Source organism: Myotis nattereri (genome assembly GCF_964212035.1).
Source record: "Myotis nattereri genome assembly, chromosome: 7".
Lineage (NCBI taxonomy): Eukaryota > Metazoa > Chordata > Mammalia > Chiroptera > Vespertilionidae > Myotis > Myotis nattereri.
Window position 1 is genome coordinate 8,374,860 of NC_138082.1, and position 72,089 is coordinate 8,446,948.

The 72,089-nt window shown below is 43.1% G+C and overlaps 1 protein-coding gene across 1 annotated transcript; it reads right to left on the minus strand.

Moving 5' to 3' along the window:
- Positions 1–22,857: 22,857 nt before the first annotated feature.
- On the minus strand, positions 22,858–56,681 carry FTCDNL1 (formiminotransferase cyclodeaminase N-terminal like). The gene is made up of 6 exons (XM_081095485.1): positions 56,590–56,681; positions 54,432–54,557; positions 51,749–51,844; positions 50,161–50,313; positions 32,629–32,814; positions 22,858–24,241 (listed from the first exon to the last, which is right to left on the minus strand). The coding sequence occupies exons 2-6, from the start codon at positions 54,544–54,546 to the stop codon at positions 23,805–23,807; spliced, it is 987 nt and encodes a 328-aa protein (XP_080951611.1). The 5' UTR covers positions 54,547–54,557; positions 56,590–56,681; the 3' UTR covers positions 22,858–23,804.
- Positions 56,682–72,089: the final 15,408 nt, after the last annotated feature.

Sequence of the window (72,089 nt, forward strand, 5' to 3'; positions counted from 1 at the left end):
ATTTTTTCTGGGGGGGGGGGGGTTGACAGGGGCAGGGAACGCCTGCCCTCAGCTTCCTTGATTCCTTTTCATTGAGATGAAGAGGCTCCTTTGCTGAGATTAGCTTGCTGTGTTCGAGTAAGCGTCTTCATGGCTCTAAGGGGGTGACGTTTGCTGACCACCACTGCAACCTTGCACCCTGCAAGGTGGGCCGGCCGGCTGGAGGCCCGGGGAGAGGTGGATGCTGCAGATCACGGCGGAGGGTGGTCTGCTGGCAGGATTCCTTTTTCAAGGGACGTCAGTCTTTTTCTAGTAAAGCCTTCAACTGATTGGACGAGGCCCACCCACCCCCAGTATGGAAGGTCGTCCGATGTACTCAAAGTCTACTGGCTTACATTTTAACTTAATTTGTAAAATGCCCTTATAAACCATTTGGAATAATTTTGGCAAATGATCTGGATACTGTGGCCTAGCCAAGTTGACACAAAAAATTAACTGTCGCACTCGCACGATGGAGCTCTCTGGAGAGAGCACGGCGGCTCCAAAGTGGATCCAAACATGGTGTAAGGGTGTTTGGAAAAGGGACCGGCTTGGAGTTTTATGGGGCGCGGGGCTGGGGCAGGGTGAGGGTTCCCACACACCTGCAGGGCTTTGCATGGTTTGAACCTCCCTCCAGCACCAGAGAACTTCCTTTCTTTTCTTTTTTTTTAAATATATTTTATTGATTTTTTACAGAGAGGAAGGGAGAGAGATAGAGAGTTAGAAACATCGATGAGAGAGAAACATCGATCAGCTGCCTCCTGCACACCTCCCACTGGGGATGTGCCCACAACCCAGGTACATGCCCTTGACCGGAATCAAATCTGGGACCCCTCAGTCCGCAGGCCGACACTCTATCCACTGAGCCAAACTGGTCAGGGCGAGAACTTCCTTTCTTATCCTGGGTGCCTAGATGTGGGGTGCGAGGGGAAGGAGGGGGCTGGGGCTTAAAAGATGACAGCAGTTTTACATCAAAAAACCAGTCAGGTTCTGTTACAGAGGAGATGCAGATTTTACTCAGTTTAACGGTTAAGAAAATATAACGATAGAGGCAGTGAACCGAGAGAAAGAAATATTAACTGAAGCCGGTTGAAATCCTACTGGATTCAAACCGCAGGCACTCGCCGCTTAAACAGGAAGTCCACTGAAGCCCTCACCACACACAGTGGAGAGGAACTGGGACACAGCCACAGGGGGCAGGGGCGGGGGCAGGGGCAGGGCCAGCCACAGGGGGCAGGGGTGGGGGGCGGGGGCAGGGACAGGGGCAGGGGCAGGGCCAGCCACAGTGGCCAGGGCCAGGGCCAGGCCCAGTGGCAGCCAGCACATCTCTAGGCTTAGTGAGGAGCGAGGCCTTGTCTCCCCAACACCAGGGTGATGATCATTCTCTCCACACGGAGCACGCATTTGAAGGAGCCGCCAGCTCAGAGCCAGTGCGTGTCGAGGTGGGGAGGACTCAATAAACACAGTAGAAACGCAGAAAGAGAACCTCCACCCAGTGCGATGACCCAGGAAATGCCCACACAGTCTCTCCCTTTGCAGAGAACCTTTTTGTACTAGATTTTACTGGAAAAATACCAGTGTCAAATGTTGGTTGTCAAATGCCAGTGCCCTCCCTCCCCGGGGGCTGAGGGTACCTGAGAGCACCGGAGGCCCCTTTGAGCCCTTCCGAGACATTAATCCCGCCTCCGGGGAGCCAGAGGGCGGTGAACTCAGCAAGCCTATAAATTAAGGCTTGAGTCTTATTTTCCCAGCAAAGCCAGTTCGGAGTGTACCATGTAATTCTCCAGGCTTGACGCACCTCCATTAAAGGGGACGCCCAGTGGGTGTGGGATTACAAACAGAAATTACAGATTTTCTAATAAATGCTTCAAACTGCCAAGAAAATCTGGTTCTCGGGATATTTTTTCCCTTTGTGGCTGGAAAGAAACATGCTCGTTGCTTTATAGTTTCCTGGAATGACGGCGTCCCGGTGTAACTGCAAATGCTTGGGGCAGGCCCGCGATTTCTCCGGCGGCACCGACGCAGGATGGCAACTATGGTGGCTCAGGGCGGCCCCTGCCAGGGCCCCGAGGGGTCCTCACAGGGTTTTCTTCGCTGAGAAGGAGCATGTGGGCATGGGTTTCTCTCTCGGGCACAGTGGGAACCTCTGCTCAGTCCTAGACGGAACCTCCCCACGCTCGTGACGCAGACACTGACAGGAAGACAAAGACTGGCTTAGCACCGCGCTGCCTTCTTCTTGATTCAGTAGAGGGAAGGCCCATGAAACGTGCACCACCATGTCCAAGCCATGGCGACACGGAGAGGGACGTTGTTTGCAAGCGGCCAGATCACCTGAGCAAGAGACGTTCACATTCCAAGACTAGATAGAACCATGAAGCTGAAGTGAAGCACGTCCAAGAAGAGACTGGTGGGCCGAGGGATCTAAACTCCCCAAACCCCCCGGACGATGATAGAAGTGCTCTCGCCAACTGTCTAGGCCCGGAGCAGCCATTTCACACAGGACATCCATCCGTCACCCGCATCCGCTCTCTCTCATAATTCCAATCCGTGTGTCTCCCTGGGCCCTCGCGGACGCTGGAGCCTGTGAGCTGGGTCCCGCTGCATTAGCAGGACCCCTGCTGGGGCCTGTGAGCTGGGTCCCGCTGCATTAGCAGGACCCCTGCTGGGGCCTGTGAGCTGGGTCCCGCTGCATTAGCAGGACCACTGCTGGAGCCTGTGAGCTGGTCCAGCTGCATTAGCAGGACCACTGCTGGGGCCTGTGAGCTGGGTCCCGCTGCATTAGCAGGACCCCTGCTGGGGCCTGTGAGCTGGGTCCCGCTGCATTAGCAGGACCCCTGCTGGGGCCTGTGAGCTGGGTCCCGCTGCATTAGCAGGACCCCTGCTGGGGCCTGTGAGCTGGGTCCCGCTGCATTAGCAGGACCCCTGCTGTGGCCTGTGAGCTGGGTCCCGCTGCATTAGCAGGACCCCTGCTGGGGCCTGTGAGCTGGGTCCCGCTGCATTAGCAGGACCCCTGCTGGGGCCTGTGAGCTGGGTCCCGCTGCATTAGCAGGACCCCTGCTGGGGCCTGTGAGCTGGGTCCCGCTGCATTAGCAGGACCCCTGCTGGGGCCTGTTTGCTGGGCCCTGTGCACCCTTAGGACACCACTCCTCTCCTCCCGTGGCCGCCCAGCGCTGCATGCGCCTGGCCGTGCTGTCAACCACCCGGTCACTGGCCGGGCAGCCTGCGGGCAGGCGGGGTCGTTCTGAGCTGAGTGAAGAAGAGGTTGCATCCTGTTCATTCACAAAGGCAGCGCCACCCGCACAGGGAGGAGGGGTCGCCTCTGCAGGTCCCTGAGGCTCAGGGGAGCCTGGGAATGCAAGGTCACCGAGCGCATCTTCCCACGTGTCCCCATTCCAAGTCTCAGGGTCCCACTCGTTCCCATTCGGGGCCCTCACCTCAATGTGGCCAACCTCTCGGGGTTGAGCACTGAATCGGTGTTGAGGCTCCACTGCCTTTATAAGAAGTTTGGGGAGTACTTCATCTAGTTTATTTCACTTATCCATTCAGTTTTATCTATGCAAATGAGTAACATATGATTAAAGTCTACGTCTAAAAGCAATCTTTAAGTACAAAATAAAAACTCAAAGTATTAAGAAGCATTGAATTATGGAGCTATGTGACTGGCAGACATTTTTCTTTCTGAACGGAAAAAAGGAAAAAGACAATACAGCCTGGAGTCAGTGGCATCTTAGATTGGCTAAAACACAGGACATACCCTAGACAGTCAATTTAAACATTTTCATATTTAAATAAAAATATAAACTGTACAAATACATGAACATGTATATTTTCTCCAAGGATCTAATTTTATTTTGCATCACTGTGGTGATAGTGCCATTACTACTAAATGCAAAATTGGACTTGTAAGCACTGTATACTTTTATTCTATGCAAGGAACTGGATTTCTGCATTAAAGAATAATGGCCTTGAAAAGGTAATGTGAACACGAGCTTACAGCTGAGGCTCGTGAATATAAGGGCTAAGAACCTGTAACAAGAACAGAAACCACGTCCTGAAGCAGATAGCAGCTCATTTTGCTCTCACAGAATAGCGAGAGGTCCTGGCAGAGATGTGGCTTTTTCCATGTAGTTGTTCAGGTTCTTTCCAGCTTGTTGCTCAGCCCTCCCCAGGTATAACTCTGCTTTGGGGTGAGAGACGGAGGCTGGTGTGTCTGCATTCTAGCTGAAGGGAGGGGAAAGGGAGAAATTTTCGGGAAAGGGATTTTTTAAATTGAAATAGAGCTTATTCAGTGATCACAATGTAATAAAATTAAAAAGCAAAAGGATGACCAAACACATCTTAACAACTTGGAAACCTAAAAATTACTCTCTTAAATAAACGCTGAGGATGGAAAACAGAAACTAAACCAATGAGATACAGCAAGGTCTTTGCAGAAGAAAATATATAGCCTTAAATTATTTGTTATTACAGAAAAAAAGGCTAAAAATTAAAGAATCAAGTGATCCCTATTAAAAGCAACTGGGAATATAACCACAAAATAAACCTAAAGAAACAAGGAATTATGAGAATACTATATGTAACTTCATTATAAAACAAATTTGAAAACCTAGAGGAAATGGATGCGTCCCTAATTAAATATAAATCACCAAAATCTACCTGAGAAGTGAAACTTGAATGTGGAAGTACCACAGAAGAGAGCAATCATTTTTAAAAGTCACCAGGGCAATATGGTTTTACCCAATCTTTAAACAATTATAGTTGCAAACCTATTTAAATTATTCCAGACTATAGCAAAAGATGGAGCACGCTTGAATTTATTTCATGACGAGGTATAACCTTAATATCAAAACCTACTAAAGATAGTAATACAACTTTTTAAACTATGTGTCAATTTCGCTATGAATACAGGTACAATTCCAAATATAATATTAGCAAAAACAGAATCAATGAGCCAAAGGAGTAGTTAATATGACTGAGGGTGATTTATTCAAGGAATGCAAGGTTGTTTAATAGTAGTAATCCTATCACATTAAAGGAGAGTCATTTTAAAATATATATTAATAAATGCCACATGCTATTTGATATGATTTAGCAGGCATCACCAATTATAAAAACTGTAAGAATAACAGCAATAAAAGAAACTTATAATACAGAATGTTTATTAAAAAACACACTAAGAGCATATATTATTCCAAATGGTAAAACACTGCAACCATCTTAATTAAAATTAGGAACTTAGCAGATATGCTTAGTATCTTCATTATTATTTAATACTGTCTTGAGGAATACTGAAGAAAATAAAACAGCTGGCATAAAAAAATGGAAAAGAAGATACTGTACAGAACTATGTATTTTGTTGGTAATATGAATGCATGACCAGGAAGCTTATGAGAAATGAAAGTGGGAAACATAACCTTTACAGTGAACAAAATTGGCAAGATGGCTGGATAGAAGATAAATATCTAAATAGCAATCCATTTTCTCCATTTAGGTTCCTAGAAATGAAAAAATTTTATATTTACAATAGCAATGATAAGATACTTAGGATAAAATTTCTAAGAAAGACACAGGAGGACCACAAGACCACTGACAGATTTCAAATAAGGTCTGACAAGGGGAAGAACATACCAGGTTCTTGGTTGATAAGACTTAACCTCATTAAAATGTCAAGTATCCTATATAATAAAAGCCTAATATGCTAAGTGTCCGACCAATTGTTTGACCATTCAACCAGTCACTATGATGTGCACTGATCACCAGGAGGCAGATGCTCCAACCCATAGGTCAGCTTGCTGCTGGGGTCTGGCTGATCGGGACTGGGCGAGACAGGCCAAACATGCCCTGGAGCCCTCCCACAGCCCCTCCCTGGCCGGCCAACCTCCCATGGTCCCTCCCCAGCCCCGATCATGCACCAGTGGGGTCCCTCGTCCTGGCCTGCACCCTCTCGCAATCCAGGACCCCTCCAGGGATGTCCACAGGCCAGGCCGAGTGACCCCACCAGTGCACGAATCTGTGCACTGGGCCTCTAGTATAGATATATTGCCATTCCAATCAGAACTTCAAAGGGCTTTGTTTGCAGGAGGTGGGAAAGGGATTAGATCATTTTATGTTTAAATATTTCTATATGGATATAGAAAAAACATATTCGCATCAGATATAACATACAAAGGGGAATATTTGTAATATACAAAGAGAGCTCACAATGTGATCTTAAAATGTTAAAATCTAATAAATGGATAAGAATGTACATAGGCAATTTTTAAATAGATATGATTTTTTAAATAAACATATTCTTTAAACTCATCCAAACTGTCAACCAACAAATTCACTAATAGTCAGGAAAACACAAATTAAAGTAAAAATGAAATTTTACTTTAAAAAATCTAAAGAGAATTACACTACTTATTGAATACAGGGGCATGCATAAAAGACACTCACAAATACTGCTAGGTATAAATGTAATGTGGTTCAGTCCTTTTGGAAAGTAACATGGTAACTTCTATGCAATTTTAAAATGTATAACATTTTCTGACCCTGAAATCCCAGCTTCTTGGAAACTGTCCTCTAGAAATAAAATGACTACCAGGAAGTGAGGACATATGTACAAATGATGTTTATCAAAGCACTGTTCATAGTAGAAAGCATAGAAACAAGGTGGTTAAATAAATTATGGCCCATTCGCAACATGAAATATTAAGTAGCCATTAAAAATACAAAATAATTGAAAACTACCGTATATCAATTCGGAAGGGATTCCATAAAACTCTGCTTTGTTCTTGTACATGCATACATAAGCCTGTATATAATTGTATGGAAAAGGGGGGAAATGAAAGGCTACAGGCCATTTGTTAACATAGTTTATCAGGATGGGTGGGAAGAAGAGGAGAAAAGGGATGGGGAACCCAGCAAAGAGAGAAAGAGAAAAAGAAGATTTTAAGAATGTGTAATATTACCAAAGTATACATTTTCGTAGAGTTATAAAACTACATGTGAGTGTACAGCTTTTTTTACAGAGGAAAATTTAAATGTCACCTATTAGGTTATGATTGAAAAACCATGCAACTGAATTGAGACCCAGGGGAAAGACGTCATAAAGCACCACCATTCGATCACTATGGCAACTTGCAAAGTACTTCTGCAGAGCAGCTCTCACAGCTCCCACACGTACCATCAAAACAAATATGCGAAACACTAAAATTTAAAGAGAATCGGTCACTTTATGTGTTGTATTAACACACTTCATAGTATCATTGTACATAATGTGAAATTTATGTTAAATCCATATAATCTTATATGGTCAAGTCCATCTACTTTTGTTTATTTTGATGACTGTGGTTTTCAAAGGACTAATAATATAAAGAAAAACATTTGATGCTATAGTACAAGATAAAGAGAGAGATTTCAAGCAAATATAAGGTGTCCTTTTCAAACAAATACATACACATATGTACATACATATACTTATTTTATATACTATGTTATACTATATCTATATATACTACCAGCTTTTATCACTTATGCCAGCTAATTTCAATAACAGTACTAAAAGAATGAGCTATAAAGATAATAATATGTAGATAAAATTGTGAAGTGTTTTCCATTGTGAATTTTGCCTTTTTTCTTGATAAAATTTTATGTGTAAAAAAATACTTCACTATGAATTTTGTTGAAAAAAGAAAAAGCTAAAAATGGTGGAAGATGGAATTTGGGAGGAATTATAATTGTCATACTTGATGATTATTACCAATACTCACAAATATTTGAAATATGAAGTCCCAAAGCAGTTGTGCAACAAGGTCTCACAACATAGCGCACCGTTCAGTAAATTTAGGAATAACTCGTGCACACGAGGTTCTAAAGTACATTGAAGATTACTTCCCACCGGAGACTTCTTCCATCTAACTAAACCTGGTGTTCCCTCCGTATCAAAGTCCCTGTCTTACTCTTCAAATTTGACCTCCTCCGTCAGGAAGCTTTCCCTGACTTCCTCCAGCAAGGGATGTTTGCTCTCTGGTCCTTTACCACCAGTGCTGTAACGGGGGTGGGGGTGGGGGGTGTATACTCTTTTCCCTACTCGGCTGTGAGCTCCTGGGGGGCCGAGACCAAGGCCTCGCCCTTTCTGTACCTCACTGTCGCCGACATACTTGCTTCTCAACAGGCCACCGAGGTGTTGCTCGATTCCCACTTCTCGCTCTGGCTCGTGTTATCTCATTCAACTATCCTCACCCTTCTCGGCACTCTGCTTCTTGCATCACTCATGGTGTTCCCCTCTGATAAGCTCCCATCTCTGCAGCCCACTGTGCCCAGCAAGCACATGTACCTCCCTCTGGCGTCCACGCATTGCTCTCTAATTGCTCCATATGTGCACACTTCGGATCCAAAGCAAGATCCCAAACAGAAACCAGGGGGACTAGTTCCTGAATTTTCAAATCTCCTAGTACCAAGTGTGAGTAATCATCAATTCCGGTTAAATTAAGGAACACGTCTTTTCTCTCTCTCTGGATTCTCACTGTGCTCTCCAATGTTATTACACTGATAATTTTCTGATTTGTATTTAATGGACGGGGAGGGAGCGCACACAGGAAGACAATGACTTCAAACGCTTCTGGAATCACACAGCGGCAGAGACCGCCCCTGGCCCTAACGGCCACACTCACATAGGCACTCAACACCTGCAACTGCCTGCGAGCGTCCCACTGTCCAGAGCGCCCTTAAAACCCAGCGAGGCTGTGGGAAATGGAGGGAGTACGTGACGCTGAAAAATAATAAATTAGGTGAGACGTGAGTAAAGGGCGAATAACTCAAGGCATCGTCCTTGACTAGCCTTCCAGAGAAACCCTCTGAGAGTTAGTGCAAGTTGTCTGGGGATAGACGGAGAAGGGAAGATGTACTTGAAGAGCAACTGAGAGAAACATATATGAATGTTTATCATCAATACAAAAAACCAATAAAACGATCAACACAATAAAATTACCACAAACTAGGGAACGGGGATTCAAGTATTCTGAAGTTTGGTTCCGTGCATTTATTCAGCCATTTTGCCCTTGTGAATCTTCCCCACAAAACTGTATCCATTCTTCAGAGCTAATCATGATTTGATTAAAACGACAATTAAAACTCTAAGCTAATTTTTCTACATAAACAATTTCATTTAAAAGATGTAGGGTCCACTATTGAAATACATGTTGCACCCATGAGTGAAGGGAGGGCCTAAATGACTAATGGGTTGATAGCCCGTCCTGAACATATGGCATTGACATCAAGAACTCACACGCACTCGGGCCAAGACCTACAGCCAGCTGCAATGTGCATCCGCGAAAGAAGCAGAGAGAATTCCTGTGCTGCATGCGACTTCGGTTTCTGTCCAGAGCTAGTGTTTTACCAGATACTCGTTATGTGTGCGCTGCGCTTCGTTATCACTTCTTTCTCTGCGAGGTTGGTTCAAGGTGCAGGACCAAAACCCAGCGGAAAGGAGCGACGTAAAGAGCAGCATCTGCATCTGCTTAGCCTGGCTGGAGATCACGTCTCCATGCACTGATGTTCGAACCAACCAGTGGCCTGGCTGATCCGCCTCGAGGGACAGAAATCGCTAAGCTTCATCATGGAAAATACAGATGCCCTAAAAAACGTGCAATTCCAGGTGGATGGGAACAAAATGTTGATCTTATTAGTGTTATCTGCTTGAGTACGGACTGACAGAAAAGTCGGGAGCTGGAAAATTGTTAATATGTTCCCAAGGCTGTTCAAAGGGACCGGGTGAATTTTACTCATAATAGCGGGCCGGTTGTATTTGCACGACAGAACCAACATACTAAAGTACATACAAGTTTGAAAAAAAATAAAAAAAGAAGCATGTGGCCAAAGCAAATGTTTCTCATTGAAGAGGAGAAAGGAGTCACGGACCCCATGGATCAGTGGCCCAGAGTCCAGCCATCCATGACAATAGCACATTGCTACTTCTCTGCGGTGGAAAATCTTGCTGTCTCCTATGATGCCAACGACCTCCATGCTCCCCGAGGGCAGGGACCTATGCCACTCACGCCTCTCTATCTCAGATCTCTGCAGGACACAGTAGAGCCTCCTAAGGAGTTACTGAACAAATGCTTTCCTGAGGAGGAGCAGCTGCCTCCTGCAGGTAATTGCCTGGAAGCAGTGGGAGACGGCACCCCTCCCAGGTCCCTGCTGTGTCTCCTTCAGGGAGACCCCTGTGCTCACCGGCAGGCTGAAAATGACTTACCGGAGTCTGAGAAGTGTTTGTCCTCTGATCTGTCAAGAGACTGTCTATATCAGCTTATCACTCATCCTTCTTTCGCCTGTTTGGGTGTCATCTCTCCTAATTTCACATTTATAGGAAAAAGCACTATATCCACACAGTTTTCTACCACTGCTAACTTTTATGTAATGACTTGTGCGTTGTGGGAAACATCAGCCCTCTTCATTTTGGATTAAAAATAATGTTTCACTATTTTGTTTTACTGCCATTTAAAAAATATTGTGGATGTTTGTCATGGTGACAATAAAAACTAGGAATATAACAGGATAATTCTGAAAAAGCAGAATTTTACCTACATTATTTAGAACAGTTGCTCCAAATTACTACCTTCCTAGGTATCTATCTATAATTATAAAAGTGTAATATGCTAATTAGACCAGACATCCTTCCATCCTTCCGGATGAAGCCAGAGCTGAGAGGAAAGCCTGGGTCTCAGGTGCCAGAGGGAAGCTGGTGCCAGCAGCCAGGGGAAGGAAGGCCTACTCTTGCATGAATTTCGTGCATCAGGCCTCTAGTTAAATAATAAACTTTAAAATGTCAAGAGGAATCAAAATATACTCATTCAATGGACTTATCCTCCACTGAAGGTCTGTACAGCAAATAGTACCATCACTGAATTTAGAGTACATAGACTGTATTTATAACACTTGCAAATTGTACACTACTTGCCACAGACTTCATTGAATTACAATTAAGAGACTATTGACCTTCTGATGTTGAGTGCACTTGGTTTTAACTTAAACAATCCACTCGAGGTCTGTCATTTCTCCATGTCGATGTCCAGATTTTAATGGATAATTGAAGATTTCAGATCACATACCCATACGCTGATTAATTATGATTGACACAATCCCTGCTGCTAAAGTCTGAATCAATGGCAAATTTACTCATATTCCAGAATTTGTTTATGCAGCAGTTTCCTTTTGTTAAGTATTGTCCTTTAAAAAAAATCAGCTTACACCAAAATGCCTTTTTTGGCTCAGAAAACAAGCAGTAAATATTTAATAGCCTTTAAAATGGCTAATCCTTTACCAAGTAAATTGTGTTAAACTGTAAGAGTATATGTTTTAAGCTCCCACTGACTAGCACTACCCTGTAGGATCTCAATGTTGGCAGGAACACTCTCTCCTTTGCAACTTCTCAAAAGCTGGCCACTAAAAGTTCCAGAAAAACATAAACGGGCGAATCCTACATTTTATTTTATTAAATATCAGACTCATAACCACAACTATAGCAACAGAGCATTATTGACATGTAGTATGTATCCTCATGGAGAACAGCAATCATTTCTAATGAGAAATATAATATTGAATAGTTATAAAAGACATACTTTTAATTTCATTTTCAATCTATGTTCATTAGCAGTAGCAAAGACCAAATCTTATTTAAGCAGAAATGAATTGCAGTATGCAAAATGAAGGAATCAATAAGACTGCAGGGAAATTCCACGAAATAGGCACGTATTTACCCGAAGTAAGTACGAAGCTATATATTTCACCGACTGAGTAGGAATACCTGAAATTTCATGCTTTTGAGTGCTTTTAATTCCTTTTTTTATTTACAAAAAAAAAAGCCACACACCCAACATGCTATTTTAAAATCAAAGAAATCTGTTCTGAATCTCATTTTACTATTTAATAGAGCAGCTGAAAAATGACTTAGAGATGTGGCCATATGGCGCGAAACTCCAGAGTCAAGGAAAGAATGAGACACTGTACACATGTAAGATGCACTACAAGGAGGCAGCTCTGAGCTCCGTTACTGAAAGCTGGTGATGGAGGCGGTCTCTTCTTGATGACATCTGAGGACACTGACTCACTGGTGTTTTCCAAAACAGGAATTCTACATTTCGAGCGTCTGAGCGCTTTAGCGGAGTCTCTCCCCTCAGCCTGCGATCATCTGTACAGAAAGACTCCATTGCATAAATTACTGAACTTCCCAGCACAGCTCAATTAACTGAATAAAACGAGAGAAAAGCTCCAATCTGGTAGCCAGAGAAAGAACCTGGCATCATTTTTCTTGAAGAGTTTGCAAGTGGATCGCGGAGCATTTAACGGACAGCCTGAATCTGAGAGTAAAGACAGTAGGGGAGTTGGTTTGGCTCAGTGGATAAAGCATCAGCCTGCAGACTGAAGGGTCCCAAGTTCGATTCCAATCGAGGGCACATGCCTGGGTTGTGGGCTCAAGCCCCAGTAGGGGGTGTGCAGGAGGCAGCCGATCAATGATCTCTCTCCTTTCCTCTCTGAAATCAATAAATACATATTAAAAAAAAAAGACAGTAGGGAGAGTGGTGAGGCTCTCAGATGCACACTTTGTCCCCCACTGACATTGCCATGGGAAGTCAGGGGTCAGGTGTTCGCCTTCTGGAGCCAGTCTCTTACCGATCTTTAGGAAGAATTATGGTGTCTCTGTCCCATTTCCCCAGCCTCACCACAGGCCGAGCCAAAGCTTCTGTTCCCTTGGAGTTCCAAACAGCCCCTCCTTTTAAAGGCACCTTCTCGATGGAACTCAGTGGCATCAGCACAGCCTCAGGTCAGTGGACAAATGACTAAACATCTGCCCAGTAGTCCTAACCCAACACCAGGGCTCTGACCTCAGTTATTTGGACATGAGTTGATTCAGCAAAGAGTTCCGGACAACAGGCATTGCGATTACCAAGGTGAGTAAAACAATCTTTGTTCTCCACGAGTTTGCAGTCCAGCGGCGAAAATACCATTGCAAACGAAACTTGTCATAACCTAGAGGCCCAGCGGACGAAATCTGCAAACAGATACGGCCCATAGGCCTGTCCTGCGATCAAGGCCATCTTCCATGGCTGCCCACAGCCGGCCCCGCCCCCCTCCGCCACCCACCCCCAGTTCCCCTTTCGCCATTGGGTGATGGGTGCCTGACAGCCAGGGGAAGGGACTGAGAGGTCAGCTGTTCCAGGCCCTGCCATGGGTCGCCCTCTGTGTGGGGTGACCGGTGGGGTGGGGGCCTTGGCCTGGCACTGCCCACAACCCTGCCACCCACTCCCGGTTCCCCGACCCGTTCGCCATCAGGTAATCAGAGCCTGCCGGCCAAAGAAAGAAACCAAGAGGTGGTCAGTGTGCCTCATAGTGACTGGTCCAGCGGTTGTTCTGGTCGTTCTGCCTTTAGGGTCAATTTGCATATTACCCTTTTATTATATATGATGATTAGTCAAGTGCTCCAGTCCAGGTACAGAGAGTTTCACACAGGACTTACAATTGGGCAAGGGCTACAGGTTCTGCTGAGTTACAGCCTGCCCAGGTCCGCAGAGCAATTTCAGATGGAGCATCGTGGGAAACACACACCTGCTTTAAAGGCCTCTGAGACCTTTCCCTCCCGCCTTGAAAAGTGAAGGGTGACCCTTGCCACCCAGCCCTTCCCCTGTGGCTGGTGGAGAGAGCGCGCAGAGGGGGCGGCTGGGAGGTTGACTTGCAGAACAAGAACTTGGGCTCTGCTCCTCGTTCCTCCCAAACCACTTGGTGACAAGACAGCAATAGAGGAGGAACAATGCTAACAACCCCCATTTGCTTACACATTAACACTGGCTGCTGCCCTCAGCCACCCACGATCCCACAGTCAAACAAAGTCGGTAGCTGTGGAAGTCGGGAAAACCACAACTCAAAGGCTTGGGAGCCCCACACTGTACCCACGGCATTTTCCTACAAATAGATGACGTCCTCACCGGTAGCAAGTGCTGAAAACACGACGAATGACTGGAAGCTAGCAGGGCCGGGCATGCAAGAAAGGAAGGAGATGCTGGCGATGGCTGAGAGGGAATCCTGGCACCCCAACCTGACACCCCCCCTCTGGGTGACTGGGCCCCTGGTCAGCCCAGCGCCCCCCTCCTGCCCAGGGAACCTGGCCTCATGCCAATGGCACTGCCCTCATGTGCTACATTGAAAATAAAACAAAGGGTGCCATTCATCATATTTTTCAACAACTGGTTTCTTTTCTTAGTTTGGAAGAAAAACTTGGCAACCATAAAGCTAAGTTTTTTAAAAAATTTTATATATTTTCTTCTTAGTGTCAAAATAAACTGGAAAAAGAAAAAAATGCCCAGTGGTAAGAAAAGAAAAATACACAAAACCCTTCAAAGCGCAGTGGGCCACACACTGCTGTTCGACGGACACCGAGCCGTGGAATGCGAGGCTCTTGAGCTCTCTCAGCCCAGCGAGCGCCTGCCCTGCTCCTGGGACATGTGGCTACTTAGGGAAACTCAAATCGGCTCCCAGCGTCAGCCATGCTGCGTGTTTACTTTAATCACGGTGACATTTGCCAGATGGTGTCATCCAGAAAACCTCATCTGAAACGAGCAGTACGAGAGAGCTCGGTGGTACATTCCAGGGAAAATTGGACACAGGTGTTCCCCCATTTTAAGATGACTCAGTTTACGAAAATACGCCACTCTGAAACACACCATTATGGCATGAATGGCCACCACCTTCACCCCCTGGATGTGGATACCTGGCACCTAGAATGGGTACCCAGCTTCCGTGTGAAGGTATGAATGGATGATCATGTCTCTCCATTATCAGCTGCACAAACCTGACCCTCTCAGGGTGTTAATTCTGAGCCTGGTTGGCAGTTCTCAGACCCTCCTCCTGCCTGGGAGGGAGGAAGTTGGTAAAGAGTGTGAAGCCAGAAGCTGCTCTAAGGAGCCTCTGAAAATTAGTGGACCTAAAAGAACGGCCTCAGCGACAATATGTACTGACCCCTCTGCTGTAAATAAAACAGCTTCCTCCACCGAGGTTGAAGCATCATTACAACATTCACTTGAGCAATCCAGTCACTGTGATATGGACTGTGAGAGGAAGGACAGACATGATGAAGTATCCAATCCAACCTGGTGGTGTTAGAGGGCTTTTCCGAGGAATGGATGCGCTGCTCCGGAAACTACAGAGCAACGGGTAAGAGCGCGGACTTCAGACAGCACAGACCCGGACAGAAACCTGCACCTGCAGCTGAGCAGCTGCATGGCCTCAAGGAAGTGACTTATCTGAGCCCCGGCTTCTGCACCGGGAAAGCGGGAATAGCAGTGATCTCAGTTAAGTGCTGGGAGGATTAATGAAAATGATGTACATGTCGAGTGCTCACTGGTGTTCAGCTCATGCTTCTGAGGCCTGAAGCTTATGAAAATTTCAGGACCATCTTTAAGAAAAGCAATCATATGGTGATGAATGTTAACTGGACTTACTGTGATTATTTTGCAACATAGACAAATATTGAATCATTACACTGTACACCAGAAACTGAGATATTGTTAGGTCACTTATGCCTCAATTAAAAATAAACAAACATAGAACAATAACTTTAACAAATAAGCTCATAAATGAATTCAAAATGAGAAAATAAATCACAACACATTTTTTTAAAAGTAGAGAAATACTGTCACTATTGCAAATGCCTGAAAAAATAACATGACATTTTTATTATTATCTCTGTAATACTTTTCTACGTGTTTTCCACATTTTTATGGCTGCATACTCTTTGATCACCTACTCAAATGACAACGATTGGTCGTTTTTTTATAAAGAGAATACAGAGCTAAATCATTCTTCTTTCTAGAATGGTTGATATACATTTTAATTATTAACGTTTAGCATGCACCTTCCCAACATGCAACTTCACTCACAGATATACATGCGCTTTGTGGTTCTATCAGAGATTCATTCCCTAAAAACATGTTTTGATCAATTCTATTTCATATTATTATCATGACGAAATAATCTGGTGTATGTGTAATCGTATATGCTACGTCAATGCACACATTCCCCAGGCCTGAGGTGCTGTTCCGGATGGACACTGTGAAGAACTACACTCTTGGTGTAGGGTGTTGTGCTACTGATAATTGGAAGGTTTCCCACGGCCTCCACGCCTCCTGCACCTTGACTCTCTCCCTCCCTGGAGTGTTTCTGGGGCAGGGCACCAGGAACACATTCCTCTGTGATGCTCCTCTGGCCGGGCCCTGTGTGGCGCACACAGTGGGTGAGAGGAGCATTCCCGGAAGCCCCCCGACACTGGAGGAACAGGCAATAACCTAACTGCACATGGAAGTCACTGAGAACCACATAATTATGTTCCACTAAATCCTAACTCTCCCCAACTCAATGCTCACTTCAACTGCGTCCAAAAACGCCCATAGTCGTTCCCAGAACCAGCTACATCATCATCTGTGGGGCCCGATGGAAATGAAAATGGGGATCTGGCTCTTTACATGCATCCAGCGTTTCAGCGATAGCCCGGGACTGAACCAAGTATAGGATCTGTGCTACAGCCCAGGCTGTGAGCTCAGGAGGCTGATCCTGGCCACTCCGGTCCCACCAGTCATGAAGGGAAGTATAATGAGCAAGTATAAGTGGGAAGAGACAGTAGTTTCAACAAACTGTGGCTAAAATAGCTTACATTTGCAAGTTTCACAAATCATACGGCCTCACAAGGGTTTCATGCAAGTGAGGGAATCTGCAGCTGAAGTTTCATTAGCATCGTTGTAATCTGTGCCACTGAAATACAGTAGGTGCTCAATAAACACTGTGAATAAAGCTCTATCCTCAGGGACTTTACAGTCTAGCCAGAAAGATTATAAAGAAGAGATGGATAAAACCCTGCCATGACTCAATGTGTCAAGTCCAAGAAATATAATCGCATAAAATGTGGGGATGTGGATGCAAAATAAAAGAAATAACCCAAGTGACTCTACCAGCCAGAAGAGTCCACCAGCCAGAAGTTCTGGGATATTGGCTTGCATGATCCAAATCTCTCCCGGTCCTGTCTGCAGTTTTGGCACCATCTGGTGGCAACTTCCCTGCTGACTTCAATGCCGATGGGGACCATTCTGGGTCCTATGGCTGAGATGGCTCTTTCAAGACAGCGGGAGTGATTCCAGGAGTCTCCCAATTAGTTGCCGCCAAGTTCTGTGGCTTACCCCAGGAAAATTCATCTGGGAGAAATCTGGGTGTGCGGCGATTCATCCTCCACCTCCTCACTTAACGATGCAGGGTTGTGTCTAATGGGACAGGAGACACTGTCCCTCAGAGAAGGCACTGATAGTCCAGGTCGGGAAGCTATGACACTGGAAGCTGATGGATATTCCAGGTACATGAACGAATAAATGGGCAAAAACTCAGTAGTAAAAGACAGATCTGGGAGATGTTTTAAGGGAAGAATGCAGAAGTATTGGAGGGGTCTAAGGTCTGGAAGGAGTTCCAGGATTCTTAGGTGGGCCATCCTCCATAGAAGGGGAGGGTCGACCAGGTGGCTGTGCAATTTCTAACTGAATTACAAGAAACTAGAGACAAAAGCCAACGGAGCCTCAGAGGAGAGGCCTGGAGTCCCGAGGATGCAGCTCCAGGGTGCTATTTAGGGTTAGGGCAGTGTAGAAATCTACAGGATATGGAATATGATGGTAGGAAGCTCCTGGTTGACCCAGTGACTAACAGAACTTGGGAAATTTTATTACTTTACAGTCATCTACTCCAGAGGGTTGTTGTGAAAATCATTAACTAGGACCCAACACTTAATTGGAATTCAATAAGAAATAGCTACAATTAATGACGCTAAAAGGGTTCAAGGAAAACATCTTTTCTTGTATCTTGCTATACTTTATCTTTCTTTTATCCTTGTAAAATATTGGAGTAGGTATTAAGAAGGAAGATAAGACACTTGTGGGAACCCTAATCAGTCTGTGTACGCCGGGTGTTCAAGGCCACTCTGAGTGTGTGAATCCTAATCAGGATGTTCAAGGCCAAGTTGCCATTAGGCAGGTACAAGGACACAGCAGTTTCACTGTATGCATTGCACAAGCATGCCCTCCTATAACCCGAAAGATTGAGGTCACTATTTGGCAAGAAGCTTCTTTTGTCTCAATGAGTATAAAGTATGTTACTGACCAGCCAGCAAGAAGGCTGCTGTTACCTGAGGCTGTATTACTAGGATGTTCTCCTGGGTTTGCTACTGTATTAGCAAGAACTGCTTTACTGAATTTTGTCTAATGGCTCCCTAGTAGCAATGGCTACTTGGGCTACAATAAAGATTCTCTTATATACCTACAACATCTCATGTCTTCTCCGTCGAATACCTGGCATCCAAGAAGGTCCAGTCCCTGGCAGAGGGGCTCGGACTCCAACAGTTGGCATAGTGGAGCAGAATGAAGGACCTATGCACTCGACAAACAGTACAGAGATCAGGGTTTGAGGAGTATGTACTCCCCAACAGCACTGGACATAATTTGGGGGTAGACAGAGAATAATACTTATCGATGGCCAACAATTATTTACACTTACCAGAAACCACAGAGTTTTATTACAAGGAGTCACTGCTAGACAATGCAGTTTGGCCTCCATGAAGATACAGGTATCTAAGAAGTTAGGAGACAGCGACTTGTTGCAGGTGGGACTTCCTAAAATACAATTAATAGGATGATACACAAGAGCTTTGGAAGGTAGGTCTGGGTGCCACCAACTAAGAAGCATCATCTCACTGGCAGGTGAAGAGGGGTACAAAAGGAAAGACAAGGAACTATGACAAGACTGAAAAGACTGCAATTCTTCTACTTTTACCATGATATTGGCCTACATTCCAAAGGGGGAAAGAAACTAGTACATAAAAGCCATTCACTGGGGAACTCTACCCAATGATTTACTGTACTTGCCAACCTGACCTCAAGTGAGCACTTAGACTCCTTACTGGCTGAAAGAATAGCGAGCCTGTGAGAGGGAACACAGACTGGAACTTGACAAGAAGAAAACAGTGAAATTAAGAGAACAAAATGCGAATGCGCAGCAAAGGCGAGCGGTCGTCAACGGGCTGTTTCCATTGGTGACGCCACCCACTGCTGAACAGGCTCTGCCTCATTCCCGTGCCCTCCCGTCGGGCCTGCCGGTGGGTTTCCTTCTGACAGCATCCAGCAGGGAGAACCACAAAGAATTTCGAAAGAGATGACATTAGAGAGAGAAACTGGCCCACAGCTGTTGGAGAACAAAAAGGGCAAGAGAGGCCACGGGTTGCAGGCTCATCCCCAGTGTGGGGCATGCAGGAGGCAGCCGATCAATGATTCTCTCTCATCATTAATGTTTCTATCTCTCTCTCTCTCCCTTTCCCTTCCTCTCTGAAATCAATAAAAATATCTCAATCAGAAAAAAAAAAAAGCTGGAGCCTGGAACCAAGAGCGCCCCCCCGTCCCCCCATCAGGTTGAGAGCCATGGCTGAGGTGAGGTTGCCAGAAGCAGGCAGCCCACAGGAAGAAACAAGCCCCTCCGCCCCCCGCTCTGCAGCCCCCACCCAGCACCCCGTATGGCAGCGCCCCATGGGAAACCAGCTGGCAAAGAAGGAATGCCGTTTGCAGAGTCCCAGGGGCATAAGCAGCATCTAGAATGGGGTGCGGGGCTGGGAGACAGTGGCTGGACAACACGCACTGCACATTTACCAAGGGAAGCTCGCCCCATGTTTAGGTCTCCGGCTCCCATCTTAATTCGCAACAAACTAAACTGCCTCCAAATATGTCCAGTGGGGACAGAGGAAATGGCAGGGCAACCCAGCATCAGGCCGCATCCCACCAGAGCCACACGCAGCGGGACCTCACCTTCCAGCTCCGAGGAGCCTTCGAGGGGCCCGGGGTTCGCGTCTGCACTGCTCTCTCCTATGAAAAATGGGCTCCTCGGGGCTGTGCGCAGGCCTGCTTAAAACAATAAGCTTTCCTAACCCCCGAGCGCGACATGCTCAGGGAGCGTGGTCTGGATGCTTATCAAACGCGTTCCCGGGCCACTCTCTGAAGTTGCTGGGCAAGTACAAACAACAGAGTCAAGCCCGTGCCTCTTAAAAGCGAGGCTGTGGAGCACGTACCCTGTCAGGGAGATCCTGGATCCCCACAGAGTAAACAGTAACATGAGAATATTTATACGAAACAAAACTGTGTATCAGCCTGCGTTGGCTCAGCCAGAGGGAATGATAAATTCCTTGCAGATCTCACAGAGTGGTCCTTTGTGGGCTGCGGACGCCACCTCCGAGACAGTACAAGCCAGTTACCGAGCAAGGCTTCTCATTATGTTGAGGAATGAAAATACTGCCCCCCATTCGGTTTTATTTTGCAGTTTTATCTTACGTAGCCCGCCCCACGCCCTCAGGTTGAAGTCGTTTTAATTTATTGTTGAGTCAAGCCCAAATTCATGTTGGAAGCAAATGATACCCCTCCCCCCGTCCTCCCAAGAAAAGCAACAAAAGCTCCAGCATCCTCAGGTCCTAGCGTTTTGCTTTTCTTATCCCTCTTCTAAGAGACAAAAAGCTAAAGTTTAAAGTGGAGGAGAGCCCTAACCGGTTTGGCTCACTGGATAGAGCGTTGGCCTGCGGACTGAAGGGTCCCAGGTTCGATTCTGGTCAAGGGCATGTACCTTGGTTGCGGGCATATCCCCAGTAGGGAGTGTGCAGAAGGCAGCTGATCAATGTTTCTCTCTCATCGATGTTTTTGACTCTCTCTATCCCTCTCCCTTCCTCTCTGTAAAAAAATCAATAAAATATATTTTTTAAAAAATAAAGTGGGGGAGAGCAGAAACATGGAAAAATTGATAAGATGTCAACTCTATTTGCCCACATCCATTTTGCCCTATTCACAACCCGCCCAAGTCCCGGGCAGTCATCTGGCAGGAGACGAGGTTAAACAAGCCGCGTTCCATACAGTGTCCACTTTGTTGTCCCATAGAACAAAATGCTGCAGAAACATTTGCACAAACTGTCAGTTTGCTTCTAAGAGGCCAGTATGAGAAAAGGTTGATATGGGTCAGGATATCTGTCAGTGCATTTTGCCAGATGTTCTCAACCCAACATGACAATCCTTCGATGTTATAGACCTATCCCAGCTACTCCTGCCAGCTAAGGCTTAGAAAATGCTGATGATACGGTAGCTGTCTGCCAGTTAAATCTGTGGCAACTTACTGCTGGTTCAGATTTTCTAGAGAACCATGGTGGAGCAAGGGAGGAGGGGAAGAGAGAAAGACAATAGGAAAGATCAGGGGAATTAGAATATGAACAAGAAGTAAGATGTGATTGTACTGGATTCGAAAATTCTTTATAAAAAAATCGTAAGATAGCTAAGATTTGTAAACAGCCTAAGTGCCCATCAGCAGGTGAGTGGATTAGAAAACTGTGGTACATCTACACAATGGAATACTACGCTGCTGTAAAAAGGAACTCTTACCATTTGCAACAGCATGGATGGATCTGGAGAGCATTATGCTAAGCAAAATAAGCCAGTCAGAGAAAGATAAATATCATATGATCTCACTCATTTATGGAATATAATGAATAACATAAACTGATGAACAAAAATAAAACCAGAGTCATAGACGCATCAAACAGACTGTCCAACCTATGACGGAAGGCGGGGGGTGAGAGGGTAAGAGATCAACCAAAGCACTTGTATGCTTGCATATGAGCATAACCAATGGACACAGACAGTAGGGGGGTGAGGGCATGTGCTAGTGGATGGGGGCAGCCGGGGAGAGGTCAATGGGGGGAAAAGGAAACTTATGTAATACTTTAAACAATAAAGATTTTTTTAAATCATAAATTATTATATTTCGATCAAAGGCCAAATTTAATCAACTTTATTTTAAAACATTAACTAACCCTCATATGTAGTGCCAAAGTCCATCATAACTTTATTTAATAAGTATGGGCTTAGTGAAATTATCTTACTCAGATGTCTGTTTTTTTTTAACTTTTGTGGAATCAATATATACTTTTTAATGATTAATTGTGGAGATATATATATATATATATATATATATATATATATATAATTTACCATTTTAACTGCTTTTATGTATATAGGTCAATGGCATTAAGTATTCACATTGCTGGGCAACCATCATCACCATCATCTCCAGAATTTTTTATCTTCCACAACGGGAACCGTACCCATGAACTAGATGTTTGGTTTCAGACAGGTCTTGTGCAAAGCCAGCAGCCTGGGATGCAGCGGCAGGCACCCGGAGAGGTTCACTCAGGTGCCTGGCAAATGAAGCAAATCCTCCTACAGCCCCAGACAACTCAGGGGCAGCAGGCGCTTTTCCCTCTCTCCCCTGCTCACTATTGATGCCCAGGACTGAAGCAAAGCTCTAGAATAGGTCTGGGAAGAGTCCTAGAAGTCCGTGTCATTTTCACATTTCAGCTTACAAAGTCCCATCTGGTTCCCCAGGACACAGCCCTTGGTCAGGATGAGAACTCTTCTCCCCCTTTTATAGGTGATGCAACTCCGGCTCCATGGGAGGTAAGCCCACGCCCTCCAACCCGCTGCCCAGTGCTCGGTCACCAGGCTGCGTGGCCGGTGCCAAGGCAATAGAAGGACTAGGCGCTGCTGCTTCTCAGCTCTCACCGTCGGGGAAACAGACATGTCGGGTCTAACTGGACAGCACTGGCTCTCTCCACCACAGCAACCAAGTGTCCTTGTGCCTGAAAACCAAACTGAGTCCATCATTTTCCCATCTTTTGGGCATTTATATTTACAGCAAAACTACCCAAAGAAGCATAATTCTGGAACAAAATTAACACAGCCAGATTCAAGAGTTGAATTCAATCTATTTTTTATTTTTAATTCCATAAAATAAATTCACAATATGTGCTCTTATTTGGAAAGACCATAATCTTTCTTGTTAAAAAAAATCAACAGAAAAATACATTTCTTTGTGCTTTATGGATAGAAAGGACCCTGTGCTAAAGCAATATAAATACTAAAGATTTACGTAAAATTTCCAGAATCAACAAGTGGCTTCTTTTAGTTCACAAAATGACTACATATTTTGATTTCTTTCAAATAAATTCCTTCCACTGATACTCTTCTCTGTGCTCAAAAGCAAGATATTCCCTAAATCTTCAGACTTCCCATTTAAATTCCAAAAAGGATAAACACAATTCCTTGAAGTCATGCCCAACACCACCATTCCATCTCCCTATATAAACATTAAAAAATTAGGCAAATCAGGTTTTTGGAGTTATCTCTGCAATAAACAATAGGTTATCCTAAAAGTGGGAAGGCAAAAAAGAACAACCAGGCTTTGAAAGGGCAATTTTATTTTATAATTCTCCCCACTTTTTAGTCACTTAGTACTTGATTTTTTTTTAACATACACATTTAAAAAAAAAAAAAGATCATTTGAAAAATGAAAGTTGAATACAGACCTTGGAAATAATGAGTTAGGGAAAACCAAGGAACTCAAATCCATCTTTGGTTTTGTTCTCAACAATTAAACCTACTGACATGGTTCGGCAGCCATGCCCATTCCACTCAGTTGATTCGGGAGGTCTTCTAATGCACGAAGTGCATAAACGTGGTGCAGAGAGGTTCTCATGAAGTTTCGACGAGGACTAGAACTATCATGGGGCAATGATGAACAATCCATAAAGACTGGCTGTTGAGCAAAGAATGCTTGTATCTTTCCCTCATCTTCACTGGCCAAACAAAACTTTGTAATGATTGACATTTTTCCTTAAAATTTCCATGAATTCTTAAACTGGATCACATGAAAATACCTCCCCGTATCTTCCAGAATTCCCCGATATTTTCTTTTATGGCATATTCAGCACAGTTCTTGCACTCTTGGGGTGTAAATCCAATTAATGCTCTCCCTATAGTACCAATTCCCCGATCACCTGCCAGCTTTTTAACTTGAGTTTCTATGTAATGAGGAGATATGTAAGAAAAATGGTCCCCAAGAACATTATAAGCCATGTATCGGGACTCTTCTGAGGTTTCTGTAGCTTCTTGGTCTTCAAAACTCTCCACATTGCAAGCTATCTCAATTTTCCCTTCATGGGGAAAAGCCATCGCTTGGACGCCCTTCAGTCCATTTGCATTTGAGCCCCGAATGGCACCAGCAATCTCTTTTCCCAACGCCAAGTCTTGAGAGTCTATGGTAACATTGCAGTTCATCACATACGGGCTGGCGCCGACGCCTAAATCATTGGAAAAGCATGTTAATCAAGCAAAGCAAAACCCTCCTTCTGAATGTTCTATTCTTTAGCCAATTTTAATCCAAGGAGCTACCTTTATGTGGTTGTACTTTAAGATAATACAAATATCCTTATCAACTCCAGAACTTTGTAAAATATATATGTATATAAAACAGAGCTATTTAAGCTAAAAGCAGAAACGTTTATCTACTCTGAAAGTATCTGCAGGTTGTCTTTTCTAGACTAGCTAAGGGTCCAGAATATCCCAAATATCAACAGAAAAGGGGCAGCGCACTTTAGTATTAAATATCAACAGCAGCAAAAAGTCTTGGCTTCTCATTAATGTCCAAGGACATCTCCACAAGGGTTGGGCCTAAGGCTCTGGGAGACACGAATAAATCATACTCTGTACCCATCCTTTCCTCCCCAAACACACCCGTTATCACCAAGTTAGGTTAACACCCAATTCAAGGGAACTTCAACAACCGTCTTGGTTAGGGAAGGTGGTCACTGAAAAGTGACAAAAAGCCTTGGAACTGGGAAGAGGAAAAACACTTGGGTCTCATGAGAATGTGGGTTTGGCAGGGTTTGGAGCACTATGTGTACCTACTGAGGTACAACCTGTTGGAGGCACCTGTCCCACCCCCAGCGTCCTCAGGACCTGCGACGGCCAAGGCCTCTCTGAGCCCCGTTACTTTAGAGCCAGGGGCAAATGTCCCTTTTTTTCTTGCCTCAGGAATGGTGCAGCTCATATTACATAAATAACCCTGCTCTAATTATAGTTTACGTTTTAAGATGGACAACTTGGTTAAATTAGCATTGGCATAAAAAGCTTAGGTTTGCAGTTTCTTCACTTTGGGGGAACCTTATATTTCTGAAAGCAAGGTTGATGAGGGACTGACGGAGGATAAAAGGCTGACATCATCTCCAGCAGATGACAATTCCTTAGCTACTATTTCAACATCATTTTACTGTCATGGCTTTTTCTTGCTACTTTCAAACGTATTGCTCAGGATGCCAGTGTCCATCAGAGAGGTCCTCTGGGCTCACTTTCCCTGGACGGCCATGGTTTGGGGGCTTTGCTGCCTTAGCCTGGGCACGCTCATACTAATAGACGCTTCACAGAAAATCAGCACACGGAAACCACATTTCGCCTTTTTCCCACATGCGTACACATAATAAAACATTTCAACTCCTGAGGTTGGGCCTCTTCCTCCTGGGAATTCTGCAGAAATGATTCAGATTACAGTAGTTCTCCATCATGCTGATTTCACAAAAATTAAATTTCCTAACAGTCAATACATCTCTCTCTCTCATAATCTCATACACCAGTCACTTACTCTAAATATCTTTGAGAAGTATATCAGTTTCAACATTTCACAGAGCACATTGGAATTTTTTTTTTTTTCGGTCAATGCTAATGCCATTCATTAATAGAAAACATCCAAGCATGGCTTCTCTCTCTCCTCCGCCCGACCGGTAACGATCCCCTCCAATCCGACAGACATCCCCTATTCTGACTCTCATCTTCACCATCACTCCAACGATCTCACTCATTTTTGCTGAAGAGTCTATTTCTATATACACTCTGCCACAGTAAGCACAACTATTCACGACACATATTGGGCCTATTGCGCTTGGCTATTTCAAAACCGCCATGTGTCCAATCAGCATTCAGATATCCACATGCAATCTGTCAGCTTGAGGGAGTCCTTGAGATGGACCCAGGGCCCTCATGCCCCCGCTGCGGTGGCCGGGCCAGTCCCTCCTACAGCCACAGGATCCAGAAGATTCCAAGGCCCCTTTTACCACCGCATGCCCAAGAACTGCCCCTTTTTAGTAGTATTTCCAAAGGTGATCATTCTTGTGAATAAATGAATTCATTGCCTAAGGTAAGTTATTGAAGATAGAAAACATTTAGATCTCCAGCCCAGAGCACAAGAATTTGATAAAGAATATCCTTGTCCCAACACTGATTTACTTAATTTTTAAAAACCCACTATTTTAAAAACGCCTTTAAAAGCATACGTAAAAGAAAGGCATATGTAAAAGTTAATTATTTCTTAGAAAAATAAAACATCAGAAGTAACTTTTATATTCTCTTTTAAATAAAATAAGAGGGAACCACTTAGCACAGAAGGATCATTTTTCCTGTATTCCATGGCTATGTGTTATTTTAAATTCTTCTATTAAACTTTAATTACACAATAATTTGTTTTATCACTACAGCTTCAGCAGTGAATAAACAAAGACGACCCAAGGAGTCCTGAGAAGTTTCTGACCTCATCAGGTAGGTTGCCCTTTCTGCGGATTTGGGACGCCATGACCCACTTCTCCGGTGGAAGGGGAGGGAGTGCAGGGAGAGGAAGAGAGGAAAAGAAAACCACTTTCTGCCCAAATGCATGCTTTCCCAACTTCCTCCAAGTCCAACACCCACACGGTGCACTAATTCTAACAAATCCAGCAGTCCCAGTGACTTTATTCAAATGCTGAATTTGACTCTTTAGGCTCATTCAACTTCGAAAGAATTTTTAAATAAGGAAAATAATTAATCCCAGCAACTCGTATTTCTAGTGACACGTCTTATAATTAAAGTGATTCCACTTTTTGCTCTAAAATTAGAAAGCTGATGTGAGTTTGTTTGTGGTTCGCCCCGCCCCTACCTCCACAGACTGGCAGGCTGCTCTGCGAATCTCCCCACTCGAAGCTCAAATCCCAGTTATATTCCAATGCAACTGTCACAACGCCCCCAAGCAGGCTAAAAGCAGGGAAAATCTCTGCTATGATTTCACTTTCCATGTGTTCTATTCTTTAATAAAAAAAAAAAAATTGTCATTCTAAATATTGGTGTTTACTCCTAGTTAAATACTTTTTTTTAACAAAAAGAAAAAGAAACTGAGATTCAGTTGCTATTATTTCCCAAGGAAATCTAACAGGCCTGATGTTTTCCTGACAATCCTGCTATTTTCTTGTGTGGAAACACTGTATTTCTCATATACTGCACGGCTGGTGATTTAGATACTGTAGAGACCTTATGGTGAACTGATAGAGATGTAAACTCTTTCTGCCAGATTGTTTAAGCAGAAAAAAAAAAAAAAAGAAAGAAAAAAAGCCCCAAATGCACTTAATTAACATCTGATGTGTAGCTTTTGCAAACACAAATGCGATACTTGTGTTTGAGCACTGGCAGTAATGACTGTGAACTACGCTATTAATGTCTGGTTTAAAGATGCTTGCGGTAGGACCACGTCTGGAAGAACACAAATAAAAACCTGCATTCAGACAAAACAATAGCGAAGAGCCCACTAGAACAATGAGAAGGCAGCCCTCAGAGGAGACACGCGTCCTTCTTCCCCCTTAGATCAAAACTATCCTCAAAAATAGTTCTCAGTGGCACAGCCATCAATCAATTTACAGGTCAAAGGAATCTCCACATTTTCCTTCACAGGAAGAGTTTCAGTTCAGCGGCCCAGAAGTTGCTTAGGGGTGTCTTAGGCGTCCTACCCATTAGACTGTGCTCCTCCTCTGCTGCCAGTAGGCACACATGTGCGAGGAGAGAGCTGGGGTGGTGTTCTGGGGTACTTGGCATTTTCATATCTGAAGAGAGAACGTCACCTGTGTGGATTCCTGTGCAATGGGAATAAACAGAGATTCTCGTGGACCAACGTGCAACTCCCTCAGTGAGTATGTTTTCCTTGAAAACCTGCTGCGTGCCAGAAGCCTTGAGTCGCTGGGGACAAAAACAGGAAGGAGGTGAAAATAAGATAAAGCCCAGCCTAGAGGTGGTCTTCGCTTCACAGTAACAGAGAGAGCAGGCACCCGACCTGAACCTCAGTCCCACAACACAAACAGTCACTACCCCAAGCGAACAGGCACCGTTACATACGGGTGCTGTAACTTTTTTAGAATATCTACTAAAGAGAAATCACAGCTGAGACAAGACATTTGGTGACCAAAGCCATAAAACTCACACATAATTGCTCAGCCCCGCGCTCCCATGGCAGGAAGCACGCAGGGCTCTGAGGCATGTGGCCAGATCTATGGAAAAGAAAGCTAAGTGAGGAGCATGTGGGCAGAGCTGGGAGTGGCACCCCAGGGATCGGGATTCAAGTCCCACCTCCTCAGGACACTGCCTTTGCTCAGCTGTTTTTCTGCAAAATGCTTATGATATTTTCCTGCTCTGCAAGGAATGGTGAACCTCAATTTCTCAGCTTTGAATCTTTCAGAACAGCGAGAATTCAGAGAGGAAATTACACAAGTAGGTGCACGTTAACATCGTCATGGGATGAAGCCAGCCCGGGTGAGGCCAGCTCAGGTGACCTGCTTGTTCCCTAATTTTCCATAGTGGAGTGGTGCCCTTCATCCATCCAACACCCAAGTCCTTCATGTGCCCATTACAGGTTCCATGTTTAATTACACATTGAGACTTTCACCTCCCATCGTCCAAAGTGGATGGATAGTCAAACAGAGAATCCTGGAAATTGGTTCCTTAAAACTTAACAGACTCATTCTAACACAGGAAAGTGATTTTTCAGAGACTAAGTAAAAGTTTTGATGTGGAGTAAATCGCATTATTCAATGTCAAGAAAAGTGGCTGGTGATGCTACGCTTCTGATTTACAGGGAGAGAAGTAGCAGGGGCAGCTCTCAGGAACCCATTTAAATAGCTAAACAGAAGTCCCTGACTCCAAGATGTGCCGATTACCTCCATCCATGGTTCCCAAAACAGCATATGAAACTGTGTAGTTCAAAGAATCGTCCCTGTATTTTTAAACAATGATGCATATAGTATATGCAGGCCATTCATATAACATATCAGCCAGCAGTGTTTAAATTATCCCATAAATGTTTAGGGTTTTTAAATATATATGTATAACATATTTATTTATAGATCTAAAAGTATCAACTATTATTGCTTTGCCCTAATTTATGTTCCCCACGAGCTGGCCAACTACAAACTTTTAAAAGGAATTTGGTTAAAAGATTTTGTCTGTTTGGCACTGACTAGGAGTGCTAGTCATTTCTGAGCTCACTTTTTTCTGCCTCTGTTTATAATATTCTTAGGGAACTTCAAAACAGAAACCTGCTCCCTCATAGATCTGCTTCCTCTGGGGGACTGCGCAGATTAATTTGTCACTGGAAAGTTAACTGTAAGTGTTCAGTTGATAGCACCAATCATCCTATTTAATTCTTTTTTAGGAAAAGAAATAAACAGCAACAATGTGTTGAGGCTTTTCTGTTTTGATGGGAGAAGTGGAAAGATTTGTTGAGAAACACTGACATAACTAAAGAAAGTTAGAAAAATATATAAAGCCATTAGATTTTAAAATAAGGGAAATCACCACCACTGTTGAGAACTAAATGCACTGAAAAATTAGATGAGTCACATTTATACCCTAATGACCAAAGTATTGTGAATTCTATTTCAATATACAGGGCTTTAAAAAACGAAGGCATTTTACTCCTTCCTACATAAATGTTTTTTTAAGGGAGAATTTGTGCAAGTAAGGTACCCTGAGATTTGGGCTGATCATGTGTCTTAATATTGAATTCCAACCTGGTCTGCAAATTACTAGAAACGAATTGCTTATCCACACCCCTTATTTACTCTTCCACCTTGAAACAGACATGATGTTTTTCTGCAGGCACCTGCTCTGAGCCTATTAAATGAAGGGCCTGTGCTTGGACAAGGTCGCCTAAACTTAGCTACTCTTGTAACTTTCATGTTTTTTGCACAAATGAAGGCTTCTGCCACTTGTCAGGAGATATTAGCAAAACAGACATTGGGGGGAAAGTTGTGCTACTTTTTCCTTCTTATCTTGACTCTTCCATCAAACCCCATCTAAATGAACACATTGAAACCCAGCTTTTATAAAAACTGACCATTGATAAACCTTCAAAATTATCCCTCATGAGAGATAATGGAAAATAATCACAAGATCGATTTAGAGAAATTATGAAAACGAAAATAAGCTGGAGCATTATAAATTTTAAAATGTGTAAAAGTTGAGATAAATAAGATGCACGTCTGTTTCCCAATATTCAGGCCATCTATTTGTGCTACTTTGTAGCCTCCGGCCTTGACCCTGGCCAGACCCTCCACCCGAGACGCCTGTTCACACCTCCAGTGGCTACAGGCCTCCCCTGGCCTTTGCTCCAAAGCTGCATCACGGCGAGGCTGACTCTAGATTATCCCATTGAAATTCACAGCTCACCCCACCCCAGGGCTCATGGTGGTGGTGGTGTTGTTGTTTTGGTTTTTTGGTGTTTTGTTTTCTTTTTTGGCTATAGCACTTATCATTTTCCAACATGCTATAGAATTCATTATTAATTAAGCTTGTTATTTATTGTCTGTCCTCTCATCCCTACCCCCTGGAATAGAAATTCTTTGAGGGCATATCAATTCGGTTTTGCCCACTGATGACAGTGTCTGGTGCATACCAAGTACTTAACAAATTCCTTGTTGCATTTATTATCTACAAATTCTCTCTACAATGTATTGTATTTTCCATGTCTCTAAACATTCTTCCGCAACCTCATGCCTAATTGCTTGCATAATAGTCCTTCACTTAGGCATGCCACAGTTTATTTAATATTGAACGTGTATCATGTGTCCAGCACTTGCTATTGTAAGTGATGCTCTGATAAATATACTTGTACATAAGGACATGCACCTTTTACTATCTCCTTTGGGTTTATCACCAGGAATAGGACTCCTGCCAGGCGGCCATATGCACCTTTGAAGCTCCTGAGGCATACATACCCTGAACTCACTTCCATAGCTTGAACCAACTGACAGTACCTTTAGCAGTAGGGGCCCGTGACAACATCCTTACCAGTATCAAAACTGCCTTCAAAATGCCATCTTCAAACCTCTTTGTGCCCATTTTGAACATTTGGTCTTTAACTCAGACGTGCTTTTCAAATCAGGTTAGAGTTCTTCCCAAGTACGAACCCATTCATTCTCCAGCACTGCAAAAATGAGAGCCGGGTTTTTCAAGGTTCGCCTACCTAACGCCAAAGCCAGCTCTGCTGTATTCTAACACCAGGAGCCCGTCTGTAGCGCCTGCCCACTAGCTGCAATCGCACCACCTGGCACCGGGCTGACTGGTTTGTGGTGCAATCCCTTCAGTCTCCAATGAGGCTCGAATTAGAAACCAGGAACTAGACTTCTGAGGATTTAGTCACAGAACTTACACTTGTGAGACAACTCGTGGGGAAATATGTGAGGTTCAAATTGGCAGGGAGCGATCGGTTTCTTCCCTTTTCCATAACTACAGGCGGAAGCACGCTTATCACCACTTTTATATACCTCCTCTCTGCAGGGAAGGGGGAAAAGGCCCTTTACTATTGCATTTGGTACTTAGCAGACATTTCAACTTCACGGTCTTATGAGGGAGGTGCAGGGATTGTGTCCATTTCATAGATATGGGAACTGAGGCTTACGGAACTCTCAGAGGTCACACAGCCAGTAAACAGCAGGGGCGGGATTCGAGCTCAACCTCAAAGCCGTGATTTTTCCACTGCATCGACTACAGACACCCTTCGTCTGAGAGAATTCTGCACCAGGGGACCGTACGCAGAGGCCTCTGTGTGACTTACGCCTGCCCACCTCTTGGGTAGCCAATATTTTTGTTAACAGCTAAGGTATTAACTGACTACCAAAACGTTACCTAACATGGTTGAATTTGTGACCCCTTCAGAAGATATTTGAGAATAAAAGAATTAAGATTCAAGTAAATGGCAGCAGGATGGTGAAGTGCAGGGAACAGGGATGGAATTGGGGGGGGGGGCGCTTTCCTTTTCCTAGATGAGCCCTGCGCACAGGGCGGGCTGGAGCAGCAGACAGTCAAGAACTGGTGGGACCCCCGGGAAGGGAGCACGCCATGCCTGTTCCCGGTGCCTGCTCGCTCTTCCAGAAGCCTGGTGTCTAGAGAAGGCTCCCCAGCTGCCCCAGAACTGATCTCCAGCTGCACGCATCAGCCCGGCCACACTGGTTGGTCAGGTTCAGATAGGCTTTCCTACCAGCTACAAGTAACCTGGTCCAAATCCCTACCCCCCAGTGTCTCCATTTCCCCCGGGCAAAGCAGCAGGCCTCCAGGACCCTACCCCAGAGTCAGGAGTGACACCATTCTCGTCACCATGGCCAGGCGGCAGGGCTCATCATGGATCTTCGAACCCCCCTCTAAGGGACTGTCATCAAGTATCCGAGGAGGGCTGCTAGCCTCTCTGGTCAGCTTATGGAGAGACGGGTGAGAGCAAGAGCAGAGAGCCCCTGGCCCAACTCACTAGGGCCCTCACTGGGACCGACACGATGCAACAAGTCGAAGGCATCTCAGGAGTCTACTGTCAAGTTTAAAAACAACAGCAGAACAAGACCAAACTGCGAACCTGTTAAGCCACATCTTCGGGCAGGTGCAGCTCCCAGGTCGGGTTCCAGGGCACTGAGATCCCTCCTCGCGAACCAGCCCAGCTGCTTCCTTCTCTGGACCAGGGGGCGCTTCTCGGGCAGATCGGCCTCGCCGAAGAGAAACATGCTGCTGCCCGGGACACGCAGGACGAGGGTCTCAGCCAGGCCTGTGGCAGCGGGAGGCGTTCACAAAAGTACATTAAAATCAGGCCCAACGGAAGAAAATCAAGCTTACAATTGTCTTATTGTGGTAACACGCATTTAACACAAAATGTACCATTGCAACCATTTCTCAGGGTAAAAATCAGTGGCATTAAGTCCATTCCCATCACTGTGTAACCATCACCGTGAAAGCCTATAATTCATACTCATTTTTAAAATCAAAGTTTGAACATAATTTATTCTTCCGTGAAGGAGGAGTCTAGTAATAAACGTTTGTCTTTGTAAGAGGAGGCTAGAATGTCTAAGCCATTACAAATATTCATCACTAAGATGAATGAAATTGGTACCTTCAATTTTTCAACAATTTTCTGACAGCCCCAAACTGTGCATGTTGTCAGGAGAGAATAAAAGATCGCCAGGGCCAGATCTGCACTGTCCAATATGGTAACCCCTACCTACGTGTGCTATTAAGTTTTAATTTTAATCAATTAAAATAAAATACAATTAGCCTGGCGGGTGAGGCTCGGTGGTTGAGCGTCGACCTATGAACCAGGAGATCACAGTTCGATTCCCGGTCAGGGCTCAATCCCCAGTGGGAGGCGTGCAAGAGGCAGCCAATCGGTGATTCTCTCTCATCAATGATGTGCCTATCTCTCTCTCCCTTCCTCTCTGAAATCAATAAAAATACATTTTAAAAAATGAAATGCAATTAAAAATTAAGTTTATCAGTTGCACTAGCCACATGTCAAGGGCTCGATAACCACACACAGCAAGCGGTCTCCTTATTGAACCTCGCAGATATCGAACATTTCCATCATCACATGAAGTTCTGTTGGCCAGCACCGGGCCAGAGGTTCCCTAAAGAAGCCCAATATTTCAGCATAACTTTATGGAGGGGACTCTACACGACAACATTTTTGCATCCCCTCTGTCCCTTCTTTATACCTAGATCCTGTCTCTGACCTCGTCTTCTCAAGGCAGATTACAGAACTATCCTGTTTATTCTAGAGAACTGCTACCGAGAGCTGTTTGCAGCCAACAGCACATTCACACGGGGCTAATTACAATCCCGAAGGACAATGAGGGCACGCATTCTCGTCTGGTGTATAAAATGGAGGGAATTCGGGAGGTGGCCTGGGACAGCAGGAATGTGGGCCTTCTTTACTGGAGGTGCATCATGGGACATCAGGGGCCAGGACAGGGCCTCCTGCCACATAAGCCTAGGAAACCTCTCCAACTGCAATTTTAGGGTCTGTAATTTGTTGGTTTCTAATGTGGACTGCCACGTTGATAGGAGGGGTGAAATGTGGAGGTGGCCAACAAAGATTTCATATTTCTGGGTTGTATGAGGTCTTAGGAAATGTTCTTTCTCCGAGTCAGGTCGGGACTCCAGGAGCCCGCGATGTTATAGACCAGCGATGGCAAACCTTTTGCGCTCAGCGTGTCAACATTTTGAAAAACCCTAACTTAACTCTGGTGCCGTGTCACACACAGAAATTTTTTGATATTTGCAACCATAGTAAAACGAAGACTTATATTTTTGATATTTATTTTATATATTTCAATGCCATTTAACAAAGAAAAATCAACCAAAAAAATGAGTTCGCGGGTCACCTCTGACACGCGTGTCATAGGTTCGCCACCACTGTTATAGACCAAGAAGCCAAGACAATCTCCCAAGTTCACTAAGGCATCTCTGCTTCTTTAGACCACGCTAAGATGCAAAAGGACCACTGCTCCTGGAGGGAGGGAGGGCGCAGATGCCAGGACACAGACGGTCAACGGAGGGTTCAGGATTGTAAAATACTGTCCAGGCCAGTGGTTCTCAACCTTCTGGCCCTTTCAATACAGTTCCTCATGCTGTGACCCAACCATAAAATTATTTTCGTTGCTACTTCATAACTGTCATGTTGCTACTGTTATGAATCGTAATGTAAATATCTGATATGCCGGATGGTCTTAGGCGACCCCTGTAAAAGGGTCGTTCGACCGCCAAAGGGATCGCGACCCACAGGTTGAGAACCGCTGGTCTAGGCAGTTAGGTAACTTCTCAAGTCTGGACTGGAGCGGGGGGGGGGGGGCAGAAGAAAGGGGAGAGCGTTTTGGAGAGTTGTCAGAGGTTAAGATGCCTTAACACTCCAAATCTCCTAGTTGTTCAGATCACTGATATCTGCTCCAACCATAACTTTGGCTGCTACAGTGTAATATACAAACTGTGATGCCCAAATAATATGATCTTTGGAACTTGCTTTAAAATACTTTAGTAAAACCAAAGAAAAATAGAGGAAGATAAAAAGAGAGAAAAGGAGAGAAAAATAAAGGAAGAAACAGAAAAACAGAAAAGAAACTGCCCCGCAGCATAGATGGAGAGACTGCGATTAGATGAGCCATGGAGAGCATCCAGCAGGCCTGGTGCACATGCTCAGTAAATGCCGGCCTCTCCCCCGGCAGGCCTGCTCTGCGGGTCTGAATTCTGACAAGTTGGAGCCGCCTTCCTGGGCCGCCATGTCCCTGCGACTAGAAATCCCTGTCTTCTCCACAAATTCACGGTGGAAGGAATCAACCTTAATTTCTGTTCTCCAATGAAGAGAATAAAGTATTTCATTACTCTCATGCAACGAAAAGACAACCAACACCGAACTGGTATTCAGTAATGGAGACAGTGCACTATACTCTTCAGGTTCAGGGAGAGAGCATTTACGTTTCCAGTGACTGCAACCCGGGCGCCTGGCGGGGAGGTGCTCGCAATTTTGCTGGAAGGAAAATGTAGACTGCCCGCATATCAAAGAAATGTCTCAAATTTAGTCAGAATACTTACCAACAAGCTATTTTGTCTGTCATAGGTTCCATGTTCGGAAGAGCTTGTTTCAATGTTATCACTTTTTTTTCACAATTAATCTATGCAATAATCATTCCATGTAATTGCAAACGCTCACACCAAGCAAACAAATAGGCCTCCTAAAGGAGATCAACATTCTGAACACTCCACGCGCAAGCCTGTGGGAAACTGAGTCCCGTCAGCCTTCAGGTCAGCGGCACGGCTGCTGAAGGCCACAGCCCTGCGTGCATCTCCCCTAGAGCCATTCCTCCCTCCTCCGGTGGAGCCCGGCATCTCCAGAGCAGGGACTTGGAGCGGTTACAATGACCAGCAAGAAACCAGAACGACCGAACTAATCCCTGCTTCCTCATCCTGCTCCCCTCCACTGCAATTCAGTTCTCCCTCTGTCGTGCTCCTGCGGTATTTTACAGCTTTTGTTGGCTAGAACATCAGATCTAATCTACTGGCATCACACAGTTAATTGCGGACTTTTGCTTCTACGTCTAGGTTTCGAGCTCCCTGAACAATTAAGGTTTGTTAAGTTGAATGAATGGAATTTGGGTCCTGAGCACTTTGCAGATGTTGGGCACTGCAAACCTGAAATAGCCGTGTAGTCCCAACCTACAAAGGAGAGGAAGGGGTCAGCTGACAAAATGCGAACTGGGTTGAACACCAGGGGGAGTACAATGTGCCCGTGGTGACTGAGCCCTGGGATCAGTCTTCCACCGTTGGCATCACATCTTACGAGCTGTCCTCAGAACGGAAGTCCCCTCCGCAGCGGCAAAGCCACCTGATGGGGGCTACCTGAGCCCGGCAGTACTGTCAGACGCGACAAACATCCGAATCGCCTGGCGATGGAAGAGCCGGATGCCATCAAGCACTTGAAACAGGCAAAACAGAACCCGTCAGCTGCCTAAATGGCTCTTTATTAAAAGAACAATCTTTTTTAGTTTTCCTTCCATTTTTTGACAAGTTTTCCCCACCACCATTATTAATACTTCTGATCTTCCCATTTTCACTAGACATATGCTGAAAAGGCTGATTTGATGATAGTACTTTTTTAAAAATATTTTTATTGATTTGAGAGAAGAAGAGAGAAGGAGAAAGAGACAAAATCAATGATGGGAGAGAATCATTGATTGGCTGGCTCCTGTGCGCCCCCTACTGGGGATCAAGCCTGCAACCTGGGCATGTGCCCTGGCCAGGAATCGAACCATGACCGCCTGGTTCATAGTCCACTGAGCCACACGGGCCGGACTGATGATAGTATTTTAAAAACATACTTTAACCTTCATGATTGGCTGGCCTTATTTACTCAAAAATGATTTTTAGCCATTTCCCTACAGGTGTACTGGTATTTATCACTTTCTGTCTTATCTTTAGAGACTTCTCTGAGCTTGGTTATCCCTCTTTGCAAAAGGAGGATTAATGCACCGAGACGTTTCTCTATGTGATAAGAAGTTTAAGCTTCATTTTGTTAACAAATGTTTCCTCTGAGTCTATAACAGACGTGTGACCAAGATGTAGGATTTTACTGAGGACATACAATAGTTAGAGCAGTTCGTGAAGAAGTATTGAAGAATCTGCTGAGTTAAATGTATGTGCCACATACCTCATGTCTACAGTGGTATTTAATACCCTTTTCCCTTCTGCCTTTGTTCTTTCGGGAGCAACGTAGGATTTCTGGTATAAATGGAGTCGCAATTTAACTGTTAAACAGAACTGCATTTCAGCAGCTCAAGGAACATAACGGAGAGGCTAACTTTTGTTACATTTTTCCACGGCAGCCAAAATGCACAACTAGGAAAAAACCATCAAATCTGTCACTCCCTTTCCTCTGGAACAGAAAAAATCTCTTTCCTCTTGCCCACACACGACATAAATGTGTGGCTTATTTATTTTAAAGCAGAACTCTAATAATACTCAAAAGAGTATCAAATCTTTTCCTAAGTGCATAGCAATGAAAACAGTCCTTTCCAACCCGTCACCCCAGACTCAATAATAAGTAGAGGTAAAAAGGCACAGAATCTAAAAATTAGCCTGGTGCTAGACTTGGAATCTTTCAAGCATCCTCTAATTTTAGTAGAGCTCTCTTAATATAGCCAAGTTTTTTGTTTAGCTGATTTTTTATTTAGTTTTTTTTTTTTTTTAATGAGAGGGGGAGAAAAAGATTCTCTCCCAGAAGCCACACAGCTCTCTCAGATGGTAAAACAGATAGCCCTAAAAGCTTTTGCCTAAATTCACACACGTCCCTAAAATAAAACTGGCTTCTTAATCTCGCTACAGTACTCTGAAAATACAGCGCGGCGCTGTGATGCGGGCCTGCCTCTCATTAAGTGCAGGCTGGGGAACATTATTCTTCGTTTAGTCTATGGCAGGGGGCGGTGGAAATGCCTCCCTTTGCAATTCAAAATTATTTCAGAGACAGAGCCTTTCTTTTCAGTGTCTTCATTGAACAGAGCTGTTGAGAACTGTCTCCCTACCGTCCCAGAGAGCAAAAAAGCTACCCAGTATTCACCCCATATGCTCGGCTTTGAAGTGTGAAGCTGTGACCGTCCCACTAGTCTCCTAAGCCACCATCAAAGCCATCTCATTACGCCCAGCGCTGCGAGTTAAAGCGCAGGGCCTAACCGCTCCAACACAAACACTGCATTAGCAAAGCAACCGCAATATTCCTCCCCCACGTGGCTGCAGCTTGAAGCAATCTTTACCATATGCCAACATGCACGAGATACGAAAATGTATTGTGCTAGAACATCGAGAAGGACGTTAAACATGCTGACTAGAACTGGATGTTATTCTAAGGGACAGGGCCGGGGGGCGGGTAAAACGCAGCTGATCTTTATGATGAAAGAACAGAAACACTGGGCTGAAAGACGATATCAAGTGCAATTCCTAAATTGCACTTCTACCAACACATTCTGGGGCCTGTTCCTTCTTGAGATAGCAGAAAACAATTTAAGGGGGGAAACCAAACTCCACAGCCCATCCCTGGATGCTACTGTTTACTCTGTCACGTTTCATTTCTAAAGGACAAATAAGCTTACAGATGACGATATGCTGACAACAGCATCTACGACTCAAAATAACAGGACTCACTAAGGAAAGCAATTTCGCTTGTGTCGCTGAATTGTCAATTTATCATCGCCATAGTGGTAAAAAAACAAAACGCCAAGAAAGAAAACCTGTTACGTATCATGAAAACAAGGTCATGAGTAAATGAGGACAAGGACTAGATTAATCTTCATGTAAAAAGTAATCTGTGAAAAACAGTTCCAAATACTGGGACCTAATGATCCCCTTCCTTTCTTTGGGCTCTAGAGAAATTCTTGCAGATGTGCACAAAAAAGGTTATTCAAGAAAGTCCACTGCTGCATTCGTTGTAGTAGGAAAAAAGAGAGACGATCTGACTGTCCACAGAGAGGGGACTAGATAAAATGTAGTATGTCCACACTATGAAACTACAGGGATGAACTAGAACAGCCGTGGGCAAACTACGGCCCGCGGGCTGGATCCGGCCCGTTTGAAATGAATAAAACTAAAAAAAAAAAAAAGACCGTACCCTTTTATGTAATGATGTTTACTTTGAATTTATATTAGTTCACACAAACACTCTATCCATGCTTTTGTTCCGGCCCTCCGGTCCAGTTTAAGAACCCATTGTGGCCCTCGAGTCAAAAAGTTTGCCCACCCCTGAACTAGAACCACATGCAACACCTTGGACAGATTTCCAAGATAGCTTGCTGAATTAAAAAGTTACAGTATGATAGCATTTATATTATAAACACGAACAAGCAATCCTACAATGGGTTTGTCAACATAAACATATTCATACACATACCGGTATAAATAAAAGCATGGGAAAAATTCTCAATTCAGTGTGAGCCTACTGTACTCATAGCATAACCTGGCAGGGGTGGGTTCAGGAAACCATGAATGGGGGAGTTGGTAGAAGCAAACTTTATCCTTTCCTATAATTCTTGAAATTTTAATAAAGAGAATTAGTAAAGAGTCCCAGCCTGGCTGGCGTGGCTCAGTGGTTGAGCATCAGCCTATGAAACAGGAGGCAAGGTATAATAAATAAACAATGGTGAGAATTCTCTGTTCTACTGCTGTCTCAATGAAAAACCATCAGTAAGTTTCTAGGTCCTTTTTCCAGCTACCAAATGAAAAAAATTCACTGTAGAGGTATATGATGATGATCCTCTTATCATCATATAAATATAAGAATTATATGCCCTAAATTCTTTTTTTTTTATCCTCACCTGAGGATATTTTTCCATTGATTTTTAGAGACAGTGGAAGAGAGAGGGAAAGACAGAGATAAATGTCAATGTGAGAGAAACACATTGATTGGTTGCCTCCTGCACGAGTCCTGACCAGGGCCCAGGCCGGGGAGGAGCCTGCACCCAAGGTACATGCCCTTGACTGAAATCAAACCCTGGATCCTTTGGTCCACAGGTCAACGCTCTATCCATTGAGCCAAAATGAGCTAGTGGGGCCTAAATTTTAATGTAATGTACTATGTACGTTCATGGAGATATAGGAATGCATGAAAATATATAGTAAATAGTAACTTGGGGCACAATATGTGCATTTATTTTGACATTTAATTTACATATGTGTATGTATATTTAAAACCTTTATTAATGTTATCACACACTCTGGGTCTCCTGAAGAAGCACACCCTGACCATGGAGACCAGGTCGATGGGCTGGTAGAGGCCTGAGGGTGTGGGGAGACTTGGGTTGATGCACTAAGTCTTACGGGTCCATCTAGCGTCACTATGGCATCTCTTCCGAATTTTCTAACCCTAGTGGCCTTCACACTGGAAATCACAGCAAGTACTAGGAAGCAGGGATGAAAAGAAAGGGATTCATGAAAAGCATGGCCAAGGTCAGGGCCTGGGCTGGAGAAGTGAACATGGTATCAATCACCTGGTAACCCCTTACTAGGTCCACATTTTCTAAAACACCATCAGTGCTCACACAAGATCAGTTTCTTGGGGCTGTGGATAATGACCCAAAATCAGAAAACCTATAGCCCCTAACCTGAGTGCCCTCAAGGCTCCCTTGGCTAGTAAGGGGTGAATGTCAATTAATGTCCCCCGCAATAACCCCTGGCTCAATCCCATGCATTCTAAGAGGCCCTTTCCCCAGGTGAAGTGTCAGTGGGCAGATGGGCCTCCCAGTTTCTAACTCTAAACCTTGTGACTTCTAAACTAGGAAAGAATTACAGGAAGGAAGCAGGCAGCAAGACCCATGCACTTCCCTTATTCATTCCAATTAGAAGATTCTTACAGTGCATTTATTCTTGTCAATATTTTCCATACACCCTATTCAACATACATCAAGAGTGAAAAGGGGACCGAGGGGAAGCTCACACAAGGGTGTGTAGTCAAGCTAGTCATTGTTGTGAGCAACTGGGGCTTGATCTTGTTGGAATGGGCCTTAGAATCATCCATCTCAGGGACAAAAGACGGGAGCCTTTACCTACCAGCTCTGCTTGGACTTCAGACTGCTGCAGAGCCGACATAGGAGAGAAGAGTGCAGCTTCCCACGGACGTGGGGTTCACCTGGAACTGCCAGGAGAACAACAGGTGTGTTCCAGATCTCCCACTGGGCCTTTCCTTCCTCACTGGTACCTCTGTTTTACTGTGATCGATGTAACCCTGTTCATTTATTAAGCCTCTAGCAATATGCACTTATGAACATCCTGGTAACTCTCCTTCATAGACAAAATGGTCTATAAAGTCTCAAGAAATCTATCTAAATATTTTTTAAAATATACTTTTATTGATTTCAGAGAGGAAGGGAGATGAAGAGAGAGATGGAAACATCAGTGATGAGAGAGAATCATTGAATGGCTGCCTCCTGCATGACCCACTCTGGGGATCAAGCCCGCAACCCAGGCATGTGCCCTGTGGGAATCGAACTATTATCTCCTGTATCATAGGTCGATGGTCAACCACTAAGCCACGCTGGTTGGGCTATCTTAATATTTTAAGTACTCCCCCAATGCACCATCCCTTGTTTTTTCAGCTTTGTATATGGTGGCGGTATTATAAAATTCTCAAACTAAATGCTACGTCCTACAGCTCTGTTAACATGTGCTTGCAAAACCAACCATTGTGTTTATGCTATGGCAATGAGGGCAGCGCTGAGGGTCGAGAATACTATCTCAGAACCCAGCATCTAAATTGACTAATCTCAACCACACCCAGGCTGTTTTATGAGAAAATCTCCATAGCAACTGGAGAATCAGAGTAGAAAATTCTTCAAGTGAAAAGTTGTTCCTGATTTGCCAGATCAGCCCATATTTTGACAATCTGTAATAAAGTAATCAAAGGGTCTCATGACTACCACACAAGTGTTGACGTCGCGTGAATCTGTCATGGCACATATCCTCCAAGTCATAAAAATACTCGAGAAAACATCAAACAAGGCTGATAATTCTAATCAAATTCATTAATGCTTATATATTTTAAGATAAAATATTTTTAAATATCAATCATGCAGGAGCTATTTCTTTATACATATAACTAACTTAGCTAACACTTATCTTTCTAAATATTGTCAATTTAAATAGTATTGTAGCCCTAGCTGGTTTGGCTCAGTGGATAGAGTGTTGGCCTGTGGACCAAAGGGTCCTGGGTTTGATTCTGGTCAAGGGCATGTACCTTGGTTGCAGGCTCCTCCCTGGTGTGGGCCCTGGTTGGGGCCTGTGCAGGAGGCAACCAATCGATGTGTTTCTCTCACTTTGATGTTTCTCTCTGTCTCTCTTTCCCTCTCTCTTCCACTCTCCCTAAAAATCAATGGAAAAATATCCCCGGGTGAGGATTAACAAAAATAAGTAAATACGTAGTACTGTACAAACATTATTTCATTTGATTAATGACATAAAACAAAAAGCAAGTTTCCATATCAGTGACAAAATTCATAGCTATGGTCCAGACTTTTAAAGCTGCATGCTATGAACTTCCATGTTAGGTAAGCCCATTTTCACACATGGGGAGAATTTGTTGGCACCTCTTCCCTGACCCCCACTCCATTTTCACTCTATCCTTCTCCTGAAGGTTTGCATGTAAATGTGAAACAGGGTCATGTTCAGAGACACTGGCTCCTGCCTGGGAAAACACTGGTAAGGAAGAAGTGGAGAACATACAGGAAGCACTATGACCACAGGAATCCTTCAGAAAAGCTGTCGGAAAAAAAACTGGTACAAGTCCAGGAAATGAGGCTAAATATCTTCAATATAGGGTTGGATGTCAGACAAAAGGATAATGTTCCTGTAAATTTACCACTGACACCAAATTAGGTGAATTCATTGTTCTTGAAGGATCCAAGATAATTAACAATCATAAAGAACTAGAGAAGTGGGGACTTCCAAGCAGATGGGAGTGTGGATCCCTACATTTACTTTCCTCCTCCCGAGAACCCCAGGAAAAGGATGGTAAAGAGGTATTTTTTAAAGCCTTCACTCATTCAAACAAATGGAGACGGAAGAGGAGGTAATAGTATTGGAATGTGAAAAGCAGATATAGGCATGGTGGTTACTCCATAGCCTCAAGGCAGCAAGAGGAACAGCAGCAACCTCACCTATACCACAGGCACCTGAAACTGGCAACCTAGCTTTGGGAGGTAAAGGGAAATATCAAAACAGGGACACTGGTGGAAAGCCTGCTTAAATAGCAGTGGAACGCCCCTTCCCCTGTCTTCTAATTGGAACAGGTCAGAGAGTTCTAGAAGATATTTCTTCAAGAAGATGAAATTAATAGAATACTCAACACATGAGATGTTGTATCTGAATACATGGAGAAATGTTATTAACAAAGAGTCTGGGGTCATACCAGTGATAAATAAATTTAAAAACCAAGTAATCAATCAAAAAGATAATGATCAACTCTAGAAAAAAACAAAGTTTTGCAGAAAGGCTAAAATAATAATCTCTATATATAAAAGCCAAGTGACTGGAATGAATGGAATGACTGGTCACTATAATGTGCACTGCAGCTGTCCAACTGGCCCGATTGGGGGCGGGGCTGGCCGGCCAACCTCCCGCTGCTCCTCCCCCCAGCCAGCCTGGCCCCGATCAGCCCCAATTGGGGTGGGCTGGTGGGCCCCCCCACCCGTGCACAAATTTGTGCACTGGGCCTCTAGTATTTTAAATAATTCATTGTGAATAATGTTTATATAGTCATAATAATGTAACCACTAAGTATTTATCCAAATTTTGATATAACTATATTGAGACAAGGAAAAATGGGAAAGTAAGAGTGTGAGACAGTGTGTGTGTGGGGGGGGGGGGGGATGGGGAACAGTGAGAGGAAGCTAAATTCTCATCTTCTGCAATAAGAAGTCAATAGACAATGCCTAAAATTGAAAAACTAAGAAGTACCATTGATATTTAGGTATCTGGGGTTGATCTTAATAAAATAAAAGAATTGAAAGCACTTGGCTCAGGGAAGAAGGAAATTAAAGTTTGTGTATGGTGAGGGGGAAGGTGGGTTGTGTAGGTGCTTAAAGTTTGGGGGACAAATCCTGTAGAGCATCTGACTTTTCGCTGCATGCATGTATCGTTTTGATAACAACTAAAAAAAAAGGGAAGAAAGAATGAAAGAACGGAGAGAGAGGGAAGGATGGAGGGAGGAAGCGGAAAAAGGAGAGGAAAAATCTAGAGACATAACAGAGATAAAAATGAGATGTAGCCTAAATGGTCAAATGTGGTTTTTATAGAAAATAAAAATCAGAGAGAAAGGAAGATGGCGGCATAGGTAAACACCAATACTCACCACCTCCCACAACTACATCAAAATTACAACCAAACTACAGAACCATCATCCAGAACCGCTGGAAAGCTGGCTGAATGGAAGTCCTACAACTAGAGAAGTAAAGAAGGAAGCACACTGAGACTGGGAGGAGGTGTGGAGGTGGGGAATGGGCTGGTCTGCTACCCATGTGGGAGATCCTCTCTGCGGTGGCTGTAGGGAGGAGCAAGAGGTCTCAGCCCCATCCCAGGGTCCCAGAGCTGGGAAAATAAGTCCTTACAGGCAGTAAGAACTACCGGCTGTAAAAACCAAGGCGGATTAGTGCTCAGTGACACAGAGGCTGCTGGAGACCCAGCTATTTCTCTTAAAAGGCCAGCACCACGAACTGATCTTACAAGGTCCCGCTTCCTCTGAGCTCCAGCACCAGAGCAAGGCTCTGGGGAACGCAGACACATACGAGGAGGAACTGTACTGTCTGGCATCAGGGCAGGAACCTGGGGGCAGCTTTCTCCCAGACAGAGGTGCTTGAAGGGACCATTGTTCCTATGTTGGGACCTCCCTGGTTGCAGGGCTACCTGGCAGCCATTTCTTTTTGCTCCACCTAGGTGATTCTGAGACCTCACCCCATCCAATTTGCAGCCCCACGCAACCTGTGTGCAGAGGCTTTTGCATATGAATGGCCTGTCCTTGCTCAGGCTAAAATCAAACAAGCTGCAGCTGGGTCAGGGAGCCCCAAATGTATCAATAAAAGGCCCAAGACCTGGCACCAGCACCAGCCTGCCTTGCTTCATAGCTGGACCTCATCTGGGCACTTCCAAACCTGATACAAAGAGGAGGAATTTGCAGATCTCTCTGTAGCTCCTGCTGGGTGGCCCCAGACAGTGGCTGAATTTGCACCTCCCTGGAGACCCAAGAGCCTGTGTACCCAGTGGTCAGTGTCAGACCATACCAGATTACAACTCTACACATCCAGAAGGAACACACTCAAGGGGAAGACTCAGTGAGCACCAAAACCCCACTGAAGCAAGTCCTGCTCCATAGGGGTGTCTCCTGAACAGCAGCTCTCCCATGGCAGTCGCAGCTGGTCCTCACAGCCAATTGGCCTGGAGGTCAATTCCTTCCAGTGACACCAAGAGCAATCAAGTCTCAACTACAACAAGACTGTGCACACAGCCCACAAAGAGGTGCACCTGGAGTTCCAGCTCAGGTGACTGGGGAGGCTGAGCCATTGGGCCCTATAGGACACCTACTATACAAGGCCACTCTACCAACTCAAGGAGACATAGCAGCTCTCTACCCAATACATAGAAACAAACACAGGGAAGCAGCCAAAATGTGGAGACAAAGAAACATATCACAGATGAAAGAAATGGAAGAAAGCAAACTACTGGATATAGAGTTCACAACCATGGTTATAAGGTTACTAAATAATCTTTAGAACAGTGGTTCTCAACCTCCTGGCCCTTTAAATACAGTTCCTCATGTTGTGACCCAACCATAAAATTATTTTCGTTGCTACTTCATAACTGTAATGTTGCTACTGTTATGGATCGTAATGTAAATATCTGATATGCAGAATGGTCTTAGGCGACCCCTGTGAAAGGGTCGTTCAACCACCAAAGGGGTTGCGAACAACAGGTTGAGAATTGCTGCTTTAGAAACCTCCAAAAAAAAAAAAATAGAAAAGGACCAGTCAGAGATTAAGCATACACTGACTGAAATAAAGAATAAAATACAGGGATTCAACAGTAGAGTAGAGATTCTGAGAATCAAATCAACAAGTTGAAATATGAGAAAGCAAAAAACACCCAATCAGATGAGCAAAAAGAAAAGAGAATCCAAAAATAAGAAGATAGTGTAAGGAGCCTCTGGGACAACTTCAAGCATTTCAACATTCACATTATTGGGGTGCCAGAAGAAGAGAGCAAGATACTGAAAACCTATTTGAAGAAATAATGACAGAAAAATTCCTCTAACTGGTCAAAGAAATAGACTTAACACATTGTTTGCGGGTAGATTTTATCGCACGCTAACAGGTGGCGCGGGCCATTTTTGCAGTTGAATAGATTGATTACCGTTATACCTGGAAGTACATACATAATTCACCATTGTATGTGTTAGAGACCCAAATTTTGTTCTTTGGAATTCGTATATCTGCATGTTAGCATCCCTTTAGAGCAATAAAAAAGTATAAAAGTAAACGTATTTATATGTTACCCACATTCTACTGCTAGTCTATAAAAAACGTATTAATACGTGTCCCGCGCTCTACTACCAGTCAACGTAAAACGTATAAATACGTTTCCCGCATGCAATGTGTTAAAGTCCAGGAAGCACAGAGAGTCCTCAACAAGTGGAACCCAAAGAGGACCACACCAAGACGTATCATAATTAAAATGCCAAGGGCTAAAGACGAAGAGAGAATCTTAAAAGCAGCAAGAAAAAAAGCAATTAGTTACCCACAAGGGAATGCCCATATGACTGTCCGCTGATTTCTCGACAGAAACTATGCAGGCCAGGAGGGAGTGGCAAGAAATATTCAAAGTGATGAAAGCAAGGACCTACAACCAAGATTACTCGCCCCAGCAAAGCTATCATTTAGAATTGAAGGTCCGATAAAGAGCTTCGCAGACAAGAAAAAGCTAAAGGAGTTCATTGCCACCAAACCAGGATTATAAGAAATGCTGAAGGGTATTCTTTAAGAAGAGGAAGAAGAAGAAAAAGAAAAAGACCAGAAATATGAACAACAAAATGGCAACAAATACATACCTATTAACAATTGAATCTAAAAATCAAAATAAGCCCTAACCGGTTTGGCTCAGTGGATAGAGCGCCGGTCTACAGACTGAAGGGTCCCAGGATAGATCCCGGTCAAGAGCATGTACCTTGGTTGCGGGCACATACCCAGTAAGGAGTGTGCAGGAGGCAGCTGATCAGTGTTTCTCTCTCATTGATGTTTCTAACTCTCTATCTCTCTCCCTTCCTCTCTGCAAAAAATCAATAAAATATATTTTTATAAAAAAAATAAAAATAATAAATGAGTAAGAAATCTAATGAACAGAATAAACTGGTGAATAAAACAGAATCAGAGGCATGAAACAGACTGATGATTCTCAGAAGGAAGAGGGGTGGGTAGGGGCGGGAAGAGATTAAACAAAGATCTTATATGTATATATGCATTACCTATGGACACAGATAATAGGTTGGTGGAAGCTAGGGGTAAGGGGGGAACTGGGTAGAAGGGAACAATGGGGGGAAAAGAGGGACATTTGTAATAATCTCAACAATAAAGATTAAAAAATAATTAAAAAAATAAAAATCAAAGTCCAAGACATTTAAAAAAACAAACAAACACGGTAAGCCTTACATAAATAGAGTAGGCCTATGTGTCTCCTAGCTGTCCACTGAGGTATATTCAACTGCCAACAGCAGCATGTGAAAAACACACTCATGCTCTCTCCCCCAAACCTCCTTCCTGTCATCATTTGTAAGTGATGACACTTCCATGCCATCGTTTTGTTCCCCGCCCCCAACATCCTTTGGAGTCTCTCCATTATCGATTACCTTCGGCCACCGTCACCTTTCCAAACTGATCCGCCTGCATCCTGTTGGTCTCTGCAGGCAGAGTGATCTTTCCGGAGTTCAAAGCGAATCAGACCACTTTCTTGCCTAAAACTCTTCAGTGGTTCCCATCCTGTTACAATAAGGTTTGAGCTCCTTCACCAGCACATAATACTCCAGGATCTGACCTCCAAGCATCACTTGAGCTTCTATCTTAACATTCCCAGGAATGCCTTTCCCATCTCATCCACCTCTAAGGGCTGGCCACACACTCAAGTCCCTTGCAGGCCCCAAATCCCAGGCTACCCTCACCTCTGAACCTCTGCACTGCTGTGCCCTTTATTCTAAAAGTTCTTAAATTAAAATGATTTGTGCAGTTATGCGTGAGAGTATGTATCTCTGTATGTATACAAGAAAGCACAGGCATAAAAATGTGCATGTGATTTTGACAGTATTTATAAGTCTCCTCAACACCAATTTCATGCCCCACTTTAACCCCTTCCTTAAGGTATAAGCAAGCTTATAGCTGATATCAAAAAGTTCTGAAATTTATCATTCAATGAGTTTTTGCACACAAAAGCATATATGGATTATCAGTATCAATAACCAATATCAACTATATTATGAAACTGGACTGCTCTCCACTGCCCTTCTTCCCCCAAAAAAGTTAGTTCAATTATCAACTTCAAGTTGGTTTCCCTGAGAAGGGGTTACCCTAGTGGAAAACATCCCTTCACCGTTTGGAGAACAGCCAGTCCTTAGAATTTGAATACTTTTGCCTTATAAGAATGTCTGAGCATGTTGTTAAAAAAAAATTGGATGATATTAGATGAACAGCTGTGCAGAAAGGGGAATGTAAAAATAAAAACTGCATGTTGGAGCATCAAAATAGTAACCATGTACAGTATATGACTGTTTTTAATCAGATGAAGATTGAAGCTATTACATTTCAAATCAAATGTTATAAATTAGTTCAAGAATGCAGCTGAGCTCTCATTTAATTAGAAATGTCCATGTTTAAATCATGAGGTACAGTAGCTGCCAATGAAGCAAAAGGGCAGGGGAAGGGAGAGATCTTGTGTCCAGACCCTCCGATTGTTGACTGTCTCCTTTGCAGGACGCACATCTGGGCAGACTCGTCCTGATGTAATGAAGAACTTCGTGTACTAGCTAATTTGAGATTTAATGTAATTGAACATAATTGTTTTGAAGACAATTAAAATCATTATTCTGCCCTGGACATCTATGAACTCTTCTTTTTTGTGTGAAACATATTTTCCCCCCATGTTAAATTTTAACTCTTTCTTGGGTAAAAAGTAAAGCACATTTTGGGCCAAGATTTCCCTGCGAAGCAATCCTTCGACTGTCAGGTCATATTAAAGTGCAGTACAACAGTGAGTTCTCCTTTAGAAACAAGTCTCATTTCCTATTCCTGGTGCCTGATGCAGCTCAGCCAGGGTCCAGACCTACATCCCAAATGTGAGACGATTCACTATTAAATAAAAATGAGGGACTTCTGAGGTCATACAGAGAAGAATGCAATTATCCGAAGGCAGCCTTTCCCCCACAGGTTATGAGCCCCTGTGTGCCGTAATTAACCGTGGCGCAGCTAGACAGTCCAGGCAAAGGGTCTTTCTTTTCTCCCAATTTGCCTAATTCCAAAACACCTCAAGTGACATAGCTCAAATTTTCCAAATTAAACTCACCCCTGGGGCTGAAATCAAGCCTGTGACAGTTCAGTTCTAAAGAAAATCTTAAAGAGAGTCCTGCACAGGGAGAGAAAAAAGTCAGGGGAAAAGCGGGTAGGAGTTAACATTTAAGTGGTTTTCAACCTCATCATTACCCCTGCTCAAGAAAATAAGACACAGATGGGCAAAACACAGCATCGTCCTGCCCCAAAGAGTCTAGGAGCTCATTAGAAACTACTGTTGTTTCCTCGTGGTCCACCATGAATTCGGAAGGGACAAGTGACTGATGTGCTGCATCCCACAGCAGTCAGCGCTCCCGCGCCCCGGCGTGGACACTGGAAGGATGCCACAGAGACACGATGGGCCACTGCAACCCAGGAAAGCTTACTGTTCAGACACGCCCTCAAGGTAGACCTTTCCCGGGGAGCTGAGGAGCGCTGACATTGTCAGGAGCTGCTCTGCTTTGTAAAAATGGTTTCCGTTAAGAAATAACACACGGCCCCAAGCTTTCTCTTACTTCTGGCCACAGCTCCACACTCTTCCACTGACACGCCGGCGAGCGGGTAAATGGGGATCAGGTCCACTGCTCCCAAACACGGGTGGATCCCCTCTTGAGCCTCCATGTCAATAGACCGAAAGGCCTCCACGCAGGCAGCCAGGACAGCATGGTCTTAAAAGGTAAAATTGTACAAAACAATCATTAAACTTTCAAACACAGTAAAGAATCAGCTATATTTTAGTGTCCCACTAATTGTTGTTGTTTTTTTGTAATCTGTATAGAAGATGATTTTCACCCAAAATAAAGTAAAAGATCCAACATTTCCCCTTGCCCTACCTCCCAATCATCATAAAAGTTCACATTTCTTCACATTTATTCCCCAAAGTAGAGGAGTTATGCAATGTTTATGATTCTTAAACACCTGTGTGCGTGTGTGTGTGTGTTTTATTGATTTCAGAGAGGAAGGGAGAGGGGGAGATAGAAACATCAATGATAAGAGAGAATCATTGATTAGCTGCCGCCTACATGCTCCCTACTGGGGATCAAGCCCGCAACCTGGGCATGTGCCCTTGACCAGAATCAAACTTGGGAACCTTCAATTCGCAGGCCAATGCTCTACCCACTGAGCCAAACCAGCTAGGGCACCTCTGTGTTTTTTTACAACTGGTTACTTTAAATGTTTTCAACTTTATCAAATTAATCTGATAAAACTTTGTATTTTCAGAATGCTTTATTAATTCTTATTAAAATATATACACAAAGTTTTAAAAGCATAACTATTTATTTTAGTTTTCCTCTTCTCCAGTAATTAGATTTTGCGTTCAAAGATTTTATTTCATCTAACTACATATGACAGATACCTAAGAGCTATGCTATTACTGAGTTTTCATTAGCAGTACAGAATGACCATTTCAACAAGAAAGATAAACAACGAAGAAGCAAATTTACCATCTTATGATTAACATTCAAGATAATTTGTCCTGTTTGCTGGGAGCTACCAGCCAGCGCTTAGTTCTTCAAACAAACATACCTTATGAAAAAAGACAATCTGAGTTGAAATAAAGTCTATTTAAAAATATTTTGAGCCCTTTTGTAAGCAATATTAAGATAATACAAGTTTATGTTCAAACAGTTATGATCCTTCAAATTCAACTGGTCCCACTAAAACTTACAACATGAGACATTTCATTTCAATCCGTGAACCAACTCAAGATTTCAGGCTCCCAACCCAAAACACAACTGCTTAGCATGTTTCATTCTATGCCAACTTATCGCTGAAATCAAGGCTGACTTCAACACTATGACTCCACAGGTTAAAACTTGAAGATTGTTTTTCTTATCCATAAATGATACGTGACCATCTTCAGGGGGGAAAAGGTATTATTCTTGGGCCCAAGATTCATTGTAACGAAGAGGAAATGGGAAATGTTTGAGATGTGTATGTTCAGAAAAATGATGAAATGCATTTCTGAGGTAGACTCTCCAGGTAATGGACTATTCCTACGGCACAGGAAATCAATGAGTAGAGAGCATGCAGGCCTACCTGAAGCTACCCTTCATCATAGACACAGACATATATATATGAAGAAAGAAACTGCGGTCTCACTTAATTCATCAACAGAAGCTGCGATGGTAATGACTGATCTGTTGTAGTCTTGATCAGAAAATATATTGAGCACTGATACTTCAGGACGTTTCTTCCCTGTAAAGGAAAAAAATATAGAGGCAAGAATTATTTTTCTCTGCTGAAGCCTTAATACTTTACTGCTTCTGATACAATTATATCTGTTCAACAGAGAAATTTCGGGGTTGTGACCTTTGAGGTGACACTGGCTAATCATGACGTTCCTGGGTAGTAATGCCCACTCCTTACGGCGCCTTCCTATGTAGCTGGACGGCTCAGCTCGGACACGAGGCTTTGGTGTCTCTCCACTCAAAGATGGCAGCCTCTTCTTTCAATTGCCACGCTGTGTCGCTCCAAATCCGGTTCCCTCTCAGTCGCGTCTTTCAGGCCTTATCAATTTCTCCTTCCTAAACCCAGAAATCAACCTGTCTGGATAAAAAGCCGCCATCTGGAGAAACTACGATGGGCCAATTAGTGCCTGAAGCAGAGGTTTCTGGGATGCATGCACCTGCCTGTTGGAGGCGCTCCGACCCCAACACCTCCTCAGAGGCCACCCACAGTCCTCAGATGTTAATGGCTTCCAGCCTCCCGTGGCCTGTGACTCGGTGACCACGTAACCCGGAGGAGAAAGCTGCCCTGCCCTGCCCTGCCCTGCCCTGCCCGGCACGGCAGCCACACATAACCCCACATTATTTCTGAAGTTTACAAGCCTGGTCCAGGCCCCTTAAAAGTCCCCCTCAAGCCTGCAAAAGCAAATTCAAAGAGAAGGACAAAAGTTTTCAGGCGGTAATTAGATCGTTCGCCATGCCATTATACCTTTGTCCCCCCACCCCCACCACCCCCAATCCCCTGGCAGCTTAACAATTAATCTTTTCAGAAGAGAGGAAAAATAAGTGGCATGCAGGCACGACAGAGCTTACAGCAGCCCTATGCCATTAACTTTAATAACTTGAAAAGATAAACTTAGAGTATGTCACTTGCTCTTAGCCAAATGAGCATCTATACAGCCCTGCCCTGGTGTAGGTCTAAAGTTTATAACTCAAGTTTCTTTCCCTGAGACCTTTTAGGCCACTTAAATGTGTTAACATTACTCAGTTAGGAAAATTATAGGTGTTACGGTTTATTCCACTTGCTGAAAAATAAATGCCTTTCAAGTATTTGTAAAACAATAGGTCATTTTCTTAGCTAGTGCTACTTCCTTGCATTTTCATAACTATAAAAGATGAAGCAAGAACCAGACCAGACAATCTCCTTTTTACTGTGATTTTATTTTTCCATCCTAAATCTTCTTCTGAAAAGCTTTTATTCTCAGTTTCATCTGACTCAATTGAATCAAATGCTGAGAGAATGAAACACTTTCTCCTGCAATCTCTCCAGCATGCAGAGAGAAAAAAACGGCTGGCAGGAGGAGCTGTCGGGCTGCCTCTCAGCAGAAGTAAATTGTTTGGTGTCTGTAATGGAGTATAATAGCTATAATTCCATTTGAGCTGCTGCCACTAATAAGCTGATAAAAACTGTGAGTGAGACAAGGCAGCCATCAGCGTGTGGCTTCCCCAAATGTCTCGGCGCATTCATTTAATCACAGAGACAGGTAACCCGATCCCATTAGATGTGCTTGTCTGACAATGAGGGGCCGAGCGGGCCATTCCCTTCCCACAAAGAGAATGCAAGAGCACAGCTGGCGGACTCCAGAGGTTTCTTTCTTATCAGCAATTATCAGGAATTTTCGTAGACATTTCCAGCTCCTGTACAGTTGCAAGACAGTAATTTAAATGCGCTCATCGTTAGAAATGGGCTGAAGGAAACACTTGTTTCTCATGAAAAGCAGGAACGAAACGAAAAATGACCCTCAGAAATGACAATACACTGTCTGAAATGCTTCAGGGCTAGGGGCCTAATGCTCGCCTGCTGCCAAAAAACTTCATTTAATAACAAAGTTTTCTATTTGAACAACTGTGTGTACACTCACTGTGTTGTCTGTGTGTGTGTGTGCATGTATGTGTGTGTAAAAACAAATGATGCCGAGAACTATGTCATCACATGAACATTTCAACAAGAGTAAAAAATTTAAAAAAAAAAATGAAAAAGGAGAGGAGTACTGGCCCAGGGAGCAAGGAGGTTTGGGCTCCAGACTCCTGAATTGCTAAGTGATCTTAGGCGCATCACTTAAATGCAATTGCCTAAAAGCCTTTCTTTATAGGGAAAATAGGTAACAGAAATAATAGTGCTGTAATGATAGCAAGGGCTTTGCTGGCAGGAGTGCTTTGAAAAGTGGTTGGTATTTGGCAAGTTTATTTTTTATGTAACCTGCTGAATAAAAAGCAAAATGCCCAATTATGCTCATTCTATTAATGATCAAATAAATGGCCTGTGAGGGGGACATTTAACCTTTATGTAACTATATCCTCCTCTCACCCTCCACTATCCCTAACTGCATGGCGGAGCGCAGGCAGGCGTCTGGAAAAGACCACATGTGCACATCTGCCTAACTGCTCTACCTCAGTATCCTGGAGGCCTGCTACAGCCCAGGAACGCCCGGGGCGGTGGGGGGGGGGGGGTAGCTCACAAAGAAAGAAGAGTGTTCTATAGATACTGTCTGCAGAGCACAAAAATTACCGTATCATCAAAACACTACATATCCACTTCAATTGTCTGTTGTTCCTACCATTTTCCCCAAGAAGAGCTGCTTTTGCGATGTTCTCAACGACGTGTTTCCTCCTGGCTTCTGAGATGTTTAGTAAACAGGCAGCCAAACGGAGCCCCAGTCTGGAGGAAGACATGCTGGTTTTTCCTAGAATGGGAGAAAAAGGAGTCTTCATTTCCGCCTCTACAGTTCATTCAAACAATGTTCATGTTTATTAACCATTAAAAAAATCATAGCTCTTTGGAAACCAGTTAGTCCTAATAGTAACACGTCACTCTCTCACTCCTTAGGGAACACCTGAATAATAAGACCCCCAGGGAGACTCCTCACGAGACTGTGTATGTGGCACGCACAGATGAACACAGTAGCAACACTGGAATACCAGCATATCCTTCAAGTTACTCAGCCTGAATTCTGTCGTGCAAGTGAGACTTCCATTAAAGTGCATTATTCCCTTTTAAGCACAGCCTTCCTCAGCTTTTCCCTGTTTCCCGGGTCTTCTCTGTGTAACCAGTAAGCATGATCCTGTTGTTAAATGAGACTTACCAAAAAAAGAGGAATGAAGGAGATTATTTAATATGCTGATTCCTACAAAAAAAAACGATTCCTCTAGCAAAAAGAAATAAAGGGGCTCACTTAGGGGCTTTACATGACAACGATCTATGTTCCTCTGGCACTTCGATCTCCAAAGTTGCTAAATCAGTGGCAAACCTTTCCACAGGACTCCGGACCTTGAACTGTGAAAGCTGACATGTACTCTGGTATGCCACTCAGTAATGCCGAGAAAGTGACTGATTCTTTCACTGAAAATGGATTAATTTCACACGTTTTAGAAGTTGCTTTGATGCTCTTTAGGACTCCAGAAAGGCATTTTTCAACCCATTATCTTTCCATACCTCATATGGAAAGACGTGATATGACGTGAGGAAATTTCAATAACTCAAAATAGTAAGAACCCCCCCCCCCCCAACCCTTTTTGAGACCAGGCCATGCTATTCTGGCCTTTTAACATATCATATCGAAAAATGAACGCAGCCCTCATGACCTCATGCAACAACTACCTGACTAAGGTCACTCCGTGTCAGGCAATGGTCTCCGTGTGGGGGATGCTTCAGGAAAGGGTGGTCTCCTCTGAGACAAACATTAAGCCTATGAGTTTTAGCTAAACGTGCTGGGTGCCAGTTAGTGCTCTCCACGCATAAATCCACCGGCGGCCGGACACTCGGGTCGGTGGCCTAACCACCCTAGCCTAAAGGAAGTGCAGAGCTCATGGGTAGTTCAGGCTTTTATAGTGACCATCATCGCATCGAAAATTCATAAAAGATACGGTCATTCGGTTCTTCTGGAGTAGACATTAATAACATCGCTGTATTAAAGCAGCTCAGACCTCTGGTTCTCACGTAAACAAAAAATTGCTTTACACAAGGGGCGTGGGCGTCTTCTGGCTTTCATTTGTTTTCGGTGTGTTTATGTAGCTTAATTGTCTCATCAGGCACTTTCCCAACCTAATTATGCTTCTTAACAAATGGTGTTTATGGCAACCCCTAACAGTGCAAGGGAAAGGATTAGTTTCATCTTCTCATTCCACATCTGATTCCCTGTGGACAGCTAAATCACACAAGATGGTGCTGGGGAAACCTACCTTCCCAGCACACGCTGGAAGGAGCGGCTGCACCAGGCTTCTGGAGAGCGGTCAGGCTTGTTAGTCAAGGGTAAGGATTGCTCCCTCCTCCTCTCACCGAGGGACCCGGAGCCAGCCCTCCCAACACTCGGGAGAGGGGAGCCCAGGCCGCCCACCCTTCCAATCCCCGTGCGTTCGGTGACGCCCGGGACAGACCAGACCCTGGCTCGGCGGGCGGTGCTGGCAGGGCCGGTGCGGAGCGGAGCGGCTGGCGAGGGGCCCGCACGCACCGCCGGGAGCACTGTCAGGGCCGCAGAGGGAGCCGCGGGCCAGGCGGCAGCGGGTGCTGGGGCTGGAACTGCGGCTGGGACCCCCGCGCGGCCCCGCCCCGGGTCCTGCGTGGAGCGCCCCAGGGCCACGCGGGCCCGAGAGTAACCCAGGGGCTCGGCAAGACTCCCGGCCGCCCGAGCCCGGTCTGTGGTCTGCGAGCGGCCCAGCCAGGGCCCGGCTCGAACCCGTGGCCGCGAAGCCGCCCTGCGGGTTTGGGAGGGAACCGACCTGCGCGCGGAGGGGAGGGCGGCACCGAGCCTTAATCGCCGCAGTCGCCACGCGTGGCCGCTGCTTCCGCCGCCAGCCCCGCCTCCCGCCCCGCGCGCTCCTGCCTGCGTTCCCTCCAGGGCCTTGCCCGTGACCCTGGCCCGGCCTCGCCCGCGCGCCCGCGGCCCGGAGAGCTGGACGTCCTTGTTGGCACTGCCCGCCGGCCGCTCCCGCTCCGTGGGGAGCCTGCACAGTTCCCTCCGGGAAATGACTGCCTCGCTAGGAGGGCAGCGGGATCCAAAGGCGAGGCCATTCCCCTGGACCAGGCACCTGCGGGGGCTCTCCCCGGGGCGGGCGCACAAACACCCCCGGTCCAGTTCCCTTGCCGCGCGCACCCGTGAGCGGGAACGGACCGCCCTGGGACCAAGCAGTGCTTGCACCTGACCGGTTAGCCCAATGCCACTGTGAACCTAGCACTAGGCATTCCCTTTTTTCTAGGCCAGTGAACTTGGGAGAACACATTTCTCTTCCAAAAATTCAGGACCTGTGTGTGTGTGTTTTTTAATGCAGCAACCATTAAATGTCACCATTTTGATCCAATTTCGTTTCTAAACTGCAATAATCACTAAATAACGACTTTGACAGAATAAATTAATTTTTAAATCTATTTTTTATTTTCTAATTATACTTTTTAAATACAGATTTGAGGAAATTAACATTTATGTGGACATTTGGTTTCTAGCCTAATGTGGCATAAAAATAAGTAACATAATGAGTGCTAAAAAAAATCAGGTTCACGATGCTTCTCACATCATCATCATTGTACTTAGATGTCACAACAGTATTATGTGCGATTGTGTCAGATCCTGCCTTCCCCATCTCGGAGTGTTGGCAGGTAGGAGGGTTGTTGGCAAGAGGCGGGGTGTTAACCTCAGGATCCTGGATCCATTCCAAGGCTGGTAATTACATTCTGCCAGCCAAAATTCATCCCATAATTTTAATTGGATAAATCCTTTCTGGCCTAAGCTACTGCTATGCCTGTCAAACTGTTGCCACATTTCACCCCAGAGGTGTCTGTGTTTTAGTAGCAAGAATCAGTCCCTTTGAGGTTGGCTTATCAGTTTAAATCCTCAAGTGCTTTGGGATCCTATGGAATTAAGTATATATTTAAGCATTTTCCCTACTGAATCTGCATAGACATGTATAAAATAGACATATAGTCGTGTTAATACCTAAAAACCAATACCCATCTAATGTCAGCAGATAATTTTGAGAGCTTTTTAATCAGATCCATGTCCCTAACTTTCTCTTCTTTCCTTTTCAGAGCTTTGATTACCTAGAGCTTTAGCTTCCAATTTCCAAAAAGTGTCCAAAGTTGACTTCCATGGAGGACGACGGAACGGCAGCCTGTGTACTTCGTGTTTGCAGACAATCCTATGATGAGACTACTTGCTAAGATGAAAGACAGAGCAGTCCCATTATATCTGGTCTTCGCATATGCCCCAGGGGAAAGTGTGACCACTAGGGCCTCACAGTTCTGGCTGTAGTGAATGCCGAATGCCAGAAGTCAGACTTCTCCCCACTTCTAATCCTGTGAGTCTCTCTCCCTCCAGGGCTCCCGGGCATGAGTAAGTGCGAACACCCGGGAGTTGGTCAACCTCAGTCCCTTTCCCCACTCTGCTCTCATCAAACACAAATGGAGAGAAAGCAGGCCTCCACGTTCTTTATGGAGGGGCAGCCACTGGCCCTGCCTAAGGGCTGTCAGCCTGTCTTTTGGGACAGACAGGAGACAGATACCAGCAAGTCTGACGAGAGGTTCAGCAATAGATTGGAAGTGCCATTCTGTTCTCTTCAAGAAGAGAAAGGTGCCTTCGGCTTTATTGAGCTCTACCACGCGTGACCCTGCCCATTCCGTGATTTAAAGAGCTGTGTGTCGGATTTCCGGTATCTGTACTCCAAGCCTCTCATTTTTATATAACTTAGCATGCTCTGCAGTTCTTCATGCTTTTGGGGTGAGTGTGTAACTCTCCTCGTTTCTCCTGCTAAATCCACGCTGAGGACATGGATGCCTGTGTCACTATGGTTCCTGTCCATACACAGAAGCCACGGCCAGTGTCAACAGCTATGAGAGCTGTTCCCTGACATTCCCAGTGGTTCCCCGGGAGACAAGAGGATGCTTGTCTGCACCCTTCCCTCCATGTGTGCAAGCAGGAGCCGTGGTTCCTGTGGGAGCCTTCCCTGGCCCGTCAGAGCTGAGGCGGTGGGAGCGAAGGTTGTGCTCCAGTGGGGCTCCAGGCTCCGCTGGGACCCAGAACCCCAGTGCCGGAGCAGAGCTGGGACTAGGGTGAGGGAGTGAGTGAGATACATTTTGGGAGCCAAATTTAAGTGGGGGCCAAAAAACTCAGTAATGCAATACCTTAAAAACCAACATGAATGCAGTTAGAAATCCACGGTGAACACAATAGCAGAATTTTAAATAAAGACTGGCTCATACCCTGCAGTTGCCAACTTCATCTCCTCGCCTCACCCTGATCCCTGCCCAGTGGTTGCGGTCCCCTTTGTGCCAGCCCGTTTCTGATTGTAGGGTTGAGAGGACACTGCGCCGCTCGGCTCTGCCTGCATCCTATCTTCGGGCCCCCAAATGGGCAACAAAACCAGAAATGTCAAGGGTGGAAATTTCCAGGCCAGTGGATACATATAATTTATAGTCTGTTCAAGGAGTTCCATATATATTCAAATTGGCCAACTTATCTTACAAGAAGGCAAACCCTTACTAAAATGAGCAAAATAACTCTACTCACCTAATACATTTCATTACCTATTTACCTGAAACAATTCAGAATATGGGTACAGTGTGGGTGCCTTTATTCTTGGCCGTAGGCACTGAATGAATGAGGGGTCACCGAGAGCCCCTCTCCAAAGCTGGGTTTTTTATAGCTACTAACCATATTGCAGATGAAAAGCAATTCCTAAAACTAACTTAGAATCTTTGCTGAAAATTTAACTTATAGGACTACATTAAGATAATTTCTAAAACTATTGCAATTCACAAAATCTATCTTATGTCCAGAAAAAATGCTGGGAATGTTTAGAAACATTTTCCCTAGGAACATAAATTTCCATTGGCTCATGAGGCTTTTATCAATAAATATTTACTTGAAAGATTGTAACCAGTGGATAAGAACTGCCAAATTGCAGGCAGAACCACGACAGGTATTGTGACGGTGCACACGTAGGCACTTCTGGACTGTGGTTACTTCATGTCCTATTATATGCAGGTGACTGTCAGCTCTTAATTGACAGAGAGAGGGTCACCACTTGTATGAACAGGAGTCGGAGACCCTGAAGAGAAGCGCCCTGTGGCTGCACGGCCTCATCCACTGTGTTCCCAGCCCTCTTGGCCTTGAACAGCCCCCTTCTCAAGAACTACTTCTGCTCTTGGGCGGGTCTCCAAGCTCGGTCTCTGCAGGACATTCAAATGGAAGGTTTGAGTGAAGGTTTTCCTGTTGGTTTGTCTTTTACTAACTATCTCAGGGTTTGAAGGGATTTAACTTTTTAAATTTATTTTCATTACACTTAAATAGAAAATGTCTAATTTCTTAGGAAGAGGAGAGCAAGTTTAATTTTGGGGTCCTGTTGTTTTTAACGTTTTCTTTACCCTACTTTTTGCCTCAGTTATTATGCAATCTTTTTAGCTTGAAGTTCTGCGTTTTTGGAAAGAATCTGAAAGTAAACATGTATAGAAGCTCAGCTCCGAAGGGATCTTAGAGATCATCTGGTGTCTCCTCGGGACCTTTGCTCATGTGTGACCTGGAACAGATGGGCTAGAGGTGGAGGCAGAGCTTGGGAGAAAGCATAGAGGCGGGTGGTGGTGGTGGCTGAGTCCCGCATCCTACACTTACCCCCCGCCCCCCACCCGCTACTGCTTCTTCTGTGGCCCCTCTGGGAACCCTAAGGTGCCTTTGCAAACCGCTGACTAGTTCAACCCCTCTTCTGGTGCCTGTTACCCTTTTTATATCATCTTTTGAAGATGAACTCTCTATCTTGACACGAGTCCATGATGCTGTTTCAAAATGCAAGCACTGTGGGAAATCCACACTACTTTTCAATTACTGGGTGGGTTTTGACGATCATTTTTGTGAAGGAAAGTAAGTACGGATGGGTATTCATATCTGAAAGAATCCATCCGAGGCTTTAATTAATACCTGAGGGAATGTGGTGCAGAAGCAGAAGGATAACAACTTGGGAGAAGGAGAAACAAGGATTCAAACAGATGCAATCAAATAGAGCAGACAGATAGTCAGACAACAGGCACGGATGAAAGTGGTCAGTTAGTGCCACTATCCAGTTCAGGAGACTGTAATACGGCCTGCCCTTCTCAGTGCCTCTGTCACTTTTAACAACAGTATTTTCACTTCTCTGTTCGGGGCAAGAGGATGGCCATTTTCCTCGAAGGAGATTTCTGTGTTTTAATTCAGATATGGAGCCCATTTTTCTTTTCTACAACCCCCACCCCCCATCTAATTTTTTTTAAAATCTTAGGCCATTTTATCTCTGGGCTCAAATTCTGAATGACAACTGAACTGGTTTCTAGCAGTGGTTTCAGCTACCTATATTTTAAAGCTGAATTTAAATTATAAGTATAAACATACTAAATGAAAAAAATATATAAGAATATATTTTATAAATCACAATCAAATTATATCAAATATTCACTTGATAGTTACTAATTTTACTCAAGTAAAATCCAAACAGTTCTTAATTATGGGGTTTTCTTCATTTATTAATGTAAAACATAAACTACTTCATTGTTTTATTTCCCTGAAATCTAATATTTTTAAAGTAGTTATTCAAATTATAAAACATATGTTAAACCACTTAGATCATCTGAAAGGTATTGATCAAAGTACATATAGTAGAAAAGGTTGAGAAAAAAAATTCAAAAATTGATCCTGGGTGTAACCTAAAGTACTTATTGACATAGGAATAAGCCAATAGGAAGACTGTATATTCTGCAGAATAATTTGATCTTTTTAAGTATTTCCAGCCTTAGAAGGAACACCAAGTATATTAACAGGGATATATTACATTTGATTCATTATAATGAATGTAAATACCTAGGACAACACAACTTTTGTGGATAAAAAGATGTTTTCTTTATCGATATTATGATCTTTATTGATAGTTGTTATATAAATTTAAGAATATACAGTATCTAATATTTCTAATAGGTTGATTTTATAGTTTTAAAGGTTTTAAAAGGAAACCTGAAAGTATCTCACCAAATTCTTTAATGGTGTGAAACTCAGGCCTCAAGAGGTTAAGTGAGTGCCACATGGCTAACATCTTCTATTTTTAATTTTAAATGCCTGGAGAATGAAGTCCAAGGCCCTAACCATGGGTGGTGGCCCCATTCTACTTTTTAAAGATTTTCTCTTTTTCTTTTCCCACCCTTCCTCCTCACTCTGATCTCACACCACAACAGTACACTGCTCACCAAACACACTTTGGACTACTCTGTCTCTGGCTCTGTTTGTGCTTTGCTCAAGATTTCATTCTATGACCACCCTCCAACCACCCACCCAATAAATACCCCCACCTCTATGAAGCCTTCCTGAACTCTGTCACATTCTCCAGAATTCATCACACCCTTTGTGTGTTCTCGTAACATCTCACACTTACCACTGAAACACTGCACACATTTGATGGCAATATCCTATATAATAAAAGCCTAATATGTAAATAGACCAAACGGCGGAATGATTGGCTGCTACGATGCACGCTGACCACCGGGGGCAGACGCTCAACGCAGGAGCTGCCCCCAGCCTGCAGGTCCCAGGCCAGCCAAGGTGGGTGCCAGTGCCACCCCTTCCTCCCCCGCACCGCCCCGCTGATCGCTCCACAGGTCGGCCCTGATTGCCGGCCAGGCCTAGGGACCCTACCCATGCATGAATTTCATGCACCGGGCCTCTATTTCATAAGTGTCTCACTCTCCAGTTAGACTAAACAAGAATAGGATAAGTCTTGTCTTTGCAATCCCTAGAGCTTAGTCCAGTCTTGAGTCATAGTAGACAGTTTATAAAAATCTTTTGAAGGAATTAATTAATTGGCTGATGGATGGATAGTATATAAATAAAGGAATGTGTGGACTAATTAATAAATGAAGAGACAAACCAAAAAAGGAGTGAATACATAGGTCAAGTTTCTCAACCTCAGCACCACAGATACCTTGGGCAGGAGAATTCTTTAATGTGGAGACCGTCCTGTGCATTAGCAGCATCCCTGACCTCTGCCTACTCGATGCCAGTAATAGTCGCCCCCACCACACCACCAGTTGTGACCATCAAAATGTCTTCGGACGCTGCTAAACGGCCCCCTGGGCTAAGCGTCCTTGAGAGCAGCTGCACATGGCAATTCAGGTGGAGCTTAGAGATCAGAACTCGGGTCTCTGTTTTAGTCCTACTTTTTACATTATGACTTAGACCTGCTAAGATCCAAGTTCAAGTCCCAGTCTTCTCAGAAAATACCCTTAAAACCTCATCTCAATAACAGAGTTAACAGAAGTGTAATTTATGGGGTAAAGTATTTTTTAACAGCAGCACTAGGAGTAAAGGTAGGCCTTCCTTAAATCAACTGATCTGGTTTACACGGTTGTTGTTTTTTTAAATAGCATTTATCTGTAGTCAATGTTATTAAATGGTATTAATTTGGCCCTGCCTAAAAATAGCTCCTAGAAGGCATATGGTTTTTCAGAAATTTTTAAACACCACTTCATAGCACCATCTTGTGGATTTTAGAGGAATTCATTGATTTCAGTTTAAAATGTCTAATTATTTCTCCAGAAAAGAAGAAATGAGAATATAGAATCTATAAAAAATTAGGATAGTCTTTACTTATTTAAATGTTCTATGAGTCTCTGAATTGGGCCTTAGTGAACTTTGACTTTGAAGTATGTGGTCAAGATTTCTATTTGGCTTCAACTACAGATGCCAAATCAAATAGCCACACACCTACGTTATCAATGTGATGTCTGCATTACATACAGTCAGCAAAGCAGGAACATAATGCCAACAAGGAAGGCCAATGAACCAGTTAATATTTAAATGTTCAATTTGAATACACAGATATAACTTGGAATTAAAATTTCCTTATGTACTATAAGTACTAGAAGAGCAAAGTGTTGCAAAAGTAGGGAAGCTTGTGAAAGTTGATAATCTTATATAAAAATGTATATAAAAATGTGCACTTTATTGTACACTTTTACAATTAAAAAATCTTAGTAATTAAACATTTTAAAGTTTGATATCATGGTACAGGAACAAATACTCAGACTGTGATTAATCCCATTTCTCTTCTTGGATATTCACAATGGCCATTATAATTTTAATGATTATAAAAATTATAAATTCCATTTTTATTTTATTTTCTGATCATTTTGTTTTAATTTAGTTGATTTTGGTTTGGTTAATCTGGCAGGATTTGGGGTTTGGGGTGGGGTGGGGTGATATCACTTCGGGAAATGGCTTTATCTTTCTAAATCTATCATTTTAACTGACCAGACACAGAAGCCATTCTGGAAAGGTGTGATGCTTCCCTGGAGCTTTTCCAGCTCCTTTGTTTTTATTGTATTTATTTTCTTCATAAGAACCTGGAACCTGCAGCAAGAATAAGAAATAAGAGGGGATAACATTTCTACTTAATGAGAACTTCTTACCCCACACCAACCTCTCATCTACTGAAATAATACACTAACTTCGTAAAACCAGAATCATGACGTGTCTTATGTTGGACACTAGGCAATCATTGTGGCAAAGGTGGTGAGTCAGTTCATCTCAAACATGATTTTAAATTTAAGCTATAGACACACCATAAAAAATAGTGTTAAACCAACATAATTTACTTATTGGCATTAAATATATATTATCAAATATTCTGCTAAAATAATCAAATTATTTTTGTTAAATACATTTCATTAATTTCTATATTTTAATGTCATAATATGGACCTTCATATCTTAGTATTCTATAGCATTTGCTGGTGACAACTTTGTTTCTATTTACTATTTAAAGATATTCATATTGTATTTTTCTCTTAAAGTTATCTTATACACATTCATGTTATTTTTATTTTATTTACAAATTAAGCACATTTAAATTATGAATATACTTTTAAATCTTAAATGAGAAATACTTTTTTAAAAAAGCAACGGGAATTAGAAATCGAGTGTCAAAAATATTGAAATCATAACCCCTTTAAAAATATCTACCATCTCTTTCCTCCCTCTCCTTCTAATTGAAACTAGTTAGTGACTTTTGAACATGTCTTTTGCCCATGTTCCTGCAAACTATTTTTGTTTGAAAATTTCAGGGTGGAGTAGTCTGTTAGATGAAGGAAACTGTATTTGCAATTACAGCTTATAAAGTAAACCATAAACTCTATTTAGCATCAATTTGACTCAAGGTCAAAATTAGATTTTCTCTTCCTATAATATTTGAATTATAAACTTCTCTTCTTGTAAGTAGATTTGAGGGGTTGGCTGGAAACTGCAATAGAATGTATGAACACCAGATTTAAGGTACAATTTGAAGCGACCAGCTCACTTAATTTTTACCTCGTTCTGTTACAGTAATGATTTTCCAGTCTTGGTACTGATGCCAGTGTATACTTTCTTAATTCAGTAACAAGACTGGTTTTAAACATTTCAGATTAACACTATTAAAGATTGGAGTCATTTATTTTCATGCCAGGCTGTGAGGTGACAGTTGGTAATAGTTGCAAAGAAAGGTATTGGGGTCTACTGTGCAACATAATTATACAGTATTAGGTGCTATGAGAAAATGAAAAAGGTACTGTGGAGAGCTAATTCGTGACCTGGAGAGCCCTGTAATATATAGATTTTTAAACTTAAGCTTCCATGCCAAACATTCACAAATCAATGTTAGAGAAAAAATATCCTCGGAGTAGGAAAGCGTGGGGATTGGGCAGGAACAATCACCTCCCATCAATTCTTATCTGAACGCATCACATCACTTACGATGGCTCCTAAGGATAAATGGAGACATCAGACTTACTGTGCTTTAATGACTATACAGTAGACTGTTTATGAAATCACAAATCACTGAGCTGAAAAGACCTGAGAAAACCCTCTGAAGAGGCAGGGATTGAACATGTATCCCTTGTTAAGGAGTTCGACTTTAAAAGAAGTGGAAAATCATTAAAGGCTTGCTATGGTCGAATGTTTGTGTCACCCCAAAATTCATATGTTGAAAACTTAATGCCCAAGGTGATTAGGAGATGATGAGGTCCTGAGGGTGGAGCCCTCATGAGTGGGATTAGTGCCCTTATGAAAGAGACCCCAAGGTCCTGTATAAAAGGATACAGAAGTAAGTCTGCAATCTGTAACAGGGAAGAGGGACTTCACCAGAACCCAACCACACTGGCATTCTGCTCCTGGACTTGCAGCCTCCAGGACTGTAAAAATAACTGTCTGTTGTTTAGAAGCTACCCAGTCTATGGTATTTTTTTTAAAGCAGCTGAATGGACTAAGATGGCTGTTAGGCCAGAATGTAAGATTTGGTAAATAAATCTGGCTCATGACCAAGCAATGAGAATCCCATAAGAGCACTGTAAAGGAATACAGCACTCTAAAGCACCTGATGAGAGGGCTACCCCTAGGTTTTTTCTGCAGATGACCAGAAGTAGGTGGGTTACCAAGGTTACCTTGGTTATTCAGTAACCTTTTCAATAACCTCCCCAACTTCAAGTGAGTATGAAGATGCACTGAGGACAACTTGGGCATTGGATAAAGATAAGTCTAGGCATATCGCCTCAGCTTTTCTCCAAGATTATGAAAGCCTGATATCAGTGATATGGTACTGATTTTTATCATAATTTGTTGCATCTAGAGCCAAAAGTAAAAAAAAAAAAATTTTTGTCATGAAGACAATTTTTTAAAATTCTTTATCTATATATTGTAAGAAGGGCTCTCTAAGATTAGACTGATATCTACATATCAGGCAGTATGTATGTTTACTATGTCAGGCTCTTAAGAAGAGGGGTATGTGTTTGCTGAATTTTATATAAAATTTCCAACACAAGCATGGAGAAGAGTCTAATGGCTCTCATGTCATGTACCTAGCTTCAACAATTATCAATGTGTAGCAAATTTTTTTCATCGATACCCCATCTATTTTTCCTGTTTCCTTCAACCTTCCCCTCAAAGTATGATTTAAAAGGAAAGCCCAGTTATAATATGTCGTCCATAACCTGCCTTTGGAAAAGTTCGGGTTACCCAACTGCTGTTTGCCCTCAAGAATCCCTGATCCCAACCATGGTTCTGTTCTCTCAAATAACTTCCAGGTGTATACTTCCTACACCACTCACTGATCAGTGGGATTACCTATGATGAAGATGTTAATTTGGCAACTTGATTTAAAAGGTGTCCAAAAGAATCACGAGTCATTCATTCACTCATGTATTTGTTCAACAGATATTTGCTGCTCTAGACACCAGAGGCACAGAATTGACAAATTAGACAGAGAACCTGCTCTCCACGCTGATTTTCTAGGATTTTGACAAAGAACAACCACTACTTGGAAGACTACCTCCTTGTATGGCACTGATGTTCCTGATTCCACTCTATTTTCCCTCTGGGAGACTCCTTAGATCCTCACCAAAAGCCGATGTTCACATATGAGGTTTAACAAGTTTTACATGCGTCTACTGCCACCCTACTCGCCCAACTCCCACCCCTGCCCCGAAGACTGCTCCAGGAAAGTCTGGGGAAAATATGAATGACCATATTTTCATCTCAAAATAAGGTACTAATAGAAAAGAAGTAACCTGTGTCCTAAATTCATGGTTTTGAGAATAAAATTTCTAAATAAATACATGACAGCATTCAGAAAATATGTTTCTATACAAAATTGCTGTATAATTTAGCAACTATGGTGTATTATTCTAAAAAGAATAATTATGCAAAATTAGTTCCTTTCTATATCAATCTCTAATTTAAAAAAACTGATGTTTAGAGCTATAGAGGTTATCATTGTTTTTGAAACATTAAATGCTAATTTGAACTCCTTTAGAAAACCATTTGTAGTACTTTGAATTTTTGCTGTTCCCAAACTGAACTTCTCTCTTGAAAGGTAGTTGGTTGAGAAAAAAAAAATCAATATTTAAGCACACAAAATATACCTCTCATGAAAAAAAGTATAACAATAAATAGTCACATAAAAGTTTCCTCCCTTTTACAATGTAAACTGGTTTTAGCTGTTTATTCTTACTTCCTAAATCAAAAATTTAATTGTAATAAGCTATAATATAAGGCATTTTCTGCCATTGCTTCTTTGGAGATTGAGAATAGAAATGGTTTCTAATTTTAAAGATTGAAAAGATTTAATAACTGGATGAATTATATTTTTAAATCCCCATTAATTTATTTTCAAATGAGGAAAACCCACAACTTTGAGAAACTGATTATTATGGGGGAAAAGGCCTTGATTTGTAATTGTACCCAAATATGAAAGCCTACATTTTGTAAGCATAAAGATTACATTCTCTTCAAAAGATTTTCAAATTCTCATAGGCACATAACTTAGAGAATGAAAAGATTGTAATTTGAAAAATTACAGATTTCATTGTTTTTTTGATGTGTGAAACCTATAAACAAATATCAAGAGATTGTATTGCAAGACTAAAAATCCCTTGTTTAGTTTGTAAGGGACAGTGCCCTATGTGGCTTGCAACCCTGACTTAAGAGAAAAATGCAGAGTAATGCAAAAGACACTCTAATCACTGCATCTAATTACAAAGAAGAATAACTCAGTAAAAAATTTAAGTATCCTTGGGCAGGCGTGTGGTCTGGTGGTCAGAGCATGGGGTTTCAAGTCAGTAGTCTAAATTTCTATTTTAAATACCACTTCTAAAATTTTCCATGACTTTGGGTATGACATTAACTTTATTTTTAAATATGAATTTGAGATTCATGCTTGATAATTACAAAGTAGCCTTTTAATCCTCTATTAGAGGTATAAATCGAATACCATAAAAATTAACAGAGGGGCAGGTGTTTTCTTGACCTCTTGATGGTAAACAACAACAACAACAACAAAAAAAAAGCACTTGATAAAAAAGGTCAGGTAAATGTAAATGAATTTAGAATTTTTTCTCTACCATTTGCTAGTAGCATAGCTATACCCATGTGTTATTTCAAAGTCAGTTCAGGGCATTATTTAACAATCAGTTCCAATAGCTTTCCTCTAAATTGCTCATTTGCTTTTAGGAAATGGTAGTCCTCAGTGGAGCCAACGTGGCTCTTTTTATACTAATTGTTATTGTCACTCGAAGGAACTTGTGCTCCACAGTGATGTGCCTGCTTTGTGTTTTGTTTATGTGCAGTGCTTTTTAAGTGTTCCTCCAAGTGTAATAAGTACAGACAAATTACCATGTAAGTTTTCTTTAAACTACGGCTAGATTTCTAGGGATGAATGTAGGTAAGTGATTCAAATTCTAACATACCTCTAGAAATCAATTACCAAGGTAATTTTCACTGGGAATAATTAACATTTGAATTCAAGGAATGTGACCTGACTTATAGGACTGTTCTATTTCTTTCTTTCTCTCTTTTTAAACAGTTTCAGTACTCAACGGATCTTTTTAAGTATGGTGATTTTTTTGGTATGCTTTTTAGTCCTTAGTTTAGCTAAGGAGTGTGCTTTGTTTCAGGGAGAATCCAGCTAGTCTAATTTGCTAAAACAGCCAGTATACAGCTCTACTGGTTTGGCTCAGTGGATAGAGGGTAGGCCTGCGGACTGAAGGGTCCCAGGTTTGATTCTGGTCGGGGGCACATGCCTGGATTGTGGACTCGATCCCAGTAGGGGGCGTGCAGGAGGCAGCCAACCAATGATTCTCATCATTGATGTTTCTATCTCACTCCTTCTCCCTTTTCTGAAATCAATAAAAAAAATATTTTTAAAAAATAAAAATAAACAAAACAGCCAGTATACAAATTAGAAACAAAGAGTAAAATCAGGAATATTGTGGGGTATTAATACAACATGCAGGAGGTTATACAACATGTGGCCAAAACCCCAACCCCAGAAAGAGCCTTCAGTGCCTGATCTATTGCACACTTTTCAGGCAAGAAGTGATCTTTAAAAACAGCAATTTATCAAGATAATGCCTCAAAAAAGGAAATGGAGATCATTATAAGGTAAAGTAAAACAGCTTAAGGACAGGTCTTGTTTTATGTTTCCCTGATTAGAAATGCAGGGGAAGAGAAAGTACTTAAAGCACTATTAAACAGTCCAGCTATCAGGTTGGAAATCACAGAGTTGAAGGAGCAAATGCCTGCGGAATCAGTCTGGCCTCCGGGCATTAGATGGGAGGAAACTGGGAATTGTCCTCTGGGGGCGATCTTAAAATGGAACCCTTGGGAGATGGTATGCAGTAGCTCTAACAGCTTAAGAAAGTGCCTCGAGATTCCCAAGTGCATGTATGTTAAATAAAAAAGGGGTGAAATCCAACTTACTAAGTTTATAAAATTAAAGTTATATTTTTCTTTTCAAAACCTTGAACATTTAGGAAAATAGTAGTAATACCTATTATAAAATGCAGAAATCCAATCCTGCCTTAAGTTCACCTTTGGGCTTGTTTCAATGCATCATGCTTGGGCCTGTTCAATGCATCATGCAGTCAACAATAATAACAAGAGAGGAATTTCTTAAAATTTGTTACCTTAGTTATGAAACATTAAATCTCCCTTTTAAAATCAAACTTGGATTCTTCATGTTCTCTATAGGTTCCCAAATCTAACCCTACTTTACCTCCCTGGCCCCTAAACCAGCCGTGGGCAAACTACGGCCCGTGGGCCGAATCCGGCCCATTTGAAATGAATAAAACTAAAAAAAAAAAAAGACCGTACCCTTTTATGTAATGATGTTTACTTTGAATTTATATGAGTTCACACAAACACTCCATCCATGCTTTTGTTCCGGCCCTCCAGTCCAGTTTAAGAACCCATTGTGGCCCTCGAGTCAAAAAGTTTGCCCACCCCTGCCACACAATGGAAATAAATGAAAACAATACGTCCCACACGTGATGCTATCCATCAGAGAAGGGCAAGGTGAAAAAGCAAATAAACATGGGACTAAATTCTGCTATAACAGAATGATTACAATGGATCAACTTGTAGAATAGAGAATGCAGGCATTTCATTTTTATTCATCAGAAGACATTTTTCTAAGTACTAACTGTAATGATAAATTATAATTCCTTGACTAATTTAGTAGATACTTGAACTATCTCCAAAAGTTCATATTTCCTGCCATTAGCCCCAGTTTTATACATTTTACAGCATAAAGTTTGCACTGCAATCCTAAATCTGCTGGAGTACTTTGTACGGACATGGGACATTTGGCCTGGTGCAGCAGAGCTAGAAACCTGGTTGGAAACTTTGGGAATAGAGTCCCTTTGTTGGCTCCATGTATTATTCATCCTATGAAATGCAAATTTTATTTTTGACATAGCAAAGCTGTCTCTATTTTTGACATAGCAAAGGTTACTGTGGAATCAGAAATAATTATTTTAACAATAGATTTCTGTAATTTTATTTCAAATCTTGAATTTATTTAAAATTCAAAGTGTGCTACAAACAATTTTTATGTTGGACTGCCAACAAAAATTTTTTTTCCAATAACTAACTTAGAAGCTATAAAAATGACAATGTGTATTGATTGTATTAAAGTACGACATTCTCATTATTGACTGAGGTTTTGAAGTGGCTTTATTAACTCTCATAAAGATTAATATTTATCATGATAACACCTTATATAACAGACGTAATTACTGTTAGGATTAGGTTCAACTGTGAGAGACAGAAAACACCAAGTAATGGTGTTTAAATAGGAGAGAAGTTTTTCCTCATGTAAAATCCAGAAAGAGTTGGGACTGGTTTTATGGGCGCACATTCAGAGTCAGGCTTTCCTGACCATCCTCAATGTTCAGTTTCTAATTTGTGATTCAAGGTGGCTACTCCACCTCCAACCACTGCATTCATGGTCCAGGTAGCAGAAAGAAAAAAATGGAGCATGTCTTACCCAGAATACTTCATTGTAATTTTTATGACTAACATGTGCTTATGATTCTATAACATAGAATCTTCATAATTTTCAATTCTTTTGTCATTATATTATCTTTTTTAAGATATATTTTTATTGATTTCACAGAGGAAAGAAGAGGGGGAGAGATAGAAATATCAATGATGAGAGAGAATCATTGATTGGCTGCCCTCCTGCACGCCCCACACAGGGGATCAAGCCTGCACCCCGGGCATGTGCCCTGACCAGGAATCGAACAGTCACTTCCTGGTTCACAGGTCGACACTCAACCACTGAGCCATGCCAGCTAGGCTGTATTGTCTTTTAACACAATGTTTGTTTATACATTATCTATGTTAAAAGATAATATCAGGAAAAGATAAAATCATGGTTCTCATGCCAAAGCAATCTTGAGAAAGAAGG

Coding starts and splice junctions, on each gene's coding strand:
- FTCDNL1 (XM_081095485.1), bottom strand. CDS start 54,546: ATGTCTTCCTCCAGACTGGGGCTCCGTTTGGCTGCCTGTTTACTAAAC. Junction 50,314..51,748: donor AGCTTCTGTTGATGAATTAA/GTGAGACCGCAG, acceptor TTACCTTTTAAG/ACCATGCTGTCCTGGCTGCC. Junction 32,815..50,160: donor GTGTGGAGCTGTGGCCAGAA/GTAAGAGAAAGC, acceptor CCGCTGCCACAG/GCCTGGCTGAGACCCTCGTC.